The sequence below is a fragment of the Physella acuta genome, unplaced genomic scaffold (assembly GCF_028476545.2).
Source record: "Physella acuta isolate Inbredline_101_S28 unplaced genomic scaffold, ASM2847654v3 ptg001096l, whole genome shotgun sequence".
NCBI classification, from domain to species: domain Eukaryota; kingdom Metazoa; phylum Mollusca; class Gastropoda; family Physidae; genus Physella; species Physella acuta.
Genome location: NW_026732613.1, coordinates 139,190 through 194,172, shown reverse-complemented (window position 1 = coordinate 194,172; position 54,983 = coordinate 139,190). Strand labels below are relative to the sequence as shown.

The 54,983-nt window shown below is 39.3% G+C and overlaps 1 long non-coding RNA gene across 1 annotated transcript; it reads right to left on the bottom strand.

Annotated features, from left to right (window-relative positions):
• Positions 1–280: 280 nt before the first annotated feature.
• On the bottom strand, positions 281–34,192 carry LOC131955719 (uncharacterized). Its single transcript, XR_009388881.1, has 4 exons — positions 34,118–34,192; positions 31,251–32,121; positions 19,365–19,433; positions 281–348 (listed from the first exon to the last, which is right to left on the bottom strand). It is a non-coding gene; the product is annotated as an uncharacterized LOC131955719 (long non-coding RNA).
• Positions 34,193–54,983: the final 20,791 nt, after the last annotated feature.

Genomic DNA, 54,983 nt, shown 5'->3' with positions numbered 1-54,983 from the left:
AAATTCACATTTTTATTATGCCAGCTCAGGTTGAACCCTGATGATCAAAAGACCAGCATCTGTGAATACCGAGGAGGTCCAAAATTTGTTTCACCAAATTTTATATCGCCAGGTTTGATATGGCAGAGATATTAGAATTTCTGTCCCGGTACCAGAAAGTACCGGCTCCGCCAACAGGACATCTAGTCTGGACTAAACGGTCGTCAGGCTGTTTTATATTCTGCTATATTTTTTTGTATGGATACTTGTCAACTAGAACTAGTTTAAATACTAAAACTTACCCGGAAGGTCATCTTCCCCCAGGCCGTATTTCTGGACAGACAGGTGAGGTGTCGCTTACTGAGAATTCTGAAAAAGACGACAAGCAAGATAAAAGTTATGTAATGTATATATATATATATATATATATATATATATATATATATATATATATATATATATATATATATATATATATATATACAGAGAGAGAGAGAGTGAGAGAGAGAGTTCTCAAACAAAGCGCTATTTATTCTAAGTTCTCCAAAGCAAGACAACATAACTTACAAACGCCAATTTGGTCAACATATCAACTAAATATATATATATATATATATATATATATATATATATATATATATATATATATATATATACATATATATATATATATATATATATATATATACATATATATATATATATATATATATATATATATATATATATATATATATATATATATATACATATATATATATATATATATATATATATATATATATCCCATAGATACCACAGCTAAACTTTGCCATTGCATCAATTACAGGTTAGACAAACGAGGAGGGGTCTTCATCTCTAAATCCAAAAATTACATCCCTCATTAAGAGAGATTTTTTCCACGTCTGATTTCATCTAATCCGGTTCTGCTTGTCGCGACAACGTCTGAAAGCTTTGTCATTCACGTCATGGCGAGACCAGACGTCTACCTAAGTAACCCCCCCCCCCCCTCCCCCCACGGAACAACCTCCGACCTTCTGACTGGGGCTAGTGGGACAAGGGGATACTTAACTGATGGGCGTGTCCTTTGATCCAGCGAGTTGTGGTTCTTTGTGAAAGTTTTGCTACTGTTATTAACAGAGGTAAAGGATAAGGCTTGAAACAACATTTTGGTTGTTAGACGACTTCAGGGGAGTTTCGTCCCCCTTCTTTTGCAATGTTTATGTTGTGTGTTGTTTTACGCTGGTTAAGATTACAATAAAGCTAAAACACCACAAACTCTGTATAATAACAAAGAATAAATATTAATAAACTCTTAATATCTATATATATATATAATATAAGTAACGATTCAAAACAAGAATTCAGGGCACTGTGCTAGGAGGGGGATGGGGGACATTAAAGATTGGTCTGAGCTGCCCGTTTGCAGAACTTCTCATTGCAGCAAGAGTACCAAAAAATTGGGGGGGGGGGGGGGGGGGGGGGGGAGAGAGAGAGAGAGAATTCTGAAGAAATCAACTGTGGTGCCCCAACGATCGTAATTAAGGGTTATGTGACGATTGTTTTATTGGTTGGTGCATCGGCTTTTTCCGGAAACGTATAAATCAAAATGTTTTCCCCCACAAATCTTATTTGATGATAACCAAATTATCTGGTTCCAATTAGGGCTACTGCTAGCGCAAAATATTTTTAATAACGTATAGATACAGGACTTCATGCAATTTTTAACAACATGCCAATTTGAACATCAAATTGTGTTAGATATTTTAAAATTAAGATAAACAATAGTACGCCAATTAAATAGCGTCTGTATGGTATTGTCAAACAGTTTTCCATGATTGTGTGACAAAGAATGATTACTATACAAAACAGTCACGTGATTAATTAAACCAGAAGAAAGAAGAACCAATGAGAAAACTAGGAAGTAATAGATTCAACTATGCTATACGCAGTGGCGTAGCGAGGTCGGGTGTTACCCGCTGCGGCACTTAATGGTGTCAACCCCAGAAGCGTAGCGACCGTTCCCGGGGACAAACTTTCAAATTTTCGATTAGCACCCCCCCCCCTCTCAAACTTTCGATTTGCACACCCCCCCCCCCCGTCAAGTTTTTCTCTATATATTTTGCTATTTTTTTGCCTTGGTTTCACCCCCCCCCCCTAAATGGTGTCACCCGGTGCGGTCCGCACCCCCTCCCCCCCCCCCCCCTCGCTACGCCTCTGGTTATACGTATTAATAAAAAAAAAAAGAAGCAGGAAATTTCTCAACGAAAAATATCCCCCAAATTTCTTTTATACCCTCTCCGCTGTTCTAAAATTACTTCCGTATTTATATTTTTTCGCGATGCATGGGCGAGATATTTACCTCTCTCACACCACTGAAATTGTAACAGTAAATAAATGAAGCGAGTTATCAAAAGGGAGGCGAGAATCGTACAGCGATTATCTGCGCGGAACAAATAAACATGCTGACACCTGGCGGGGGTACAAGACGAGGCGACACCTGCCGGGGGGTGGCCAACAGCATACCGGAAATACTGCACGTGATTTTCGGCGCCCTGATGGATCTCACGTGCGACTGTGAGTGAGTATTTATCGGATTTTAAAATAGATTTGCGGTTTCTGTTTAGACATAACTTAAAACTAACAGGGTTGGATTATACAAAATGTCTCTTTTTATTTACAACAGCGCCTATAATTTCAGTTCTTTTGTGTATTTCTATGTAAACATAAAATATATGAAGTAACACCCCATTCTCACAAACACACATAGTGATGCAAAAAAAAAAAAAACTCCATTTTTTTAAATTGGGAGTTTTAGTTTAGATTGGGGTCAAAGCCGGTTCTAAAGGCAGCATTTTGACCGCACTTCTCAACTTTGCAGATTACTCATAGATAAAATTTATATTCGCAACCTCACAGACCGATAGGTCCGTAGCACTTAACTTTTGATTTCCACATACATGACCGTATTCACACATTCTTCCACACACCCACATGCATACTCTTACGTCTGTTAAACGTGATGTTAACTGCTTTGCGTGCACATACCTCAACAACTCACATACACATACAGTAACGCCCCTGCATAATCAGACCTTACTACAATGACTCACCCATATATATAGCTGCTTTAACATTCCCCCCCCCCACCACCAACACACACTCAAACTCATCACAACTATCTTCACACATATATAAATTAAGACCCTCACATACACACATATTAACTTGTCTTTATACCCATATGCTTACACAACCACACACACACATTTATCACGATCTGTATATAAGCCAATTATATTTTCTATTATAAAATTATATTTTTAAAACCAAAACTAATCCTACGGAAGACGAGCCATGTGAATCTTTGGCACCTGATTTTTTGACGCCGTGAGTCATTTTTGGATGTCATGACTCACTTTCTTACGTGACTTTGCAAGACGAACAGAGCACGCTAACATCACACCTATGCGCGACTTGTCATGTATTAACCGAGGGACAGCAGTAAGTTGAAGTAGTGTCTATCTGTATTGAACAGCTACATGACGCAACACAAGATCCAGCCTTGGTAGTTTACTCCGATGAAGGTCAGAAAACTTACGGTTACCTGGATACACGGAAGATCCACACACCCAAGTCGGATTGGAACTTGGGACCTTCTATCTCATAACAGCATGAGACGGATAATACAATGCCCAGCCTCAGTTCTTTGTCCCGACCAAACTCAGAAATCGTCTATTGATGAAGTTTACATGGACACAATGCAGTTCTACAAACCCGCCCCGGATTGGAACTCCGGACTTGTTATCTGTTAAAAGAATGACGACGGACAATGCTTTGTCCCGACTAAACTCAGGAATCAATAAAGGTTTTGTGGACACATAAAATTCCTGCAAGCCGGATTCGAACTCTTGTCTTTTGGGTCAAGACCCGTGTGCTCTACTACTCGACCACATTACCAGAAAAGTTTTTAAAAACCTATGTTCATGTTCACATAGCTAGAATGGTTCGTCCTATTGCCCAAGTTTCATAAAAAAAAAATTGTTCAAAAATGTTATAAAAAAATTAATGGGTTTTTCTTGACAGTGTTAATCATGGGTGGGTACAGTCTGATATTTCTAGAACAATCTTGCTTACGTCATTTGGCGTGTCCCCACCCATTCCTCGCCCATTTAAACGTTGACATTTTGGTTGGATTACTACGAGGACGGTTTTATAAAACAAAACGTTAACCTTAGCAAGAATAAGTCATGGTAATACAACGGTACTTTCCAATGACGCGAGCATTGAACGAAATAGCCCGCTCGGTGAAGACTTTTGTTACGTTGAAAATATCGCTAATTGTATTTCTAACCCTAATCTTACATAACCTTAACCCAAGTTACATTCTAATTTCTATTTTTAAATCCACATTACTATCATCATCACTATCTGTAACATTAACTATGTTCTTAACACTAATCATACACTTAACAATAACCCTAACCCAGGTCCCATTCTAATTGCTATTTTGGGCCACATTTATCACTATCAGTAACTTTAACTCTATACTTAACACAAATCTTAAACTTAAACTAATCCTACCGTTCATTCGATCAGCCTCAACATTGGCACCCTATTAAATGTCAGAAGTAGTTTCTATTTCAACTATACGAATTTACTTAAACATGGGGGCCAGGCTCTTACAAAACTTCAGCAGACACAACATTCTGCATATTCTCGCATTTTTAACTGCAGAACTCCATCACCCAAAGTATCGAATACAATTTGAGAAATCTAAACAAACACAATTATTTTGGCACCTAGGCGCTAAACAAACGAAAATTGCATCAACTAAGTTCAAGTAACTTCAAACATCTGTTCCAAAACCGTTTCTTTGTTTCGAAAAGTTAATTCCCTTTCGGCTTTTTTTAAAAAGGGATACGGGGGGGGGGGTGGGAGAACAAAAGGCATTCTTTCACCTATTTCATAAATATAGCGTCTGATATTTTCTATACACTTTGCTGAGAAACCCAGCGCATACTATAAATTCGGATTGTAGGAAAAAAAGTCACAGGAAAAAAAAAAAAACACAGGAAAAAAAAAACACAGAAAAAAGCCACAGAAAAAAAAGTCACAGGAAAAAAAGTCACAGGAAAATAAGTCACAAATATATATTTGCATGATATTTGTTAATACTTTTATGTATTATTTAGAAAGTGCAAATTAACTTAGGATTAATTAAATGTAATGTAATGTGTGTAGGCTGTATACGCATAAGAATTTTTATAATTCATCTAAAAATATTTATTATGAAGTATGTAGATTGTAATTATTTTAAACTTAAGATTAGTAGCATTTAATAGAATGCTCCAAAGTCCACGTTTTTCATCGTGTTTTTTTTTTAAATACCAATATTAAATTACCGTGAAATGGTAAGTTTATCTGACTTGCTGCCCTCCACTCATGGCAACAATAGTTATGTTTAGTTCAACCACCTTTACTGCCCACATTTATCACGCTCATTACATAACAAAACTTAGGATCAAAACAGAAAGCCGTCATGGTTCAAAGGCTGTCATTGACGCATAACGTCAACAACACAAAATATTTTCGGACAATGCCTACTGAGAAGAGGCCGACCAGAGAATAGCCTACGGCAAAATGTGCCTAAATTTCTTTTATAATTGACTTTTCTACCGCGTATTTAACTAAATAGGTAACAAAAGTTGAAATTGTTGTGTTAATTATCTTAGAGTATTTTTACTTACAATTATTATAAATCATAATGCTTTTAACGTCTATAAATAATGTATGCTATCAAAAAATACAACCCACACCAATAAACATACAAAATTTTACAATTCTTAACAAATTAATAAAAATATTTCTAAAAAGATTTGTGTGACTTTTTTTCTGTGACTTTTTTTCCGATGAAATTTTTCCACTGTGACTTTTTTTCTGTGACTTTTTTTCCTAGCAAAACCTGTGACTTTTTTTCTGTGTTTTTTTTTCCTGTGACTTTTTTTCTGTTCACCTAAATTCGCACGGGTACGAAAGGTCTGAAAAAATGTGCCACAGTATCCCTAAGGATACTACAAAGAAAAGTGCAGTGTCTGTAATATAGACTACACGTCTGTGACTAAATGAAATGGGCTTTTGTTTGTGTACGTAAGCTGATCAGCGCCTGTGATCCTGTGTCCCTCGTTTGCGCGGTGTCTGTCTTCACCTAGGTGGCATCCGGGGCACGCCAGACATGCGCAGAACGTCTTGGTGGTTTGTGCTTGCCAGCGAAAAATCCCGAAAGGTAAATAAATTCATAATAACGGTACAGAATAAATATCGGTTGAATATATAAAAAAGGTGATCATATCTAAACAATTTCGTGATTTTACTTGGTATTTTGCTTGTTTTTTTTTTTTTTGGCACTGTTATATCTTCCGATCAGGCTAATAAGATTTTAGTCTGGACGTATCAAGGGAACCGCCATCAATGAGTTAACAAGATTACTAAAATAACACAACGCAAACAACGAGACAAGGACTGTATTCTTGATGACGCCTCTTCGGTATGCAAGAAAAGGTACCGGCGAGTCGGGCTATTTGTGGAGATGTTTCCGTAAAGAGCAAGAGAGGAATTGTAAGGTGTGTGTTGAAACTTCGGCATCCCAGGTGAAGTTTTGTCCAGATCACGAAAACAGAAATTATGTTAACCTTGTCAGGCGATGATCAACTATTAACCCATAAGAAATGGGCAGGGTATAATTACATGCTTGTAAAACTAGAAATGAATCAGTACATATGTGCTTACAGCTAGTTCCATTTTGATACCTAACAAAATTGATGAAAAACAAACGATACTGATTTAGAGAGTAAATTGATATATATATATATATATATATATATATTCTAGGCGTGTGAATGCACGTATGTATGTTTAGCGTAACATTGCTTAGCCGAAGACAAAATTAAAAACAAAACCCACAAGGACAGGAAGCGGTGGCGACACCACATCCTCTGAGTGAAGAGCCTGCAAGAAACAACAGGACAAAAACCCTCCAAGAGCCGGTTCTGTGCTAATGAAGGCGGGACCTCGTCGCCTGTATAGAGAACAAAGCTGGCAACACATAAACATTGGCGAGTCGGTGTACGTAGCTGGGTTAAAGGTCGGCTCTTCTAAAGTAGAGGGGGGTAATAATTGAGTCCTGCACCTTGTGGGTGATTGCCCTTTATGTACTGCCTTTGAAAAAAAATATTAAAACAGTACATTAATCAAAAATCGTGCGACTTTCTAAGATAGTTTTGCAGAACTGAGTCTTTTTGTAAAGTTATTTAATTAGTCTTTAACTTGCTTTCATTTTGTTTTAAATTGTGTAAGACATTTAGGAATCGAATTGATTGATGGCTACGATAGTTTGAAGATTGAGCTAATTCGTAAAATTTCAGAAAGATGTCTGTTGGTATTCATGCTTCTAGACTGTTATAATTTTTTTTAAATTAACAATATAACTATTCCTTTGGGGAGGGGAGAGGCGACCTTTATTGCGGGCCATTTATGTTTTAAATAGCGAACCATCTTATTTATAAGTAGGACCCCTTTTCCAGACTACCCCAGGCATCTATTCCCCCCCCCCCCCCCAAATGTAAGCCCCATAACGTGTTTGCTATTTGCCAGAGTGGGGCTGTCTCAGCTAAAGCCCCCACCCCCTCCCTTAATTTTTCAGCGGCTGAAAGTTTTTCGATAAAATAAATGAATTTATAACTACTCTTAGTTATGAAAGCAAACCGACACACTTATAGTTGGGACTTCTTTGCCAAACGGCTACATGCTTCGCCTCTACCACCCCATCCCCGCATTCCCCATAACGTGCTTGCCATTTGCCAATCTGGGAATAATGAAAAGACTGACCAAGTTGTAACCAGTCCCCCCTCCCACCTCGTCGTTAAGAATTTAAGGACCCAACAGGTTTGTTGTAAAGATATAGAGTCTAATCGATCTATAAATTATCAATTACGTTCTGGTCCCAGGATAATTTTCAGCCCTATTACACGCCAATGGCCACGTCATCAGACACTATCAGTCCAGTGTTTCTTCCAGACTTTTTCCTCCGGGGGGGGGGGGGACGACACTTGATATTTTCGGGGGGGGGGGGGGAGGGGCGGAAAACATTTTCCGGGTGGACGGACACTTGTAAAAGTATATGTTTTCTATATAAATTCCATTTCGTTCGGGTGGGGGGCTCCGTCTTCTACCCCCCCCCCCCCTTAAGAGATGCCTGAAAGAAACTCTGTATCAGTCCCGTGCTGCATGCGTGGCTGTCGTGGAATTATCTTTTCCCGCCGCCTGACATTACGCCGTGGTTCAGGGAAAGTCTGCAGCGTGGGTGGCAACAGATCCGGCGCATGCGCACTTTGATTTAACCCAGAGCGAGATTTCTGCAACACGAACTACAAGCGCGCTTATTTTCCAACAGAACTGATTTATTGTACTTCACCGGTAAATGTCAACCTGAGTCAAATTATCAGGTTAATGTTTAGGTGAGGTTTTTTAAAACGTTATTTAAAAATTTGTTCCACAACTGTGTCATGTAACAGCGTGATAGGCCTACACGTAGGTTTGGAAATATCTACTTTCAGACACTGGTTAGAAGAATACTTCCCCATATGCACACTAAATTTTTAAACATCTCCTAACTACATACAAAAAATGTTCAAAAGTTAATTTTTTTTTTTAAATAAAGCATATTATATTGAGATTTTTAAAGCGAAATATTTTCATTTATGTTGAAATGAAAATTCAGAAAAAAAAATCAAAATTCGTTTTATAAAAACTATAATAATTCAATAATTTAATTGGGTTCGAAGCAAAATGTATCAACAATGTGTAAATTAATTCGTTTCTTTACAAAAATTGTCTTCAGACAGAGACCTACTCATAAGTAAAGTTCCCTTTTCGAACCTGACGGTCCATGGTCAACCGAATAAAGTTCACCTGTTTCTGTGACCTCGATATTTGCGTTAGGTACTCCTCAGAGCAGGGTGGACTCACGGACGTTTTACTAACTTAAACCCGGATTCAAACTCGAGTCTTCCGGGTTTGCAGTCTAGCGCTCTACCGCTAGGCCACCTAGTCCCCGTTGACTTAAGGCAGACACCTACTCCAGAACGTTGCTTTCAGTAAAGTCAAGTTCCCTTTGTGAACCTCGACGCTCATTGGGGCAAGTGGATTAGAGTAAACCTGTTTCTGTGACCCGGCATATGAGTGAGGAACCCATTAGAGCTAGGTGGACTCATTGACGTTCTACTAACTTTAACCCGGATTCGAACTCGGGAGCCCGTTGACTTAAGATAGAACATATTACTCTGGAACTACATCTTGGCTGAGCTAATTAAATTAGTACATCGATTTTTAGTAAACAACTGAAAGTTCAAAATCGGCTAACCTGTAAAGAAGCCAATAACGGAATATCGCAATCATTTTAACACGCCGAAGTAGATTTTAAAAGTAGTTTTAAAGTTAAATAAGACTAGTGTAGACACTATTTAAACAACATAAATATTAAATTTAGGAGTCGCAACCATTTAACTCACCAAATTGGTATCAAGTTATGTTCTTGCTATCATAATTTTAAAAAAAAAGTAAAACATTTGAACAGTGTTTTTATAAAATATTTACTTTCAGTAATTTTTACCACATTTTCAGCCAATCGTGTTGCGCCCTACTCTTTCACCCGGCGTAACTCTATCCTAAATTACCCTCTTGAATTTCACATCTGCAAATAACCCTTATGTTTGCATATTTACTTTAAAAACGCACTTGACAGCTTGCTTTCAATACAGTTTTAATTGGTTCTTTGCGTAACGACTTGTTGAAAGTTAAAAAAAACACTAGAGAACCACAAACAGCAGACCCTAGCGTCGCCACTTGTGGTATTTGTTCAGTGCTGTCTTGCGATCACCTACAGCAGGGGTCTCCAAACTACGGCCCGCGGGCCGAATGCGGCCCGCGAAGTCCTCTCATCCGGCCCGCGGAGATCCTTTTTTCCAAGGAAAAATCGTTTGTCTGTGATTGCTGAGGAACTTTCCACAGAAAAATCAAAGACATACGTGGAAGAAACTGGCCCCCGAACTGAAATTTGATAGTTAATGCGGCCCTCGGACTGAAAAGTTTGGAGACCCCTGACCTAGAGCATAGCGTGCAATATTTCAGTTCGTTCGTTTCTACACGGCGACATTTTTTTTTAGAAAGACGACACAAGGAATAGTGAAATACGAATGTTAACGTTATGTTTCTCTATCAATAGGTAGGCAAAGTTAAGGTAAGGAAGTCATGTATGGGATGGCGTGGTCGTTTGGTGCAACTCACCACTGCTAATTCGAAAGTCTCGAGTTTGGATCCCGGGCTCGAGTTTGTAGGACGTCACGGAGTCCAACCTAGCTCTGATGGGTACCTGACCCATGTTAGGAAACTAAGAAATCTTTGTCTCGCTTCAACTGTAAACTTATCGCACAAAATTCCATCGAAACGAGTAAAACTTAAGCAGGCTGTTTGCCATCATTGATGTAAGTTGATAGACAAACAAAGACACTGATTGACTGCAGAGATTGGAGTAGATGGCTAGACTTAGCTCGTATGATTCAATTTGTCATATGTATCTTTTTTCTTTCTCTGTGAGTTAATGTTTAAGAGCTAAATCCAACATTGATCTCCATTCTCACATGTATCACGCCAAGCTAAATTCTGTAATTAATTGATTCTAATTAACACTGCTCTCCTTTCGTCAGCAGATCAAACACCCCGTGTGGCTGTCTCAAGTCTATGGACTAGCTATTTTAAAAAAAATGTCACATTCTTACATGTTTCTTGTCACACCAAACGGACAGGGCAGCTGAGATGTGCGGGGGTGGGGTAGGTGGGTTAAAGATGATGGAGATAGGGGGAGTATAGAGACTTTCGTCAAAGTACCTGGGGACTCTCAAATAGAGCCGGGTCTTTAACATTATAAGTATAGAAAAAAATATACTCGTCAGCCACAGGTCTAAGTTGTGTATTAAAGAGAGCCAGGTTCGTATGTTCGTAGCTGTGTAAAAAACATCTCCCCCACAGGTCCTTGTAAAAAAAACATGTCTTCCACAGGTCCTTGTAAAAAAAAACTCCCCCCGCAGGTCCTTATAAAAAACATGTTCCCCACAGGTCCTTATAAAAAATATGTCACCCGCAGGTCCTTGTAAAAAAACATTTCACACACATGTCCTTGTAAAAAAACATATCCCCAACAGGTCCTTGTCAAAAAACATGTCTTCCACAGGTCATTGTAAAAACATGTTCCCCACAGGTCCTTGTAAAAAACATGTCCCCACGGGTCCTTGTAAAAAAAACATGTCCCCCACAGGTCCTTGTAAAAAAAACATGTCCCCTACAGGTCCTTGTGCTTTAAACTTTAAAGAGAGCCAGGTGTGTAGGTATGTGAAAAAACATGTCACATACAGGTCTGTGTGGTGCAAGACAACTAGTGGGGGGGGGGGGCACATGTCGAGATCAAGGCGGGGAAACTACACCTGTTTCCTCATTCATTACACGCACTCTTGAATGGACGGGACGGTGGGGGGGGGGGGGGGGGAATCAATGTGAAGGAAGAAGAAAGGGAGGAAAATAGGGAAGGGGAGATAAAGGACTTGGTGAAAATATTTTTAAATGTACACTACATTTTTACATATAAATTATTAAGTAAAATGAACATTCATCTGTGAAAACTTGAACTGACAGATAAAAATAAATTTTTAGGACGTAAACAATACGTCATGTTGCAACATTCTTAGAAGGAAAGACAGGGCGTTAGAGAAAACAAATCTGAAGCAGTTTCACAGAAGGGTAAGGGGGGGGGGGGGGGAGGGGGGAGGGAGTACATAGCACCCTAATTAATATGCAGAACACAAAGGTCATTTTTTACATTTGCGAATCATTGGCAGAAGTGGGAGTCAACAAAGGACCGCACTAACGGGAAAAACAAAACACAACAGTAGGAAAAGGGATAACTAACATTTTCAAAAAAAAAGAAAACGACGATTAATTATGGGTAATTCATCGAGGTTTAGAGGTATTTTTTCTGTCATCAGGATATTGGAGTTCAACATCGGCTTAATAATAATTTTATATATACATATATATATATATATATATATATATATATATATATATATATATATATATATATATATATATATATATATATATATATATATATATATGTGTGTGTGTGTGTGTGTGTGTGTGTGTGTGTGTGTGTGTGTGTGTGTGTGTGTGTGTGTGTGTGTGTGTGTGTGTGTGACTCACCTAAGCCTAAGCACGCTGACCTATCCCGACATACAACACCAACATCTGTGCGAGCGTTCAAGCAAACATACAACTCGCGTGTTCACACTTGACACCAATAATTGCTCCATTACCTCACTGCGCATGTCACACCGGATATTCGTACGCCATTTCTGTTTTGACACTTTGCTACCTTTGTTAGATGTAGAGTGGGGAGAGGGGGGGTGAGAAGTTATGCCTTATAACAACAATTCTTTGGTACCGTTCAAGGGGCTGTAACTGTGTGTGTATAATGTGCTACACGTGTGGCGAGTAATAGAGGCATGAACTCACGATTAAAGAAAAACAAATCTTCTTAGTGCATTCTGTACACACAGACACTGCTTCAGCATTGGGTTAAATATTTTGTTACTTTATAATGTAGATAATACATCATCGGATGCTTTGATGTATTTTTCAAATTTTTAATTTTACGAAGAAAACATAATTGAAAAAAAAAAAAAAAGCATTTTTTTGCCTTGACGGTCACTTTGTGGTAGAGAATTTAAGCCGAGGGCCGCACCGTTTAAAATGATTGCATTAAATACGAACCGAACTTTCGCTCTCGGAAATCTCAGTTCAAGGCGGGGATTTCTGAATGTCTGGCGTCACACCTCAGCCTACAACCCCTCACCCCTCAAAATTGCTGTTGAATTTTTCTTAAAACCTCAATATTTTTCCAAAATCTTGTCTGAACTCTGTCAACATAGAGTATTTTAATCAATTCCTATTATAATTTTTTTAAACAGTTTTCTAAAACGCGAAATAACCGCTAAAATTCGTGTTCTACACCGTCACAAAATTACGGACCCCCCTCAGCCTTGCGAGTATGACGTCATTTATGGACGACCCCCAACATACACAAATCTGTCCACAAGTAAGAATGCCTCGCAGAAAAAAAGTTAAGTCGGCGTATATTTTATACCAGTGACCGATTTATACGATTTATTTACATAACGCAAGTCGCACAAAAAAAAACAAAAAGTTCCAAAAAAAAGTCAAGTGTAAAATAATGTTACAAAAAAAAAAAAAAAAAAAAAAAAAAAAAAAAAAAAAAAACCCGATCCATCTCAGTGTTTGATGAAGTTGGTCACATTTATTTATTTATTTACAACTCGTCCCCAACCTTTGAGTGCAGAAAAAAACTACCCCCCCCCCCTCCCCCGCCTCACTGTAGCGACGTTGGGGTCAATCGGCCCAGACAAACGAAGCCAATCAACCCCGCCAAAACACCATCTGTAACGCGCCCTACCATCTGGAGCTATTGTTATAGGCCCAGTTACCTCCCATTAAAACACAAAGCTCTCCTTACCAACAGTCATTTATTCAATTAGGTCATGAACCCCGAGCGCTGTTTATTTTTAGCACGGCGCACCGGAGGCGTGTGGTAACACCTAATTAACATAAACATTCCAGCGAGAATTTTTTTTGTTTCATGTTGAAATTTTGGAAAAAATGTCGTACGCCCGAAAAGTACCTACACACCCGGAAAATTTTATTTTTATTTCCGTCATTAAAAAACAAATATAATAAATATTTAATAAATAACATTCATTGCCAGAACTGAGTCTAGGGATACATTGGTCAAGGAATATCCAACATATATATTCGTTCAGTGTATTTTAAACAAATAGGTTTATCGATTTACTTGTCGCAGCAAATGCCGGGTACTAGATTAAACTGAATGTGGCCTCCGTTCGGATCATATCGAATTTTAAATGAAGTAAGACTTACATAGAACAATGAGCTAAGTTTCAGTTATTTAATTGTTTATGCCGCGCTCTAGTACTTGATTTAATCCCGGGTGGTCGTTGTGAAAATTAGCACGGTGTTCCATGATATCTTGCAAAAGAAAAAAAGCTAAAAATCCATAGAGCAGATGAGGTAGAGTTCATAGGTTTCTTGACCTCTGCATATGAAGGAATGGTGTGGTCCGCACTATACCCAGCCGCCTTTACATTACATGAGTCCGAGCCTAGATCCAAACTCAAGATTTTCGGGCTAGAAGCCGAAGGCTCTACCATTCGATCACCTCGTTTCTTATGGTATCCTTCCACATACGGGCATTTCCCATCAGAAGGCATGCATCCCCCCCCCCCCCCCCCCCAATATATAAGTCTGACTGTGGTGACTAACTTAAATACTTAAATTTAACAGACGTGTGTTCGGTAAATTATAAGGTAATGAAATAAGTAACTGCTTTCAAAATGTTGATAATGGGTTTAAGATCAACAACAATATACTAACATGTAAGGACATTCACCTGCAATGTTCGATCGGCACTGATTTGTTCAATGTTATTCTATTGTCCACTCTGACGAGTGAGTCACCAATCTGACGTGTCCATTGTACATTTTTCTGACCGTTTTTTTTTAACAGCTCGTCAAAGCAACGCATTGTTTTCGTATAGTGGGTTGGAATTAATGTGTTCTAAACTTGCTAACTAAGGTGTTTCTGGATTAGTTTGTTTTTTTTATTTGCAAATGAACATGTCCTTTTATAGCCTGGTTGTAAAACACAAAAAAACCACCTCGCATATTTAATATTAATCAAGCCGTGGGAACTGTATGATCAAATATTGTGTTAATTGAGTTAGGTTGTCAGAGTGTTAGGGTGTCAGGGTGTTAGAATCTATAGGTGTTAGGCGCGCTAGAAACGACACTGCAAACGTTTTGCTGAATCAGCATTATAGTTGCCCTAATTTGACCTTGGCGTAATCGATAGTTAATTTTTAAAATTGCCAATGATTGCTAGCTGACCTCAGTCTAGACACGGGTAAACGTTTCTAGACCTTAAACTACCGGTCTACCAATTTCCAGACGTTCGTTCCAATCGTTTGACGTCTAATTTAAATTCAGCGGATCAACGCGAACTTCTCCTCACCACACCAAAGCGTGAAACTCGGATTGTAACATTTTTGCTAATTTATTATGTTACGAAATGGCCGGTATACAATTACTTATCAAGTTGCTGTGAAAATAACTCATTTAAAAAAAAAATTCTCAAATAAGCGACGTATTTTTCTAAGAGACCAAATAAGGGAAGCGACTCTATTTGCCAATAATTTAAAGTCTGTTAAAAAAAAGTGATGGCTTTGCAGTAATTATATTGTATGTGCTCTTTCGGGGTACGGCAAAACTCGGCCGCGTCCGTGTGTGTTTTAGGCATACACATTTATTTAATGTAGGTAAACGCTGCCCTATTGTCATTTAAACACGAACGGGAGCTCAGAACTAACCGTCGGACATTATTCACCGGCGCGGAGCGTTTGACTCGAGGTTAATTCTTGCCCTTGTACAGACGGAGAGAAGGGGGAGGGGAGACAACTCCAGGCCAGTTGACGTCATTGGTGTTTGAGTGTTACGCAGCTTCGCGCCATTGAATTATCGGGTATCCTGTTGTATGATTTAGGTTGAAAATTTAACGATCCACCTGAATAAATAAAACCTCGTTAGCTATATTTAATTATTATTTTTTTCACTTTTCATGAATTCATATTCTGAGGAGCCCAGATAGCTACATTGTGGTAAACCATCATAATATGCGAAAAACACGATTAACTTTTTCAAATAGTCAAATATTACAAGCTTTTATTACAAGCTCTAACTTAACTCACTGTCTCTGTCTGTCTGCCTAGATCAGGAATCGGCAACCTTTTGTGACTGAAGAGCCAAAAGTTACAATTTACAATGCATCCTTCATTTTGTTTACAGTAATGCTGAAGTGATTCATGTTAATAGTAGCATTGGTTTTATCACGACATTTTTTAAAGATTTTTCGAAATGAGGTAATTTACCGCTCTCCGTGTCTTCAACAAAGGCAAGTTATTTTTGTTCGAAACAATCCACTTCTTCCAGCAAGGAATAGGCTGGGTTTTTTGTTCCTTGCAGTATTACATTTAGCTCGTTTAGTTTCTTATTGAAATCCACCATGACGTTGAATTTTTCAATTTGGTAAGGAAACTTTAATAGGAAGTACATTGAAATAGGGAGCAACTAAATATTCTAATTGAATAGCGGATGTTTATTGTTTATATTTATTATTATATCGTTCATTGCCGAGTGTTGCAGAATAATATAAAAAAAATAATTAATAATATTTGCGCATGGAACTCGAGAGCCGCATCTTGACATCAAAAGAGCCACATGCTGCTCTTTTGATGTCAAGATGCGGCTATCCAGTTCCATGCACAAATCTAAATATTTATATTATTTTATTTTCAAAACTCCTTTAAAAATACTATAAAGAAATACAACTTTAAGCAAGATAAAAACACTCATCAAAGAACAGTGAGAATAGGTGAGGTAGAAAGTATACGGACAGCTGACAGCCGCTTGGGAACTAGGTCCAGCCCCACAGTCGTGCAGTGACCAGCCCCGTGGCAAAAATTCCATGCTTGCCACTGCCCAGGTGCCGACTTTTTCGAATACCGTTAAATGTGGAATGTTATTTTATACGGAATGCATTTCTCGATCTGTCAGTAATCATTAATTTGAAGCATCTTTTTACGGTTGAGCCGAGTACTGAACGGTGTGGTATGAGTTTAACATGTGTTCAACGGGATAGAAGATAAGTCTGTTGAGAACCAAAGGACAGAAGCGTCCTATACACAGTAATCAAACCGATACCCAAAGCCGGTTAGTCGGAGTTTGTCGTGTTGAGGGCTGCCTGGCCAGGGAGCCTGAGCCGGTGGTGTCCGTAAAGAAAGAAAAAAAAAGTTATTGGCTTGTAAAGTGGATTGGGGTAATCCTATAGTTATATTATTTGATTACTAATTTTATCGTACCAGAGCTAGCTAAAATACTTTAAGCTATTTATTTCGAATAAAAAATCAAATTTATACATCTAATCCTAATCAAATGCCAAAATATTGAAATAAAAATGTTAGTGGCTCTTTAAAAACTGGGAACTTTTGTAAATTGTAACTTTTGGCTCTTCCGACTCAAAAGGTTGCCGACCCCTGGTCTAGATCGAAACGCCAGAGCGAATTACGGGCACTTTTAACTGACATATACGGTTCGTAGTTGGTACGTGGGTCAAGACATGAAGACAATGCAACATGACATTAAATTTTACTTAATTGGTAGCCTAATTAATTTATGTGAATTTATTAAAATTTTGACCAAATTATTATTATATATATATATATATATATATATATATATATATATATATATATATATATATATATATATATATATATATATATATATATATGTATAAAATATCAAATTTGTAGATCAGTATCAACTTTTCAGCGATTTCCGATAACCGGAAGTAGAACTTTTTCTACTTTCAATTTTTAAAATTATTTTAATCGGGCAAAAATAATAAATGTAGATTTATCAAAATCTCAGCGTTCTATGCCTAATCGAGTCGGAAAAAACTTGGCTTTGTAATTCTGTCCGTATGTCGGTGTGTGTATGTGTGTCAGTAAACACGATAACTTGAGTACCGTTACAGCTAGGTAGATGAAATTTGATATAGAAGTATGACATCAAATTTGTAGTTCTGTATAAACTTTTTAGCGATTTTCAATAACCGGAAGTGGAACTTATTCTACTTTCAATTTTTCAAAATCCGATGACGGAAGTAGTAATTTACGCTATTTCAGATTTTTCAAAAAAACGCATGTGGATTTATAAAATATTAATAATATTCCACACTACAATACACAGATTGTTTGGCGTTTTATTTTTAAAAGTTTAAGTAATTAAAAAGGGATTTAAAATTACGTCCATAGCCCGAGTTGCCATCCCCCGTAGTATTATATAAGACTATTCGAGAAAGTTTAAGGGAGATTACTCCCGGTTTATTTTTTACACGATTACAATACTTTCTCTATACTTTCTATACGAGAAAGTAAAAATTCATAAAACATTTTTAAGAACTCGAGACTTTTTTCGAATTTATCAACCATGAGCTTTGCCGACTCGACCATGCTTCCATCACAATTAAGGATTACGTGTCAACTGGTTATGCGCCATTGAGGCCATTGGCTCCGATTTCAGCCTGCTTTTCTTTTTGGATTTGCTTCCATAGTCTTTGTCCAACCAAGAACAAACTACAAGGCAGCAGTTGTTTGATTTTGGAGTTGTCTCTCCTAGAAGAGTGGCTGTCCCCAGTTAATGAGCCTCATCTGCCCGAGGGTTCGAACTCGAGACTTTTCGGTTTAGCAACCATGAGCTTTACTGACTCGAACACGTAGTGTATAATTGATTTTCTCCTTTTTAGTGCATTATTACATAAAAGCTTGTTATTTAAAAGTTTATTTTTATGGATTTTTTTTCCAAAAGGTGTTAAGTACACTCAGCGTTAAGCTGTAGATCTAGACCACAGACTTACATTCTTAACATTCGAGCTTAACAATCGCCAATGGTCTATTCATAAACAAGGTCACGCATATTCTAAATGATTTTTGACCTCATTCATGATTTTGATAGTTAAGCATTTTTTTTTAAAATTAAAATTTCAATTTACAAAAAAATGTTTTCAAAATGCAAAGAATAAAAGTATAATATAATGTAAAACTTAGTGAGTTGCACACTTTCTGAAACCCTATCCTCACACCCCCCACCTCTCGTCACATAGAGTCACAACAGTCAAACACCCCCCCCCCCCACACACACACACACACTCAGGAGTGTGCCGTCATTTTTGGGTGACCACACACACACATATATATATATATATATATATATATATATATATATATATATATATATATATATATATATATATATATAGTTACGTACAGAACGGTGTAACTTAGCATCCCTTACATTATCATTACCATCGTTTAGATTTAAACAATTGTGGAAGAAAGAGGAGGTGTGGGTCGTTATAAGTCCTTTATAGCTTGGTACGACTTCGGGCACAAGTTGCAAATACAGAGCAACAAAAGTTGCCAGTAAAGTAAAACACAAGTTGCTAGTACATTGAAACAAAAGTTGCCAGTAAAGTGAAACAAAAGTTGCTAAGTACATTGAAACAAAAGTTGCCAGTAAAGTGAAACAAAAGTTGCTAGTAAAGTTAAACAAAAAGCTCCAACTTACGTGCTGAGACGGTACCCACTACAGCTAGGATGACGAGACATATCTTCAGTGCCCTGTGTTTCATAGCGTCTGTGGGGAGAGAACAATCTTCATTCAATGCATGGTCAACACATATGTCACAGTAATCTTTGTTCATTGCATTGTCAACACACTTGTCACAATAATAATCTAAACAATGCTTAATGCAAATGTCACAAAAATCTTCGTTAATTGCATGACCAATACACACGTCACAATAATCAATTTAAACAATGGTTAATACAAATGTCACAAAAATCCTCGACTGACAATGACCAATACAGATGTCACAACAACTCAAACTGGCCGGTCGGTCTACGGGAAAAAATCCCGGAGCGTCCCATGGTAAAAAAAAATCCGTGGGCCCGCATGGACGGTGTTGTACTAGACCTGCTAGTGCTTTGATTTAAAAGAAAATTATTTATTTATTTCGTTGCATTTTTATCAATCTGGGGATGACCATCAGCCTTTGATGAAGAAAACAATTCACAATAATTTTTTTTAACTTGGGTTGTGGCCCCTTTAAAAATCACCCGGGTCTCTTGGATACAGCCTGCCCTCCCCTTGAATACAAATGTTAAACATCAGCACTTTGTTATGTGCCCAGCATTGATGTAATAACTCAAATGCTCATCCATCTAGGCTTACGTTGACGTAAACAGACAGTCTTCATTAAACATTAATTAAATAATATACTTCGTACGACAAACTTAATTAAACATAGTAAGTGATGTTTTGATTGTGGTAACGATGTTATAAAAAGTAGGTTATAATTAATTAGGTTTTTTTTCATTCCGTAAAACCTACATTGTTGGTTCGTAGTAGCATATTTGCGTTTTCACAGATTGCAATATATCTTAAAAGAAAATAACCCAAATTCAAGCGATAAACCTACATTTTCTATAGCTGAAGGCTATTATAAGACGAAGATAAGAGCAGTAAAACAAACCTTTTATAAATTTGAACATTTTTACGTTTAATATTTGACGTTTTACAAAATGTCAAGGGATGCAGTGGCGTAGCGAGGTCGGGTGTCACCCGGTGCGGCACTTAATGGTGTCACCCCCCCAGAGGCATAGAGACCCTTCCCAGGGACAAAGTTTCAAGTTTTCGATTTGCACCCCCCCCCCCCCTCAAACTTTCGATTTGCACCCCCCCCCCCCCTCGAGTTTTCGATTTGCACCCCCCCCCCCCTCAAACTTTCGATTTGCACCCCCCCCTCGAGTTTTTCTCTATATATTTTGCTATTTTTTGCCTTGGTGTCACCCCCCTAAATGGTGTCACCCGGTGCGGTCCGCACCCCCCGCCCCCCCCTCGCTACGCCCCTGAAGGGATGATCTGTAGTTATTTGTCTTTGTTGACTTACTTAAAGTTATATGGTTTTATCTTTAGTTTATGTTTTATGTCCTATGTTGTTTTTTTTTAAATCTAATGATGTGAAACAGGAGACGGCGTGGTCGAACGGTAGAGCTTACAACAGCTAACCCGAAATTCCCAAACTGCCTTGATGGGTGTGTCGCTAACATGTGCTAACCACACTTGTATTATGTCGAGTTCATTGAAACAGATGAACTCTACTTCATCTGCCCCATGTGTCTTTGACAAGAACGGGAAACGATGACGTCGAATTACTTTAAACAGTGGATAAAGACTTACATGCATTCACGAATTACAAAAGATGTTACTGGGTCAAGTGTTCAAGTACACATTACTTCATCCGAAGTAACGTGAGGGAGGGGGTAGATACATACAGCTATACATCACGTTCAAGGAATTTAACGACGTGATATACAATACGACCACAGATGACAAACAACACGACGGCAACACACAAACTACACGACAGCATGCAGGTAAATATTTGCCACTCGCTCTGGCATTTGGCCCTCATGTGGTCTCGCCCTCCAGCCCGCGCGGGCAGGTGGCTCGTGTCGAAGGTTAAGTTCGTCAGAAGTGGATGACTAGACCGATGCGGTATGACGACTTGCAGGCGGCAGAGGGGGGGGGGTGAAATATACAGGGCTGACGTCTTAAGGCGTGGGGGGTGTTAGCGGGGGTTAATGTCTCGATCACACGCATGCACACCCACGCTCAAAGATGATGAGCTAGACATTTCCTGAAGTTCCATCCTGTTTTTATTTCTTTAGACAAGACATTATATAAGATGTGGTCGGCGAATTGGCTTAATATTGCCGGGTAAAAAAAAAATTAGTAAATCTGACAAATCAGACACAGGTCTTTAAATGGAAAAATATTCAGATCTTAAGTTTCGATTGATGTGATTTTTATTGACATAAAGAAGTGAAAGCAATAGAGTTGTTTTTAAGGTAAATTATAATTTTTGATTTATACAAGATTAGACTACATTCCTGGACCCGGTTCAGAGAAACCATATATATATATATATATATATATATATATATATATATATATATATATATATATATATATATATATATATATATATATATATATATTTATTTATTTATAATATATATATATATATATATATATATATATATATATATATATATATATATATATATATATATATGAAATATGATTAGGAAATAAATAAGATGGGGGGGGGGCTTGTCATTACTTATAATCAGACGTTTTATTACTGAGAACATTCACCAGCCGTCAGATAAACGTCTGTGGATCTAATCCCAGCTGGATTAAAATGGCCGATCTTTTCCTTGCTATGTAAAGTAGTTAGAGATAAAAACGTCATTTCTAAAAGGTAGAAGACTGGCGTCTTCTTATGAAACTTTTAATTACGTTATAAGAAGCGGATTTGTATGTCATGCTGCTTAATATAACATGTTTATGGCTACATGTAAAGTGGGACTATCCTTTTGTGCGGGATATCATATACTGTATGATATACCATCTGATACTTTATATAATAAAATATTACAGAAACCATCTCAAAGACCATGTGATACTAACATACCATACCCTCTCATACCATACCCTATCTCATATCATCAACATTCCCGTTCGTGCCCAAGACACATGGTTCAGATAGCGTAGAGTTCATCTGTTTCAGTTACCTTGGCATATGCAGGGGATTTTTGATCAGCACTCTGTCCAGCCACATTTGTTTCCCTAACGTGATTCGGGTACCCAGAAGAGCTGGGTGGACTCAGGGATCCAGGAGTCACGAGTCTACCACTCGACCACACTTTCCCCCTTACCATCTCTTATAATATATCATAAACCGCTTGAAACATCTCACAAATCACCTCATAAACAATATAAACGATCTAATACACAATCTTAGCTACCATCTGGTAAAAATTTAACAAAATCGCACAGTGTAATTTGTGGGTAGCACTATGTAACCTGTTATTCATAATCTATTGAGCTATCGATTGATCGATTGCGGTCTCTTGTCACAGGCTTTGATCCGAATTTTAAAAACGGATGTCATAATTCTCGCAAACTGGGTTGTCATTTATTTCATATTTACAAACTTTAGAAGCCATTTTTGTCTCGGACTTGTCAAAATTTCCCATCAAAATATAAACTTAAACAACGGCCTGTAAAGTAAAAAAAAATTATAAATAACTGTCATTAAAGTGTGAGAACCAGGTCACATACATGGAGAGAATCTTGTCCTTTCTGTAAACATAAAACAAATTGGACGACTTGGTAGAGTTCTAGACTGCTAACCCGAAGGCTTCGAGTTCGAATCCGGGTTCAAGTCAATAAAATGTCACTGAGTCCACCCAGCTATGATGGGTACCTAACTCACGTTAAGAAAAGAAAAGTAAAGGCGGCTGGGCATAGTGCTGACCACACTACCCCTTTAAAGGTCGAGTTTCACAGAAAAGGGTGAACTTTACCTAATTTGACCTCTGAACCGTCAGGTTTGAAAAGGGAATATAACATACGAGCCGACCCGCGGCGTATCATACGCCACTATTTAGTTGTTTTATTTTCTACTTTTCAGTAATTCATAATTTGTGAATTCGACAGTACCAACGCTGCCACTGAAAATATTTGCTTTAAAACACTATCAGTAGCTCGTTAAGGACGATAAACCCCTCCTTTCCCCAACCCAACCCCAACCCCTACCCCATCCCCCCCACCCCCGTGAAAGTAAACTCCTCTTAGTTACCTCCCCTAAGTTTAAAATCGTTTCAAACTAAATTATCTGCCCCTACTAGCCGTCACTAAACCCGGCTCTTCGATTGTAAACATTTAGCGTGAACCACAGCTCACCAGACTTTCTAGAGAGGAAGAGAAGGGCTGCAAGGCGCGCTTACATCTTTTTTTCTAACGTCTCCAAAAAGATAATTATATATATAGATAGATATTTAGGTTAACTTTAAAAAAAAATCTTAATCCTTAGAATAGTTAGCTCGAGCATTAGGGTTTCGAATCATGCTCACTTCATTGTGACCAACGACTGGTGTGTACCCAGATGGCCACCCTAGATGGGCAACAAGCTAGCCTAGTACACGCTATTGTTGAAAGACATAATTGATAACATAAACATTTTGCTGAACAAGGAAATGTGGGCTTAGTCCTTTATCACAGTGTGCCTTTGACTTTTATTTTCATTACAAACACAGTAAAAGCCTTTCTGACAGTTTCTTAGAAAGATGTATCCAGCTATTTGCTTTTAAATAACTTTATTATGAATACATTTTTTAATTATTACATTGCTATTGCTATTGGCGCACACGTGTGTATGTGTGTGTGTGGGAGGGGGGGGGGGTCCAAAAGTTGTTATATAATTTAAAGTGTGTGGGGTTTAATAAAAATGTAGTGTTACTGCTGTATATGGGGTAGATATTAGTAGTAAAAAGCCAAAAAAAAAACAACTCTTGGATTTTTTTCTTCTTAGTCAAGATCTTCTAGAAAAAGCGTGTGTTTGTTTGTGTGTCTGTACACACGTGTCTGTGGTTGTGCATGCGTGTCTGTATACGTCTGTGTATGTGTGTCTATCGGCCCGTATGTCAGTGTGTCTATGTCTGTGTCTGTATGTATGTGTCTATCGGCCCGCATGCCTGTGTCTGTGTCTATGTCTGTGAATGTATTTGTGTTTCTATCGGCCCGTATGCCTGTGTGTCTATGTCTGTGTCTATGTCTGTGTCTATGTCTGTATTTGTGTGTCTGTGGGCCCGTATGCCTGTGTGACTATGTCTGTGTCTATGTTTGTGTCTATGTTTGTGTCTGTGTCTGCGTCTGCGTCTGCGTCTGCGTCTGCGTCTGCGTCTGCGTCTGCGTCTGCGTCTGCGTCTGCGTCTGCGTCTATGTCTATGTCTATGTCTATGTCTATGTCTATGTCTATGTCTATGTCTATGTCTATGTCTATGTCTATGTCTATGTCTATGTCTATGTCTATGTCTATGTCTATGTCTATGTCTATGTCTATGTCTATGTCTATGTCTATGTCTATGTCTATGTCTATGTCTATGTCTATGTCTATGTCTATGTCTATGTCTATGTCTATGTCTATGTCTATGTCTATGTCTATGTCTATGTCTATGTCTATGTCTATGTCTATGTCTAAGTCTATGTCTATGTCTATGTCTATGTCTATGTCTATGTCTATGTCTATGTCTATGTCTGTATTTGTGTGTCTATGAACCCGTAGGCCTGCGTGTCTATGTCTATGTCTGTGTTTGTGTTAAAAAAAAATTATCACCCGCGTCACGTCAAGGTGCTGGAAATGTCGGCCAAGAAAGACAACGGGCAGATAACTCCCGAAGTTCCCAGATCTAGACCGAGTTATGCGGACTGTGGTCTCCAACATCATAATTATAACCTCTGCTCTTGAAATAGTGCGCTGGTATTCCTTAACGCGGGTGGTTTATCAGAGTTTCTTTCAGGGCAGTGACCTCTCCCCCCCCCCCCCCCCCACTCCCCGTGCAAGTGAACAGATCCACGACCTCCCCCACCCACCGACTGAATAGAAAATAAAAAGAAAATATATAACCAGACCCCCCCCCCCCGAACAAATCAATAAAAAAATAGAAAAAATATAACCATCGCATAACTCCTCTCCCCCGAAAGTTTTAAGTATCCTTCCCCCTCCCACATTGATGGAGATAGTTGGTTGAAAGAAACCTTAATATTAGCTTATGCAATTTTAAAATTATTAAAGAAATTCTTTTTCTTTAGATTTTTTATTTCTATTCTGTTAATTTTAAATGAGGATTCCAAAACGAAGCAGGTACTGATCGTGACCAGAGTTTCTTCCGGGTATTTTTTCGGAGGGGGGAGGGGGTGGAGCCCCTTGAAGAAAGTCTACCGACCCCCCCCCCTCCACCGAACGAAATGGAATTTATGTAGAAAACATATACTTTTACCAGTGTCCGCCCCCCCCCCCAACCCCCGGAAAATGTCTGCCCCCCCCCCCCCCCCGCCCCCGGAGAAAAAAAGTTTGTAAGAAGCACTGATCTGGTGGGAAGAGGGGGGAGGGTGTCCATGTGGGTAGTCAGTTATAACCTGGAAACTTCATTTAGTTATCGATTATTCCATTGAAAATTTCAGGACTTAATTAAATATTCGAATATGTCATGAGGTTTCACAATGTAGTCGATTTTCAATTTATGTCGAGTTCAATAATTTTTCTCAGTACACAATTAGTAATTTAGTAATACCCCCGGGGGGGGGAGTGATCATGTGACCCCAATTTATCTTCTAGTGTAGGCACCTGTTTGACTGATATATTTTTTTATCATAAATGGGTCCTGGGAAATGGACGCGACCAGTTTCAAAACGTTGAAACGATTTCTCGTGGCCTGGCACGATTACGATACTGAAAGCGTCAGCTTCGAGCCCTTCATATCGAACCCCGCCCCCGCCTCCCACACACAACCCCACCTCCCACACACAAACCCACCTCAAACACACAAACCCTCCTCCCACACACAAACCCTCCTCCCACACACAAACCCTCCTCCCACACACAAACCCTCCTCCCACACACAAACCCTCCTCCCACACACAAACCATCCTCCCACACACAAACCCTCCTCCTACACACAAACCCTCCTCCCACACACAAACCCTCCTCCCACACACAAACCCTCCTCCCACACACAAACCCTCCTCCCACACACAAACCATCCTCCCACACACAAACCCTCCTCCCACACACAAACCCTCCTCCTACACACAAACCCTCCTCCCACACACAAACCATCCTCCCACACACAAACCATCCTCCCACACACAAACCCTCCTCCTACACACAAACCCTCCTCCCACACACAAACCCTCCTCCCACACACAAACCATCCTCCCACACACAAACCATCCTCCCACACACAAACCCTCCTCCTACACACAAACCCTCCTTCCACACACAAACCCACCTACGTAAATCTCTATTTGCCCTTTAAGTATAAGAGGAGCGATAAAACATTTGATGTTCCTACAGAGATTGTACGTGTTAATAAAAAAACTAGACCAAGACATGAGTTGATCAGTTTGTGATGCCGCTACCTTTCAACATGAAGTTAAACTTCAGAGATCTTACGTGTGGGTAAGGGACGGTGTGGTCGAATGTCAGAGCGTTCGACTGCTAACCTGAAAGTCTCGAGTTCAGATTCTAGTCTATACGACGTCCCTAAGTCCGTCCATCTCTGATGGGTACTCACGTTCGGGAAAGTTAAGTCGGCAGATTATAGTGCTGACACTATACCCAATGGCGTATCTAGGGGCGCCGACCCTAAGGGGGGGCGCCAAAAGGGGTAGAAAATTTAACTTTTGAAAGCTATTTTGAAGCTTACATATTGAATTATACCAAGTCAAAGTTATGAAAATAAACGACTACAAGGTTTTACACACTGATTTTACTGTTTTCTGATTTTTATGACACCAAAAAAGCAAATTTTAAGGAATAGTAACTGGTAAGAAGCGCCACAGACAGGAGAAACTATATATAGAAATGGGAAGGAGGCGGCACAAAATTGGTAATCCGCCCTGGGCGCCGGAATAAAACTCTACGCCTCTACATATACCTTCACTGAAACAGACGAACTCTACTTCATCTTGCTTTGAACTGGTACTTTACTTAACTTACAAAAACTGTGGCTTGAAAGCCTGCTTCTACAATTTCAAAATTCGTTGTTTTTTCCCGGTATGGCATTCACATAAAAAGAGCTAGTTATATTAAAGCTATATATCAGATTTAAAAAAAACCTTACCAGAATGTTAGGTATTTACATCCGCTTCAAACTGTTCACGCTCAAATTGTCTTGAGTATAAACTAACACATATAATTTTCTAAACTCTCTATTAAAATACTAGTCAACATGTGTCAAGTGATATTTCAGGTATAGCAAGTTTTCACACTCCTGGTGTGGTTTCCCTCTACCTCCGTTGTTGCGACTGGTACAGCGACCTAGTCGTTGTTAGATTGACATTTGTAAGCAGCCCATAAATGTCTCCATTTTTAAAATAAACATAACTTAATTCACCTTATTAGTTAGTTAATAAATATCTCCATTAAAATAACTTAATTTATTTTATAAGTTAGGTCATAAATGTCTCCATTAAAAAAAACTTAATTAACCATATTAGTTCATAAATGTCTCCATTAAACAAGTTAATAAAAAGTCTAGTGACAATTTAAGCGCAATTTCCTTAATTAATTTTTTGTGACCGAACAAAAGGATATTTTTGAAAACTTTCTTAGGCAATATTGTTCTAAATTATGGCAGGAATCGATTGGTAAATGTTTCAAGTCGCTAAGTGGCCTGGTTGCCGAGATATGGGCCAAAAACTGCATTTTTTCGAGGTTTTTTGGCTTTTCCGGGAAATCCATGAAGGAATTCCGGGAATTTTTTTTTTGGCCCACAATCATCCTCGGAACTTGCTTAACATATTTGCTTTTGGAACTAGTCCTCGATATTGCTTCGTTGAGGAGGAGATACGACTTAAAGCGCGGACACACATCCATCACTATACGAGTTAATAATCGCAATTGCCAGTATGGAAATTGCGCTAAAAAAAATTAATTTACCGTATTAGTTAGGCCATGAAGACGGCGTGGCCTAGCGTGGCTCTCATGGGTACCTAACTTAAGTTAGGGAAACAAAGGCGGCTGGGTATGGTGCTGACCCACACTATCCCTTCATATGAACTCTACTTCATCTGCCCAATGTGTCGTGAGCATAGTGCCTTTGCTTCTTGATTAGATCTTATATTAATATGGAGTAGTAGTTATTGGAGTGAGGTATGGAGTGGTCTAACTGTAGCATACAGGCATGTTGACATGAAAGTCGCGAGATCGGAACCGAGCAGGACATTCCCTCCTCCCCGGCGCCGGACATTTCCCCCCCCCCCCCACCCGTACACATTACTTCTCTCGCAGCACATTACAACAGGGCGCTAGAGGCTAGACATTACAACATTAGAGACTAGACATTACAACATTAGAGACTAGACATTACAACATTAGAGACTAGACATTACAACATTAGAGACTAGACATTACAACATTAGAGACTAGACATTACAACATTAGAGACTAGACATTACAACAGGCCATATCACAACACAAGAGTTCAACACCAAGTCCCACCAACAAACCAGAATCAGGGCAGTGTATCCTCCACAAACTCCCCCACCTCTGCCCGCCGTGAATGCCACCCCTGAGATCATCTCATGTTACCTCCCATGTAACTGTGATACCCCGCTAGCGGGTGGATTATACCTTTACAAGCTCCGCTGGCGGTTCTAGCACCTTATCTGAGGGGGGTGTTAACCCCAGACATGTCGTGTTGAGTGATTTATTGTTTTGGTACATCTGAGAGCGACCTGTCAACAGGTGGATCATTAGTCTAGGGTCAAAGTTCAAACATGGGACGTTCTGATTCCACTCAGGATTGATGGGTACCTGACTGCCGTTAGGGAAAGTAAAGGCGTCTGGGCAGAGTGCTGACCACACTATCCTTTCATTTGCCGAGGTCAAAGAAACAGATGAACTTCTTACGAAGTTAAACACTAGTTTCCCATTTTTTTTAAAAACTATATGCTAATAGGGGATGAAACATTGTGTTATTTTGGCTTCTCTATGAGACCAGGATAGCCAGGTCTGCCCGACTTAGCAATGATGTTATGACAATCTCATCAACGTAGTATCATAATAGTCGCATCTACGCGGCTTCTCAATAATGCTATGACAATCACATCAACATGTGCCACGACGATCACAACAACCCCTCAAACACTACGGGAACAGGGTTTAACCTGGGGTCCATTTATTTTTGAATGGCTTCATGAAACGTCTGCGCTTTTCAAGTATATATAACCTATTAACTATACGACCGATATTATATGAAACTAACAAGACCACTGTGTGATGATAAAATTGACCTTATATGAAACTAACATGGACACTGTATAACGCTCAAATTGACCTTATATTAAACTAACAAGGACACTGTATAACGCTAAAATTGACCTTATGTTAAACTAACAAGGACATAGTATAACGATAAAATTGACTTTATATGAAACAAACAAGACCGCTGTGTAATAATAAAATTGACCTTATATGAAACTAACAAGAGCACAGTGTACGATAAAATTGACTTTATATGAAACTACTAAGAGCACTGTGTAACGTTAATCGAGTACTCTTTACTTTGATTACAACTCTGAAGGATGAAAGACGGGGCGTTGCAAGGGTTTACATAGTGCACTACCTTAAGGCAATGCATTGTTATAAAATATTTACACTTTCCGCATACAACTTACAAAGTAACGATCATTTGATAGGGTTCATGGAATTAAGAGAGGGGGGGGGGGGCGGCTATCGCAGGTTCTAGAATATTCGGTGATGTTAATGGGTGAGTTGCCATATACCCCGGGGATGGGGAGGAACGGGTGGATGATTTAAATAACATGTAAACACCTGCAGACCTTCTGGTGCAGTTGGAGGTTGTTGTTGTTTGTTTTTTTTCGGAAAATTACATTACTTAAATTTGGTTAGCGGTCGGTAACCAGAATAAATGCGAATTTTTTTTTCACGAACTATATTAGAAAAAAAATGTATAAAGTGTAACGTGTATAATGCTATAATATTACATAAACGCAGATTCCTTAATATGTTTATCAACAGCACATCTCACTTAATTTTGTGAACAGTTATTAGAAAACAAAAATAGTTTGAAATTTAGATTTAAAACTTATTGCCGTTCTTCCGTTTGGCGATATCAGAGCTACAAAACAACTTTAAAGTGTGTCTAAATATGGGGTACCTTTTAAAAATTGCAGCTTTACAATTAGGGAGACGAGATTTAGCCTAGATGACAAATTTGAATTTAGAAACACGAGACACTAGAGCGAAAGCGTGGTCGGGGGTTAGAGCTTCGATTGCTAACTAGAACGTCTCGAGTTTAGATCTCGGGCTCGAGTCGTTAGGACGTCACTGTGTCTACCCAGCTCTGATGGGTTCCTGACTCACGTTATAAGGAAACTAAGGTGGCTGGGCATAATGCTGACCACACTATCCTCCTTTATAGTGAGGTTACCGAAACCGGTGAACTCTACTTCAACTGGCCTATCTGTCTTAGGCACTAACGGGAAAAGATGTGATAAACAAGAGACACTATAAGTTTTATGGAGCTCGAAAACTTCAGATTATGAAATAAAAAATTTGTTTGGAAAGAACATGGCTTTCACTACTTCACTTGCCCCGTAGACCGTCAGGTTTGAAAGGAACTTTACTTATGACTTTCACCTACAAGCTTTTCATAAGCGGGGTTTCGCCTTGTATGTAACCATATATTAGACCGTTTGTTATATAAACTGATTAACTGTATCGAACATAAATTCCTCAGTGTGATGCTCGACATTCGCATCGCTAATACATGACCACAACAGAAATGTACTCACCTAGAGAAACAGCAAGGATGTGCCAACAAGCATAAACTATCCAACGGGCGAGATTCTTGTAGGACCAACCACGTCATGAAGCCCAGACTAGAAGGACAGCAGCCTAGGCTTTCAGAAAACCTGTTAGGACTTGTAGGACAAAAGCGAAATTCGCAGGACAATATCGCACTCTTTGGTCTTTACCCACACATTCAGACTCTACTCCAGACTTTCAAGACTTTATTCCAGATTTTCAGGACACTATTCCAGATTTTCAGGACACTATTCCAGATCCCAGGACTCTATCTCAGAATCTCAGGATTTTATTCCAGACTTTCAGGACTTTATTCCAGATTTCAGGACACTTTTCCAGATCCCAGGGCGCTATCCCAGAATTTCAGGATTTTACTCCAGACTTTAAAGACTTTATTCCAGAATTGCAGGAACTTATCCAAGACTTTATCAGGACTTCAACCCACACTAGAACCAAGTTTATAATCACCACTCAGCCCCGCCTAGCACTCGATGAAGTTCACAAATCCATTATTTGATCATGTACACGTACACTCTTGTAATTGGCTTGCGTGTGTTTAAATGTATCCACGCCAAGACTTAACAAAACAATCCTGTATTTCTAGTTTCAGAACCTCCATACAACTTTATTAATATCTTGGATGTAAAAACTATTAATAATTGAATTTTATTTTATTACCTTGGTTTTTTTTTTTTTTTTGTTTACTCAACGACACGAATTTGTATCTTCGGTTTGCATGAAGAACACAATCTTTGCATTATTTGATGAAATTCTAAAGCTCTTTTTTAAATATCCACATTAATTTGTAAAATTCTCATCCATAATTTGTATCCTCCTCGCCTGCTGTTGTCTAATGCCCTGAAAGAAACACAACAAGATAATTGATACATATATTGTGTTTAAAGTCAATGCATGCAGTGAAAATTGTTGAAACAAAAAATGTAATTCATTAGGCTTAGTACATTACATGATTAGGTTTAGCAATTTTATAACGGTTAAATAAATAAATAAAAAATACGTTTTAATTATTGGATATCTTCAACATGTTAGCAATGGACACCAGTGAGTTGACGAGATTCCTTCCGTAATGTTGTTGACATGGAATAAAAATGTGCTTTTTTAGATTTAGGACCATAAAACTAATAAAAGATAAAATTTTATTAAAAACTTAAGCTGAAAATTAATTCAGAAATGTAATATTTTTAGAATCAATGCTGTACAAGTTGCAGATCCAGAGAACTTGAAAATAATTTGTTGAGTTTAAGGCTACATTTCTATTTATTTTCATCAAGCCTAAGTTATAACCGATGTTTCACTTTCGTAAGACAAACATTGATTGACTGTAAAGGAACTCCGTGATCGATTTCTGACAGCGCCACTTTATAGTTATTTTGTTTACAAAACTTTGCAGATCAAGTTTTTAAATAACTATGCAAATTTAAACACCATGACCTATTTTTTCTATTTTTAGCTTACAATGTGTACAATAAAATTTATGGCGGCCATTGTTTATGTCGCCATTACACGTGAAAACCAAATTGTTTTTGCTTTTTTTTTAAATTTTTATTTAGTTACCGAAAATATTAAAAACATCAAATACATCCAATCTTTAGTAAAGTCCGAAAAAAACCAGACAGACAGGATTTTATAACCATATTAATTGTTACTACGCCGTGCAAGATTTTTAAATGAATATATACACCTCTCAAATACCTTTGAGACTTTTCTCGCTGGTGTCCATTAGCCAATAGTTAACTACAAAACTTGTAGGGTGTGTTGGTTGAACAAAAAAAGGAATTTTAATAAAGTAACGTGTGTTTATGACAGTCAATGTTATTGAGTGGAAACTCTGGTTTTGTAGGTTACACCAAATGCCATTTGTATGGTTCTTATAGGCTAGGAGAGACACAGAAACTTCAATAAGCATCATCATTGTGGGCTACACAGAAAAAACTTTACTTTACAAGATTTATATGGGCTACACAGAAAAACTTTACATACATGATTTATATGGGCTACACAGAAATACTTTACTTAACATGATTTATATGGGCTACACAGAAAAACATTACTGAACATGATTTGTATGGGCTACACCGAAAAACTTTACTGAACATGATTTATATGGGCAACACAGAAAAACTTTATTGAACATGATTTGTTCGGGCTACACAGAAAAACTTTACTGAACATGATTTATATGGCTACACAGAAATACTTTACTGAACATGATTTATACTGGCTACACAGAAAAACTTTACTGAACATGATTTATTCGGGCTACACAGAAAAACTTTACTGAACATGATTTATATGGGCTACACAGAAATACTTTAATGAACATGATTTACATGGGCTACACAGAAATACTTTACTGAACATGATTTATTCGGGCTACACAGAAAAACTTTACTGAACATGAGTTATTTGGGCTACACAGGTAAAGTAAAGAAATCTTTACTGAATATAAAAAAGACGAAAACAATTATAGAGACACCACCTCGCAAGGAGTAATTTTAAACACGTAGCCGAGTAGTAGAGCGTGCTATTCTTAATTCAAAAGTCTCGAGATTGGTTCCCGGACACAAGTTCACTCAGATCTGAGTTGTTCTTTGAATAATGAGGGAAAAATGTTCAACGCTTAATTATTCGCAACCATTAGCTGTCAACTTCAACTTGAATTCTCTGTTCATTTTTTTGAACAAGGAGATCACGTTGTCTAAACATATTCTTGTAGCTTTTCTTGTAATTTTTTTTTATTTTTTTTTTTTTAATTTTATTTTTTTGAGTTAGTTTAATTTTATTTCTTTAGAACTAAAAACGGTATGATATTAAACTGTAAATCAGACTGTACCTTGTTCGAGCACCCTACACAAGGCATTAAAAATATCCCATAATGCATCTGTCAGGTCTCACATATGGAAAACAGGTCACGTAGATAAAGTCAACTAAAACTTTAATTGTATGGCATGAATCGTCGCCCGTGTCAGATGACTTAAGTCAATGTTTCAGATGACTGAAGTCGCCGGTGTCAGATGACTGAAGTCGCCGGTGTCAGATGACTGAAGTCGCCCTTGTCAGATGACTGAAGTCGCCCTTGTCAGATGACTGAAGTCACGGTGTCAGATGACCGAAGTCTCCCTTGTCAGATGACTGAAGTCTCCCTTGTCAGATGACTGAAGTCTCCCTTGTCAGATGACTGAAGTCTCCCTTGTCAGATGACTGAAGTCTCCCTTGTCAGATGACTGAAGTCGCCCTTGTCAGATGACTGAAGTCGCCCTTGTCAGATGACTGAAGTCTCCCTTGTCAGATGACCGAAGTCACGGTGTCAGATGACCGAAGTCACGGTGTCAGATGACTGAAGTCTCCCTTGTCAGATGACTGAAGTCGCCCTTGTCAGATGACTGAAGTCGCCCTTGTCAGATGACTGAAGTCTCCCTTGTCAGATGACTGAAGTCTCCCTTGTCAGATAACCGAAGTCACGGTGTCAGATGACTGAAGTCTCCCTTGTCAGATGACTGAAGTCTCCCTTGTCAGATGACTGAAGTCGCCCTTGTCAGATGACTGAAGTCGCCCTTGTCAGATGACTGAAGTCTCCCTTGTCAGATGACCGAAGTCACGGTGTCAGATGACTGAAGTCTCCCTTGTCAGATGACCGAAGTCACGGTGTCAGATGACTGAAGTCTCCCTTGTCAGATGACCGAAGTCACGGTGTCAGATGACTGAAGTCTCCCTTGTCAGATGACTGAAGTCTCCCTTGTCAGATGACCGAAGTCACGGTGTCAGATGACTGAAGTCTCCCTTGTCAGATGACTGAAGTCTCCCTTGTCAGATGACTGAAGTCTCCCTTGTCAGATGACTGAAGTCTCCCTTGTCAGATGACCGAAGTCACGGTGTCAGATGACTGAAGTCTCCCTTGTCAGATGACTGAAGTCGCCCTTGTCAGATGACTGAAGTCGCCCTTGTCAGATGACTGAAGTCGCCCTTGTCAGATGACTGAAGTCTCCCTTGTCAGATGACCGAAGTCACGGTGTCAGATGACTGAAGCAGCAACATGCAGTTTATGAATGGGCTCCCCTCAACGGAAGACACAGACACATTGTGTGTGCTGCAGATTGTACACGCCTACCCCTACAATAAAACATGAATGGGTTCAAGAGGGCCCTTACATTCCCTCCCTCCCCCCTCCCCTCTCCCTCCTCTCAGACGTGAACGGCAGACGATACAGTCGTTAACCGCTCCGAGCTGAACCTCCGTTGTTTGACAGTGTAACCAGTCTAGGATACGTCCAACTTTCGCCTGTTTTATGGCCGCTTTCTTACACTTATGGCATACCCTGTTTTACCTTGTTAATCCCACCGACCTTTATCCCCTCCCTTCACTAAAACCACTACTTTATCCGTTAGCAATCTCTTTACACTCCTACCACCACTTTATCCACAAAACAATCCTTCTAACACCCCCCTTCACCAACATCTTAACCGCAAGCTATCCACTTACACCCCCCCCCTCCTTCCAAATACCAATCGCCCACCCGCAAGAAAAACACGCAATGCCCAGACTAAGTTGACGATTTAGCATTAAGTTTCATTCATATCTTATCCCATACAGTAGAGCTGGGGTAAAAAAAAAATCTCTCTATGATCTGAGACGTAAAGAGTATGGGCGGTGGGTGGGGGCAGGGTGGTCCGCCTCTGTTGACAAAGACGGATCTACTACCTGTACGACACCTGGTGCAGTCTCGACGTGGGAAAACTGGAAACCATTCCAAGCCAATTACTACAGAGAGTTATAGTCTTCAGTTTCAGTTAAAAGATTCATTTTAGTTAAGAATCAGCATTTTTTTGTGATGAAAAAAAAAACAATAGGATTTTCCAAAAGCTTACAATATTAGTGGTTTTATAATTTCTAACAGTTGAGAAATAGCATTTTTGTGATGAAAAAACAGTAGGATTCACAAAAAGCTTACAATAATTGTGGTTTTATGATTTCTTACTATGAGGAATGGTCAATGCTATCATAGGACATGATTATTATTGCTGTCAGTTTAGGGTTAGTGTAAGGATTGCTTTATGTTTACCATCGCTGTAATCAATTAAAATACTGCGACATAAACGTTGAAACTTATGATTAAAAATTCTTTTGCTAATAAGTTATAAAAAGTGTAATAAAAAGTAAAGCCCTTTTCGAATCTGATGGTCCATGCGGCAAGCGAAGTAGAGTTCACCTGTTTCTGTGACCACGGCATATTAAGAGATAGTGTGGTCAGCACTATGCCAAGCTGCATTTACTTTACCTAACGTGAGTTAGGTACCCATCAGAGCTGGGTAAACTCAGGGACGTTCTACTGACGAATCAATATTCAAAATATAGTACGGAATAGAAATATTTTTTAAATATTATTTTTTGAGGTTGATAAATTTAAAAGCAACATAATATATCCAAAATTATTCGCGGAATACATGTCTACATTCATATACCCTATTACAAAAGACAGAAATCTAGAAACCACATGCTCCTATGAAAGGAAACAGTAATTAGCGTGCTTAAACATAGGTAGGGTCCTTATGTGCTCTCCCTTTAAGATACAGCTACCCTAGTTGGAGAAGACACCCACACCGACAATCTCACGACAAAAGTATTTATTTAAGGATCAAACAACAGCCATTGAACTCGGAGGGTGAATATCAAAACGAGGCTCCGGACGCTGCAATTTCACCAGAAACATCCGGGTCGTTACACTCGTTAGCGGGAGGGGTTGGCTAGTGACCTAATTCTTGGCGTGTGTCATTGTCTATGTAATCGGTAGGGTCGATGACAGCTGGTATTTTAATTGTGTAATTACTCCTGTTAAACAGTGATTCATTTTTTTTTAAAACACGATGGGTTAGTCGTCAGAAACTGGGTCAAGATCAAAGTCCAAGCAAATACATCTGAAGGGTTCGGATTTTGTCTGGAAAATCGGGAAAGGGTGAAGGGTGGGTGGGATGGCTGAATGTGTGGGTAAAGACCAAGTTTTCTGACCACATCCATGCTTCATTCATTCACTGCCCGTCACCCCGGAGTATAAGACGCCAACCAAAAGATCTCAAATATTCTCTGCCCTGTGCTATATTTTTTAGCGCAATCTCCATACGGACAATTGCGATTATTAATTCGTTATTTCTGGATGGATGGATGTGTGTCCGCAGCTTTAAGTCGTATCTCCTCCTCAACGAAGCAATATCGAGGACTAGTTCAAAAAGCAAATATGTTAAGCAAGTTCCGAGGATGATTGTGGGCCAAAAAAATTCATTCCTGGAATTCCTTCCTGGATTTCCCGGAGAAGCCAAAAAACCTCGAAAAAATGCAGTTTTTGGCCCATATCTCGGCAACCAGACCACTTAGCGACTTGAAACATTTACCAATAGATTCCTGCCATAATTTAGAACAATATTGCCGAAGAAAGTTTTCAAAAATATCCTTTCGTTCGGTCACAAAAAATTAATTAAGGAAATTGCGCTTAAATTGTCACTAGACTTTTTATTAACTTGTTTTCAATTTGACTCCAGCTGTATCTAACTCTGAAAACCTCAAAACTGTATGGTCATTTAGGGGTCGTCGATAAGTGACGTCATACTCATAGAAGTGGAGGGGGGAGAGGTTCGTAATTTTTTGACGATGTGTTGAGGTGGAAGAGGGTGTGTTCAGATAGTGTGACGACAAAGTTTTGCATTTTAAGAAATTAATGCATGAAACGTAATTTAGCCGTTATTTCGTGGTTTAGAAATTTGTTTTTGTAAATGAAAAAGAAATTGATTAATATACTGTGTTAATCAGCTGAGTCAATATTTTAGAAGGAAATTAAACTTTGGGGGGGGGGGGGGTAAGCTGAGGTGTGACGTCATTTTAGGTGGGGAGGGGTCTGGCTTTTTGTGACGGTATGTGACGGTGGGAAGGGGGAATGTAAAAAAACCGTCAGAGAAGCTTGACGTCCTTTATGGATGACCACTTAGGAAAAATCACAGTATCAAAGTTGGGCAAAGTCATAAATTCGAAATTTGGGGTTCTGTAATCAAAGGTTCCTAACCTGAAAACCAATTTCAAGTATCTTGACATGTCTGACGAGGCCGTGAACCGAATACAGATCACGTCTGTCCATGAAACGTAGTCATTTTGTTTTTGTGTGGTCACATTCACATCATCATCTTTTCCAGTTCGTGTTCCCCAGGCACATGGGGGCAGATGAAGTAGAGTTCACCTGTTTCAATGACATCGGCATACAGGGAATTTTGTGGTCAGCACTATGCCTAAATGTCTTTTACATGAGTCCCGTACCTATCAGGCCTGAGTGGACTCAGGAAAAAACTGCGTACTCAAGTTCGGGATCCGAACCCGAGACTTTCAGTTTAGCAGTCGTCAGCTCTACCATCCGACCACGCTGTCCGCGCATGCTCACATTAGTAACGATGAATCATTACTAATGATTTTAAACAATCAAATTTTCCGCTCAGGAAATATCTATATGTGGTAGGTTCACCCCCCCCCCCCATTATCTAGCTAAAACTAATCTGCTTCGAGTAAAATTAGATAAATAAAACATTTAATGTCAATCTGGTCTCCTACCAAATTAGGGTACACGATTGAGCTGCTTAATTCGTCTCCGCCTAAACCTTCTCGATATGTAAAAAAAACCGGAATAGAAACGAAGAGATCGATATAAGTCGGGGGGGGGGGGGGGTGTCTAATAAAATGGGTGCATTTTTTTACAAGAGGGCAGGTGTATTTTTTTTTTACAAATCAGCTCATGCTTTCACATTCGTGGGAGTTTTTCTTTTGGGTTTTTTTTTTTGTTTGTTAAAAAGAAACAAGTGGGGTTAATAACCCGGCTTATCGGTGGTGTACAAAGGGTTAAAACACAATATGCTCTATCTGCCCGTGTGAAGGTAAAGCCGAGTGGAGAATGATTTTTTTTAGCGAACGAGAGTAGAGTTCACAGGTATGTGTATTTGCACGGGTAATGGTTGGGATGGGGGGGGGGGATTAAAGGAAATGGGCTCCAGTATGTTGGCCGTGTACAACGAGTATGTGTATTGGGGGAGGGCGTGTGTGTGGGGGAGGGGGGGTCTGTGGGGGGGGGGGGGTAAGCTCATCTACTCATTTGCTTGTTTTGTAGATGGCAATTACCTGGTCTTGGTGATACAGACATTTTTTTTTACCTGTGATTACGTGACATTCGTGTATCGCCGCCCTGCCCCCCCCCCCCCCCCGGGGTCACCGTGCCCTCCTGATACAGCTGAGCTAAACGGTTTTTTTTTTTTTTTGACAAAGGTTGTTTTATTGAGGAGAAAAGGAAGTGGGTGTTTAAAGACAATGGGGGACCTGTCTGTGTTAAGGACGCGGTTAAAAGGGTTTTGAAGAGGATGAAGAGTAGGGTTGTTTTAATTGCGATACATCGTGTAGGGGAGATGGATATTGAGAGATGAGGGTATCGATATACATTTATCAAGGAATCATGAGGCTTATGGGTATCGATATACATGTGTCAAGGGATCATCAGGCGTATGGGTATCGATATACATGTATCAAGGGATCATCAGGCGTATGGGTATCGATATACATTTATCAAGGGATTATCAGGCGTATGGGTATCGATATACATTCATCAAGGGATCATCAGGCAAATGAATATCGATATAGAGTTTTAAAGGATGGGACGTATAGGTAAGATGGATATTGAGAGGTGAGGCGTCAGTTTAAAGGGTATCGATATACATTTGTCAAAGGATCATCAGGGTAATATGTATCGATATACATTTATCAAGGGATCATCAGGCTAATGGGTATCGATATCAAATTATCGCAAAGGATGAGACGTATAGGTGAAATGGATATTGAGAGGGTTGGTCTTCAGGTTAGCTGATATCGAAACATATTTACCTCGAAGATGTGTTCGAGTGGTCAAAATTGAGGCCCAGTGCTTGTGACCTCCCAGTTCTGATGTGTAGGACCGAGTAAAACTCAAGGCATGTGGGCGTAGGACCTACAACACATTCGCTTCTTGTACCGAGGTAAAATAAACCGGGAGTGATCTCCCCTAAACTTTCTCGAATATTCTTATATGAAACAACAGGGGATGGCAGCTCGGGATATAGACATGATTTTTAATCCATTGTAAATACTTAAACTTTTTAAAATAGAATAAAATCTCGTAGAAAAAAAGAATAGCACACCAAGTGAAAGCCAAATAAAATGTGCATAATAGTGCGGAATATTATTAGTACTTTATAAATTCACGTGCGGTTTTTTTGTTGTTGAGAAATTGGAAATAGCGAAAATTACTACTTCCGGTCAATGTAAATTACTCAAAATTTGACAGAAGGCAGAGAATTAGATCTTTTACTTACTCGTTAAATAGTACCCAAGTTATAGGCTTTTGAAAAAAAATGAAAGTAGAAAAAGTTCCACTTCCGGTTATCGGAGATAACCAAAGTTTCTTCGGACGAAAGACAGGGAACTATGTCACTAACCCCCCCCCCCCTCCCCCCGACTTGTCCTCACCTGTCTCAGCTCACGAAATACCTTCTGTCCTGGCAGCGTCACTCTGCTCCCCCTGGGGAGGGAGAGGGTGTTCTCCCCGGCACGTGAGTTTGTTTGCGTTACCATTTTATTTTTTTCACTCCGAGCAAAGAGCCAGCCGAGATAACTGCTTGCTATAAGGGAGGTAATTCCTACCATCTGCTCCGTGCCATGCTGAAGACATTCGCCATGTCCAAATCATACACGATCAAAACCCAGGGGAGACAACCTCGAGGTGTGGGATCGATTCTCAACGAGAACCTGATTCTAAAATTGTCGGCTTATATAATAACTAGGCATACTGCCTAGCTTCGCTTAGGTTTTTAAAAGGCATTTGAGAATTTGAATACTTAATTATTTAGCGATGGATTGGGTGTGGAGTGCTTTAATAAGTTTAATAAGTTTAATTTAAACAGTAATGCTAACTTTAGAAAAAAAGTTTTTGTTAGTCATTTACATGCAGATTCGTAGCGAAGTTTTGGAAAGTACGCAATGTATAACTAAAATGGAATTAGAACTACACAGGTTTCATGAACAGTATATCTCATAGTTTATATTACATTGCCTTTTGAAATTAATTAATTAATTTAATTAACATACTTAACTAAATTAACAACTTAATTTTGTACTAAAACAAATGCTATACTTCGTCATTTTCTGTTTCTGTTTAAAATAGTATACAATTATTTGAAAAATAATAATTTTAAAAACGTTACCTCCCTTGAAAACTGAACGTATGACGTTTGTCATTGTTTACTTATATTGTTTGCTTATTTAAGAAATTACGTTATATGAACTTATTTAACGACTATAATGGCTGTTTCCGACGGGAATAAAGTTTTTTTGTTACCCTCCATGGTCGGTCTACGACGTCACATAATATTAAGGGGATCGTTCGTCAATTTATTTATATATATATATATATATATCTCATATAAGGAGAATTTCACTCAAGATCATCTTTTAGCCCTCGTCGAGGGCTTTGAGTCTGACCAACAGTTTTTCCATACGGCCTAGTCATCTATAGTAGTGTATGCAAAAACTTAGCATGATGTACAGACATTAAGTAACCTAAAAATTGTGTTAAAATTTCCCTGTTTTTCCCATAAAATACAAAGATTATATAGGGAAATACAACTGGTCAGTTTTGACCGCTTTACGAAGTTTTCCCAGAATTACCGAGTTTTTTATTAAACCCCTAGGTGTTCTTCTACCACCTCACAAAATATCAAGGGGGGTCGTCGGAGGAAATTTTTTTTCGTAATAGAGCTCATATAAAGAGAATTTCACTCGCGGTCACTTTTTAGCCCTCGTCGAGGGCTTTGAGTGTAACCGACTGTTTTTCCTAAAGGTCAAGCCATTGACCTAGGAGCATGCAAAAAATTAGCCAGATATACTGAGCTTAAGTACCCTAAAGTCTGCGTTGAAATGACCCTCTGTTTTTCCCATAAAATACAAAGATTATATAGGGAAATACAACTGGTCAGTTTTGACCGCTTTCCGAAGTTTTCCCAGATATGCCGAGTTTTTTGTGACACCCTAAGGCGTTCTCCTACCACCTCACAAAATATCAAGGGGGGTCGTCGGAGGAAAATATTTTTCGTAATAGAGCTCATATAAAGAGAATTTCACTCGCGGTCACTTTTTAGCCCTCGTCGAGTGCTTTGAGTCAAACCGACAGGTCTGCCCTACGGTCAAGCCATTTTCCTATAAACATGCCAAAAATTAGCCAGATGTAAAGAGGGTAAGTGCCTTAAAATCCGTTTTGAAATGACCCTCCGTTTTTCCCATAAAATACAAAGATTATATAGGGAAATACGACTGGTCAGTTTTGACCCATTTCCCGATTTTTCCCGGACATGGCGAGTTTTTTGTGACACCCCAAGGCGTTCTCCTACCACCTCACAAAATATCAAGGGGGGTCGTCGGAGGAAATTTTTTTTCGTAATAGAGCTCATATAAAGAGAATTTCACTCGCGGTCACTTTTTAGCCCTCGTCGAGGGCTTTGAGTAAGACCGACAGGTCTGCCCTACGGTCAAGCCATTTACCTATAAACATGCCAAAAATTAGCCAGATGTAAACAGGGTAAGTGCCCTAAAATCCGTTTTGAAATGACCCTGTTTTTCCCATAAAATACAAAGATTATATAGGGAAATACGACTGGTCAGTTTTGACCCATTTCCCGATTTTTCCCGGACATGGCGAGTTTTTTGTGACACCCCAAGGTGTTCTCCTACCACCTCACAAAATTTCAAGGGGGGTCGTCGGAGGAAATTTTTTTTCGTAATAGAGCTCATATAAAGAGAATTTCACTCGCGGTCACTTTTTAGCCCTCGTCGAGTGCTTTGAGTCAAACCGACAGGTCCGCCCTACGGCCAAGCCATTTACCTATAAGCATGCCAAAACTTAGCCGGATGTAAATAGGGTAAGTGCCCTAAAATCCGTTTTGAAATGACCCTCTGTTTTCCCCATAAAATACAAAGATTATATAGGGAAATACGACTGGTCAGTTTTGACCCATTTCCCGATTTTTCCCGGACATGGCGAGTTTTTTGTGACACCCCAAGGTGTTCTCCTACCACCTCACAAAATTTCAAGGGGGGTCGTCGGAGGAAATTTTTTTTCGTAATATAGCCCATATAAGGCGCCGGTCAGTCGAGGTCAGTTTTGACCCCTTCTCCGTAGACTTTTCGGCCAACCGTCACCGGCCTTCGTGTTCTATTGCCCGAAGGCACCATCGTGCCAAATTTGACGCGCCTGCGGCTCCGGGAAGTGCCCTATCGGGCACTTGACCACTTTGCTTTATACATATAGACTAGGCATACTGCCTAGCTTCGCTTAGGTTTTCAAAAAAGTTGAGAAATTGAATGATTAATTAATAGGTGATTGGCTGTTATGTTAAAAGCTTAGGGCCTAAATTTATTCAGTGTGGTAGTTTTATCGTACACATAAATTGATGGAATATTCGCAAACTTATTACTCGCAAGGTTATTAGAACTGAAAGGGCTTTCATAAAAATTATCAATCAAATATTATATTAAATTACTTTTGCAATTAATTATACAATTTCAATACAATACAAAACTTAATTTATAACAAAATATTTGTTTAAAACAATGCTGCACGTTGTGATTTTTGTTTATTCTTAAAAAGAGTATACAAAATATAAAAAAAAATTGTTACATTAAAAAGTTACCTCCCCTGTTCATAAACAAAATGACCAAATCTCGTATAATGAGAATTTCACTCGCATTTTTTTAGCCCTCTTCGAGGGCTTTGATGCTGACCAACAGTTTTTCCATACGGCCCAGTCATCTATAGAGGTGTATGCAAAAAATTAGCCAGTTATACAAAGAGTAAGTACCCTAAAATTTGTGTAGAAATTACCCTGTTTTCCCCATAAAATACAATGTTTATATAGGGAAATACAACTGGTCAGTTTTGACCCATTTCCCGATTTTTTCCAGACATGGCGAGTTTTTTGTGACACCCCCAGGCATTCTCCTACCACCTCACAAAATATCAAGGGGGGTCGTCGGAGAAAATTTTTTTTCGTAATATAGCTCATATAAAGAGAATTTCACTCGCGGTCACATTTTAGCCCTCGTCGAGGGCTTTGAGTCAAACTGACAGTTTTCCCTAAAGGTCAAGGCATTTACCTAAATGTATGCAAAAAATTAGCCAGATATACTTAGTTTAATTACCCTAAAATCAGCGTTGAAATGACCCTATGTTTTTCCCATAAAATACAAAGATTATATAGGGAAATACGACTGGTCAGTTTTGACCCCTTTACGAAGTTTTCCCAGATATGCCGAGTTTTTTGTGACACCCCAAGGCGTTCTCCTACCACCTCACAAAATTTCAAGGGGGGTCGTCGGAGGAAAAAATTTTTCGTAATAGAGCTCATATAAAGAGAATTTCACTCGCGGTCACTTTTTAGCCCTCTTCGAGGGCTTTGAGTGTAACCGACAGTTTTCCCTAAAGGTCAAGCCATTGACCTAGGAGCATGCAAAAAATTAGCCAGATATACTGAGCTTAAGTACCCTAAAGTCTGCGTTGAAATGACCCTCTGTTTTTCCCATAAAATACAAAGATTATATAGGGAAATACAACTGGTCAGTTTTGACCGCTTTCCGAAGTTTTCCCAGATATGCCGAGTTTTTTGTGACACTCCTAGGTGTTCTTCTACCACCTCACAAAATATCAAGGGGGGTCGTCGGAGGAAAAAATTTTTCGTAATAGAGCTCATATAAAGAGAATTTCACTCGCGGTCACTTTTTAGCCCTCTTCGAGGGCTTTGAGTGTAACCGACAGTTTTCCCTAAAGGTCAAGCCATTGACCTAGGAGCATGCAAAAACTTAGCCAGATATACTGAGCTTAAGTACCCTAAAGTCTGCGTTGAAATGACCCTCTGTTTTTCCCATAAAATACAAAGATTATATAGGGAAATACAACTGGTCAGTTTTGACCCCTTTACGAAGTTTTCCCAGATATGCCGAGTTTTTTGTGACACCCTAAGGCGTTCTCCTACCACCTCACAAAATATCAAGGGGGGTCGTCGGAGGAAATTTTTTTTCGTAATAGAGCTCATATAAAGAGAATTTCACTCGCGGTCACTTTTTAGCCCTCGTCGAGGGCTTTGAGTGAGACCGACAGGTCTGCCCTACGGTCAAGCCATTTTCCTATAAACATGCCAAAAATTAGCCAGATGTAAAGAGGGTAAGTGCCCTAAAATCCGTTTTGAAATGACCCTCCGTTTTTCCCATAAAATACAAAGATTATATAGGGAAATACGACTGGTCAGTTTTGACCCATTTCCCGATTTTTCCCGGACATGGCGAGTTTTTTGTGACACCCCAAGGCGTTCTCCTACCACCTCACAAAATATCAAGGGGGGTCGTCGGAGGAAATTTTTTTTCGTAATAGAGCTCATATAAAGAGAATTTCACTCGCGGTCACTTTTTAGCCCTCGTCGAGGGCTTTGAGTAAGACCGACAGGTCTGCCCTACGGTCAAGCCATTTACCTATAAACATGCCAAAAATTAGCCAGATGTAAACAGGGTAAGTGCCCTAAAATCCGTTTTGAAATGACCCTCTGTTTTTCCCATAAAATACAAAGATTATATAGGGAAATACGACTGGTCAGTTTTGACCCATTTCCCGATTTTTCCCGGACATGGCGAGTTTTTTGTGACACCCCAAGGTGTTCTCCTACCACCTCACAAAATTTCAAGGGGGGTCGTCGGAGGAAATTTTTTTTCGTAATAGAGCTCATATAAAGAGAATTTCACTCGCGGTCACTTTTTAGCCCTCGTCGAGTGCTTTGAGTCAAACCGACAGGTCCGTCCTACGGCCAAGCCATTTACCTATAAGCATGCCAAAACTTAGCCAGATGTAAACAGGGTAAGTGCCCTAAAATCCGTTTTGAAATGACCCTCTGTTTTCCCCATAAAATACAAAGATTATATAGGGAAATACGACTGGTCAGTTTTGACCCATTTCCCGATTTTTCCCGGACATGGCGAGTTTTTTGTGACACCCCAAGGTGTTCTCCTACCACCTCACAAAATTTCAAGGGGGGTCGTCGGAGGAATTTTTTTTTCGTAATATAGCCCATATAAGGCGCCGGTCAGTCGAGGTCAGTTTTGACCCCTTCTCCGTAGACTTTTCGGCCAACCGTCACCGGCCTTCGTGTTCTATCGCCCGAAGGCACCATCGTGCCAAATTTGACGCGCCTGCGGCGCCGGGAAGTGCCCTATCGGGCACTTGACCACTTTGCTTTATATATATAGATATCTCATATAAGGAGAATTTCACTCGCGGTCATCTTTTAGCACTGGTCGAGGGCTTTGAGTCTGACCAACAGTTTTTCCATACGGCCTAGTCATCTATAGAAGTGTATGCAAAACATTAGCATGATGTACAGAGGTTAAGTAACGTAAAAATTGTGTTGAAATTACCCTGTTTTTTTCCATAAAATACAAAGATTATATAGGGAAATACGACTGGTCAGTTTTGACCCCTTTACGAAGTTTTCCCAGATATGCCGAGTTTTTTGTGACACCCCAAGGCGTTCTCCTACCACCTCACAAAATATCAAGGGGGGTCGTCGGAGGAAATTTTTTTTCGTAATAGAGCTCATATAATGAGAATTTCACTCGCGGTCACTTTTTAGCCCTCGTCGAGGGCTTTGAGTGAAACCGACAGTTTTCCCTAAAGGTCAAGCCATTGACCTAAGAGTATGCAAAAATTTAGCCAGATATACTGAGTTTAAGTACCCTAAAGCCTGCGTTGAAATGACCCTCTGTTTTTCCAATAAAATACAAAGATTATATAGGGAAATACAACTGGTCAGTTTTGACCGCTTTACGAAGTTTTCCCAGATATGCCGAGTTTTTTGTGACACCCCAAGGCGTTCTCCTACCACCTCACAAAATATCAAGGGGGGTCGTCGGAGGAAATTTTTTTTCGTAATAGAGCTCATATAAAGAGAATTTCACTCGCGGTCACTTTTTAGCCCTCGTCGAGGGCTTTGAGTGAAACCGACAGTTTTCCCTAAAGGTCAAGCCATTGACCTAAGAGTATGCAAAAATTTAGCCAGATATACTGAGTTTAAGTACCCTAAAGCCTGCGTTGAAATGACCCTCTGTTTTTCCAATAAAATACAAAGATTATATAGGGAAATACAACTGGTCAGTTTTGACCCACTTGCCGATTTTTCCGAGATATGCCGAGTTTTTTTTTGACACCCCAAGGCGTTCTCCTACCACCTCACAAAATTTCAAGGGGGGTCGTCGGAGGAAATTTTTTTTCGTAATAGAGCTCATATAAAGAGAATTTCACTCGCGGTCACTTTTTAGCCCTCGTCGAGGGCTTTGAGTGAAACCGACAGTTTTCCCTAAAGGTCAAGCCATTGACCTAAGAGTATGCAAAAAAATACCCAGATATACTGAGTTTAAGTTCCCTAAAGCCTGCGTTGAAATGACCCTCTGTTTTTCCCATAAAATACAAAGATTATATAGGGAAATACGACTGGTCAGTTTTGACCCATTTCCCGATTTTTCCCGGACATGGCGAGTTTTTTGTGACACCCCAAGGCGTTCTCCTACCACCTCACAAAATTTCAAGGGGGGTCGTCGGAGGAAATTTTTTTTCGTAATAGAGCTCATATAAAGAGAATTTCACTCGCGGTCACTTTTCAGCCCTCGTCGAGGGCTTTGAGTGAAACCGACAGTTTTCCCTAAAGGTCAAGCCATTGACCTAAGAGTATGCAAAAATTTAGCCAGATATACTGAGTTTAAGTACCCTGAAGCCTGCGTTGAAATGACCCTCTGTTTTTCCAATAAAATACAAAGATTATATAGGGAAATACAACTGGTCAGTTTTGACCCACTTCCCGATTTTTCCGAGATATGCCGAGTTTTTTTTGACACCCCAAGGCGTTCTCCTACCACCTCACAAAATTTCAAGGGGGGTCGTCGGAGGAAATTTTTTTTCGTAATAGAGCTCATATAAAGAGAATTTCACTCGCGGTCACTTTTTAGCCCTCGTCGAGGGCTTTGAGTGAAACCGACAGTTTTCCCTAAAGGTCAAGCCATTGACCTAAGAGTATGCAAAAAAATACCCAGATATACTGAGTTTAAGTTCCCTAAAGCCTGCGTTGAAATGACCCTCTGTTTTTCCCATAAAATACAAAGATTATATAGGGAAATACGACTGGTCAGTTTTGACCCATTTCCCGATTTTTCCCGGACATGGCGAGTTTTTTGTGACACCCCAAGGCGTTCTCCTACCACCTCACAAAATTTCAAGGGGGGTCGTCGGAGGAAATTTTTTTTCGTAATAGAGCTCATATAAAGAGAATTTCACTCGCGGTCACTTTTCAGCCCTCGTCGAGGGCTTTGAGTGAAACCGACAGTTTTCCCTAAAGGTCATGCCATTGACCTAAGAGTATGCAAAAAAATACCCAGATATACTGAGTTTAAGTTCCCTAAAGCCTGCGTTGAAATGACCCTCTGTTTTTCCCATAAAATACAAAGATTATATAGGGAAATACGACTGGTCAGTTTTGACCCATTTCCCGATTTTTCCCGGACATGGCGAGTTTTTTGTGACACCCCAAGGCGTTCTCCTACCACCTCACAAAATTTCAAGGGGGGTCGTCGGAGGAAATTTTTTTTCGTAATAGAGCTCATATAAAGAGAATTTCACTCGCGGTCACTTTTCAGCCCTCGTCGAGGGCTTTGAGTGAAACCGACATGTTTGCCCTACGGCCAAGCCATTTACCTATAAGCATGCCAAAACTTAGCCAGATGGAAAGAAGGTAAGTGCCCTAAAATCCGTTTTGAAATGACCCTCTGTTTTCCCAATAAAATACAAAGATTATATAGGGAAATACGACTGGTCAGTTTTGACCCCTTTACGAAGTTTTCCCACATATGCCGAGTTTTTTGTGACACCCCCAGGCGTTCTCCTACCACCTCACAAAATATCAAGGGGGGTCGTCGGAGGAAATTTTTTTCCGTAATAGAGCTCATATAAAGAGAATTTCACTCGCGGTCACTTTTTAGCCCTCGTCGAGGGCTTTGAGTGAAACGGACATGTCTGCCCTACGGCCAAGCCATTTACCTATAAGCATGCCAAAACTTAGCCAGATGGAAAGAAGGTAAGTGCCCTAAAATCCGTTTTGAAATGACCCTCTGTTTTCCCCATAAAATACAAAGATTATATAGGGAAATACGACTGGTCAGTTTTGACCCCTTTACGAAGTTTTCCCAGATATGCCGAGTTTTTTGTGACACCCCCAGGCGTTCTCCTACAACCTCACAAAATATCAAGGGGGGTCGTCGGAGGAAATTTTTTTCCGTAATAGAGCTCATATAAAGAGAATTTCACTCGCGGTCACCTTTTAGCCCTCGTCGAGGGCTTTGAGTGAAACGGACATGTCTGCCCTACGGCCAAGCCATTTACCTATAAGCATGCCAAAACTTAGCCAGATGGAAAGAAGGTAAGTGCCCTAAAATCCGTTTTGAAATAACCCTCTGTTTTCCCCATAAAATACAAAGATTATATAGGGAAATACGACTGGTCAGTTTTGACCCCTTTACGAAGTTTTCCCAGATATGCCGAGTTTTTTGTGACACCCCAAGGGGTTCTCCTACCACCTCACAAAATTTCAAGGGGGGTCGTCGGAGGAAATTTTTTTTCGTAATAGAGCTCATATAAAGAGAATTTCACTCGCGGTCACTTTTTAGCCCTCGTCGAGTGCTTTGAGTCAAACCGACAGGTCCGCCCTACGGCCAAGCCATTTACCTATAAGCATGCCAAAACTTAGCCGGATGTAAATAGGGTAAGTGCCCTAAAATCCGTTTTGAAATGACCCTCTGTTTTCCCCATAAAATACAAAGATTATATAGGGAAATACGACTGGTCAGTTTTGACCCATTTCCCGATTTTTCCCGGACATGGCGAGTTTTTTGTGACACCCCAAGGTGTTCTCCTACCACCTCACAAAATTTCAAGGGGGGTCGTCGGAGGAAATTTTTTTTCGTAATAGAGCTCATATAAAGAGAATTTCACTCGCGGTCACTTTTTAGCCCTCGTCGAGTGCTTTGAGTCAAACCGACAGGTCCGTCCTACGGCCAAGCCATTTACCTATAAGCATGCCAAAACTTAGCCAGATGTAAACAGGGTAAGTGCCCTAAAATCCGTTTTGAAATGACCCTCTGTTTTCCCCATAAAATACAAAGATTATATAGGGAAATACGACTGGTCAGTTTTTTTTCGTAATATAGCCCATATAAGGCGCCGGTCAGTCGAGGTCAGTTTTGACCCCTTCTCCGTAGACTTTTCGGCCAACCGTCACCGGCCTTCGTGTTCTATTGCCCGAAGGCACCATCGTGCCAAATTTGACGCGCCTGCGGCTCCGGGAAGTGCCCTATCGGGCACTTGACCACTTTGCTTTATACATATAGATAGGATTCCTTTTTTTTATTCACTGAAATGCTGATATGGTGTATCTTAGCGCTAACTTTAGCCTCTAAACCTTGTCTAAACCTGGTCAAATCATAACCATGGCTCTAAACCATGTCTAATCATAACCTTGACTCTAAACCTTGTCTAAGCATTTGTCTAGACCCTAACCCTAATAATGACTATATAATCGATTACTCCAGAAAAAAAACAGCTCGATACGATATATCAACTTACAACTTTTACAACTAATATTTTTTTTTGTCATCGGCCAACTGAATGAAGTCATGTATCTGACAGATATATACAGTATCTGTTTATGTTTACCTCTTTTTAGTGGAAAGAAAGCCTTGTGATAATTAGCCGATGAATTCCACATAGTACATATAACTCCTTTTTTTATCACCGACTAAAGTCTGTCTGATATTAAATCAACACAAATAAAATTATCCTGACGTCTCTTACATACTTTAACGACCAAAGCTTTTTATTAAAGAAAGCAAATGAGTTTAAATTTTTATTTTCAGTGCATTTAAAATTATATTTTTATACCAATTAAAATGAAAATGTTTAATTTTAAAGTTAGTTTTTTAAAGTGATCTAATCAATTTTTAAATGGCAAAAACGTAATGAAAATGAGACCTACAAATGTAACCGCCAGAGTTATCTTCAGTTAACAGTTTTTGTCCTCGCTTACTAATTCAGTCTTACGGTAACTATAATCGCTTCCATTTCTATGTTTACGGGGGTGCAAAGATCAAAGGTCGTAGTGTAGGGTATGCAGGGGCGTATGCAGGTTTTCGGGTTAGGGGGTGCGGCCGCTCTTACTGCTACCCCCCCCCCCCCCCCGGATACTCCTCTGTTGGCATGCATAACTATAGAAGTGGTAACGAAGAATAATTTAAATGTGTGGCGGATATAACACAAAAACTAGACATCGAACTTTCGCAACGGTGATTGAGAGGTGTGGGAGGGGGGGGGGGTATTTTTTCCGTCTCCTGTTGTTGTCATCGCTCCTCAAACGGACGATGTCCGAAAACGAACATGACAGATGATCTCACGTTGACCACCTTGTGACGTCAACGCAGGACCTACGTTTCGTGTATACCGTAGACCACACACGGAGCGGAAAATTTAACACACACACATACATACATATACATATGTTTTCTGCTGGTAAAAATATCTGTTCCTTATCCTACTGAAAGTATATGTTCGCTATCCTATTGAAAATATACAAGTTCGCTATCTTATTAAAACGATAAATATTCCCTATCGTTTTGAATAAATTTGCTCCCTATCCTATCGAAATGATGTATGTTTTTTACCTTATTAATAAAATACAAGTTCGCTACCGGCATTAAAACGAAAAATGTCCCCTAACTTTTTGAAAAGGTAATATGTTTCCTATCCTATTGAAAACATATCCGTTCCCTATTTTATTGACTAGATAACTATCCCGGACACTCGAAGTTCATCCAGCTTACATAGCCCTTTACCTTCAATGAATAGACCTTAAGTGTGGCTTAAAAAATGTTATCCCCCCCCCCCCCACTCAAACATTTTTACGACGTCTCCTCCCCTACCCTTACACCCCCTCGTACCATGCAATGTGCTCCCCAGAATGAGATCACCTGTACGGGCCGGGGACCACGACATATTTTGTAAACAGGAACAAACTACCGTCGCTGGATTTATCAACTTTCTGATGCTGTTCTGATCTAATGTAAGCGGATCTCGATGTAACGTATCCTCAGCGTGATGTAAGAAGGTCTCACTGCAACGTGTCCCAACAGGATGTAAGCATATAATCTAAAACGTTAGGACAACGTTGTCTTTTAATTAAAATATCATTTCGAAGAAGTCTTCATATTATCATGTTGTGTATACTAGTAAGAAAACCCGTCGTAAACAAACGGTCAAAGCGAGTTCAGGCGTATTTGTTTTTAATTTAAAGTAAATTTAAAGTAGGAAGATTCCCAATTTCTATGCATTTTTACGCACTAACTGGAATCATAATTTGCTTGCACTTTTAAAACATACAACGGGACAGCATTGCCTAGCGGTATAGCGCTAGACTGCTAACGTCCCATGAGTCCACTCAGCTCTGAAAGGTACCTAACTTAAGTTAGGGAAAGTAAAGGCGGCTGGGCATAGTGTGGACGACACTATCCCTTCATATGCTGAGGTCACAGAAACAGGTGAACTCTACTTCTCTTGCCTCATGGACCGTCAGGTTCGAGAAGGAAACTTCAGTTTATTAACATATACTCATCTCTCTCTCTCTCTCACACACAGACACACATATATATATATATATATATATATATATATATATATATATATATATATATATATATATATATATATATATATATATATATATACATATATATATATATATGTATATATATATATATATATATATATATATATATATATATATATATATATATATATATATATATATATATATATATATATATATATATATATATATATATATATATACATAAGACGTACCTACCACTGCGGGCTTCACCCCCATACACCCCCTCCCCTTACTGCCTCAACTGTTGAAAAAAACCGTCGCTTACTACACCAGCTGGTTCATACCTCTGTCATACCCCGACCTAACCCTGACTTTTAGTGAGTGTCAAACCTGACATTGAAACATGCTGTCGTGGCTTTTTTTCGGAACAGTCAAATGTCATAACGTCCTTTTAAAAAAAATTGGAACAGTCAAATGTCATAACGTCCTTTTTAAAAAAAATAGAACAGTCAAATGTCATAACGTCCTTTAAAAAAAAACTGAACCGTTTTGTTCATGTCAGGGGCACAGTGACCCGGTACTGTGAACAGTTTCCCACCGTTCATGTTTTGTTCAGAAATAAGTTCAGGGCTTGTTCATTCTTTCATCGGCTATTGTCAACTGCAGTTTTATATTTCAACGTTGTCAAAGAGCTGCCAATTAAATTGAAACGTTTTTTTTTTAAATATTTTTTTTGTCAGAATGTAGGAGGAAAAATTCATAAGAATAAAATATAAAGAAATATTTCGTAGGAAAAAGTAATATCCACATTTATATCTATACAACTATCGTTACAACATTTCCATATGTGGTGTTGATGTAGAAAAGATCGCACCGGTAGATGTTTCAGTGCTGTGCTCAGAAAATATCACACAAGTAGATATTTATGTGTGGTGATTAGGTAGAAAAGATCACACAAGTAGATATTTTAGTGTGGTTCTGAGGTAGAAAAGATCATACCACTAGATGCCTTTTGTGTGGTGTTAAGATATCGAGGTAGAGACTTGGAGGACGACAAAGACCACCATTGATAAAGTCCAGACTTTTATTAAGAGCTGCCTCAAATACTCAAAATTCGCTGGCACGACACCATCATCAACACATACCTATGGGAAACGAAAGGACAACTTTCCGATGAAGAAGAACTCCGGAAAGGAAGATGGGGATGGATAGGGCACACACTGCGCAGACCGCCAACCAATATCACCAGGCAGGCAGTGAGGTGGAACCCTCAAGGGAAGCGCAAACGATCTAGAAATACATGGCGACGGGACCTGGAAGCAGAAACTATCAAAGATTTCTACATCTGGAGTCAGGTTCAGAAGATGGCACAGGACAGAGAACTCTGGAGATCTTTGGTTGTTGGCCCATACCTCAGCAGGACAAAGGACTCTGGAGATCTTTGGTTGTGCCAACAAAGGTGAGGGGCAGAGATGATAATGATGACGATGACGATGACGATGACGATGACCACGACGACGACGACGATGATGATGATAGTGATGTTGATGTTGATGTTGTTGATGATGATGATGATGATGATGATGATGATGATGATGATGATGATGATGATGATGATTGATGATGATGATTGATGATGATGATGATGATGATGACAACGATAACGATGACGAGATATCAGAGATCAAACAGGTAGATGTTTTCGAGTGTTGCTTGGACGGACAGCACTGTTTCAGAGACAACAGAATGTACGGGCCACATGTGACACATTTAACTGAATTCTTTGTTACAAGTTAAGTCAAACGTCCAGTCTAGGCACTTACGTGATGGCAAGGGAAGCAATCAAGACAGGATATCTTGAAAAAATTATGATAAGGGCAACAATCAAGATCTGATAACCCCATTACTGGACTA